The 57,848-nt window shown below is 56.1% G+C and overlaps 1 protein-coding gene across 4 annotated transcripts; it reads right to left on the bottom strand.

Moving 5' to 3' along the window:
* Positions 1–584: 584 nt before the first annotated feature.
* On the bottom strand, positions 585–56,603 carry WDR64 (WD repeat domain 64). Of its 4 annotated transcripts, none has more exons than XM_029047128.2 (41): positions 55,915–56,603; positions 55,239–55,369; positions 53,685–53,787; positions 52,426–52,529; positions 52,028–52,057; positions 50,236–50,346; positions 48,975–49,189; positions 47,918–48,052; positions 46,562–46,641; positions 45,431–45,570; positions 43,104–43,230; positions 41,683–41,831; positions 40,447–40,570; positions 39,835–40,010; positions 38,156–38,338; positions 36,133–36,263; positions 35,636–35,737; positions 34,864–34,948; positions 33,310–33,346; positions 31,090–31,268; positions 30,419–30,481; positions 29,862–29,967; positions 29,005–29,063; positions 27,766–27,875; positions 26,264–26,455; positions 24,987–25,092; positions 23,368–23,448; positions 21,315–21,425; positions 13,504–13,676; positions 12,740–12,859; positions 11,923–12,046; positions 11,210–11,347; positions 10,358–10,570; positions 8,959–9,146; positions 8,700–8,796; positions 6,584–6,812; positions 4,939–5,170; positions 3,282–3,876; positions 2,614–2,718; positions 1,114–1,307; positions 585–991 (listed from the first exon to the last, which is right to left on the bottom strand). In XM_029047128.2, the coding sequence occupies exons 1-41, from the start codon at positions 56,057–56,059 to the stop codon at positions 853–855; spliced, it is 5,862 nt and encodes a 1,953-aa protein (XP_028902961.1). In that variant the 5' UTR covers positions 56,060–56,603; the 3' UTR covers positions 585–852. The 4 variants fall into 4 exon arrangements, with proteins under 4 accessions (XP_028902961.1, XP_028902963.1, XP_028902962.1 ...); XM_029047130.1 differs by having other exon boundaries at positions 8,959–9,047; positions 55,915–56,059; XM_029047129.1 differs by lacking the exon at positions 30,419–30,481 and having other exon boundaries at positions 55,915–56,059.
* Between the last annotated feature and the right edge of the window lie 1,245 nt (positions 56,604–57,848).

Genomic DNA, 57,848 nt, shown 5'->3' with positions numbered 1-57,848 from the left:
CTTCCCCTCCCCGCAGTGGGCAAGCTCGGGAAAAATCACCGGACGGACTTGGAGAGACGCAAAGACGAATCGAACCTCCCCCCCAGACGCCGGGGTCACCGTAGCGACCGCGGAGATGACTCCGTCATCGGCGAACCCCGCCTGTAACCGCTGCCATTTTTTCTGGGGGAGCCAAAACCCCCTCAAATCGACACGCGAACGACGGGAGCAGGGGGAATGCGCGTGGCTGCCGGGGACCACCCTCAAGGCTCCATCTCGGCGCAGGGCATGTCACGCAAGTCTTCTACTTCGCTACGGACCGGGGCGGCGGGGAAACCCCTCGGCCTCCCACCTCGCCTTCCGCTAACCCCATTCCCGAAGGTCTGGGGAGAGCCGTCGCCGCTGAGGGGAACCGAGTCGGGGATAAAACAAAACTAGAACCCGCGGGGGAATAGGAGACGGCAGGCCTTGACCCCGTCTCTCCCTGGAACCTCGGCATCAAGCCGGGGTCGCGCGACGGCCCCCAGAGGCTGCTCCCCCTGCCCCGAAGCTGTGAGTTCAGTCCACTTCTGCTCGACTTTAAAAGAAGACCGGGAAGAGGGGGAGGCCGGAGAGGGACGGTTTAATTCATTGGATCGGGCAGGCAGCGTCTCGGGGAGGGGGGGTGAAGATCCGTGCTGGGGAGGGACCCGGGAAGCGGAGAGCGCAGAGGACCCGCCGGCTCCGGCGGAGGCCGCCTCCTCCCCAAAGCCCAACGAAGCCGATCGGGCCCCACGTCCGAGGCGCGGGTACGTCTTTAACGTTCCCCGCCGGCGCTGGATGTCGAGGGGAGGCCGGGGCGACGTCGTCGCCCAGGAAGCGGGGCGGCCGGCCCTAGAATATCGCCCTCTGCACGCGGCTACACTCGGCCTTGTTGAATACCTCCTCCTCCGTTTCCGGAGTCAGCCGGATGTTGTCTTTGAAGGGGGACAGCGGGTCCGACTTCCGGCAGGATGGGAGCTTTTCGGAATCCCTGCGAGAGACGGGGCAGAGGAGTAAGGGCCGGGGAGACCGTCCGCCCCCGCGGAGAACGGAGAGACGCGGTAGAAACGGCAGAGGTGGGTCCCCGGGCAGGGGGAGGGAAGACCCGCTCACTTTTTAAACTCGAAGTTTTTCCAGAGTTGGCTGATTTTGACCTGCAGGCCCGGCTCGTTCTCGACGTCGTGGCCGAAGCCCTTCGGCCCCGCTGCCGGTCGCTTCCGCGGCCCGCCGACTTTGGCCTGCCCCAGGGGGCGGTTCCCGGCCGCGCAAATCGACCCCGCCGACTTGGACTTCAGAATCCCGGGAACCTGGAGGCGGGAGAGACGACATTCCCCTTGATCTCCCGCAGAGGGTCCACGGGCCGGCAGCCGGCACGATCCGTCCGTCGGTCGGTGGTGTTTATCGAGCGCTTGCTGCGTGCAGAGCACCGTACTGAGCGCCCGGGAGGGTACGGGAGAACGATAAACGAGGCATTCCCTGCCCACCGTGAGCTTACAGGCTAGAGAGGGAGAACGCTGTACTAAGCACTTGGGAGAATGCAACGGTTGGCCTATAAGGACGGGTTTCTCTAAAATGCATCGACTGGGTTCCTCTTTCGCACACTCCTGGGAATTCCTGCAACACGCAATTGACGGGAGCACGGGCTCAAATATCCCGTTGCTTTGGTTACAGAACTTAAAAACCACGGGCGTCGGCGAGGCGCTTTGCCATCGAAATGGATTTCCGTTTGACACATAGCCCTAGTGCTACATGATTCACTAGAACCGAACAGTAAAATTCCACGAACACCACAGACCTCTAGGAGGTCGAGAAATCTCCAATATTCCTTGAAGGGACAGCAATTTAGCCACAAGACGGTGTTACTGCTACCCAGGAACAGCTTGCCTCGGGATCACGCTGACCTTGGGGAGGAGGGAAAGCGAATCGATGGAACTGATCGAGCGCTCACTGTTTGCAGAGCACTCCACAACGGTCGACAGACGCAGTCCTCGCCCCCAAGCAGATCCCGTGCTCGGCCCAGCGGGACGATCGCGACTAACCAGCCGACGGAGTTTCTCGACCGCCTAGCGGGCGACGCGAAATGTCCGGCTTCCATCCCGGTGGGCGAATTCCAGGAAGGGTCACGGGAAATCGAACGGAAGAAAGAATTCCGAGGCGGCTTCAGCCTCGGCAAATACTACCGATTGATTGGTATTCCCTCAAGGGCTCTGCCCACAGTAAGCGCTCAGTAAATACCAGTGATCGATGAGTACTCTCCCAAGGACTTAGCCTGGTGCTCTGCACATAGTAAATGCATAACAAATACCACTGATTGATTGGGACTCCCAAGCACGTAGTTCGGTGATCCGCGCACGGTAAGCGCTCAGTAAATCCCAATGCTGGATTAATTACTTCTCCCCAGTGTTTAGTCCAGTGCTCTGCTGCCAGTGAGCACTCATTAAATACCACTGATTGGTTCAAGTCAGGTGAATTTCTATTCCTTGTGCTTTACCGCAGCTTTCTAGTTGGAGGGAGGTAAAGGAGGAGAGAGAAGACAGGAGAGCGAGAGATGGAAAAGAGGGGAGAGAGGGAAAGTGAAAATAGGAGAGAGAAAAGAGGGGGGAGAGTTTTTACCTGGTTTCTCACGGTGGAGCCATTCCTCCTGGCCAACGGGGCCAGGTGCAGCCCAGAGCTCCGCCTGCTCCAGTTCCCGGACTCCCTGACCCGGCAGTCAGATTCCTCGGAGGAGATCACAGTTAATCACAGTCATCACCGCTCCGGTGGAGTGAGAGAGACATTCTCTGCCGGTGCGTTCTACTCGGGCCGGCCCCTCGGCCCGGAGCTGGGCCGCTAAGCGCTTGCCAGACACCATTAGAAACCCCGCAGAAGCCCAGATCCGCCGACTCCCGGGTGAGCGCTCTTTCCGCTAGGCCACAGTTGCTTCTCTTTTAAGGGCATTCCCCGCCCTAGACTGTAAACTCTTCGAGGACGGGGATAGCAATCCCCCTACTCCGCTCTACTGTACTCTCCCAAGCGCTTAGCACAGCGGTCTGCACATAGTAAGCGCTCAGCGATTACCACCGATTAACCGCCCGAAAGAATCGGGGCACGCTCTCCGTCTTCCAGAACCCCTGCAGTTGGCCAAAGGAGAGGAGGATTGAGGCACCGATCCCCTGCCGGACTCTAAGCTCGTTGTGGGCAGAGAACACGTCCGCTCCTCCCGGCCCCCAAGTGCTCAGTACAGCGCTCTGCACGCGGTCGGCGCTCAGTAAATAGGGCTGAACGAATGAATGAATGCTTACCTCTGAAGGCGAATCTTCACCGGGCAGCGGAGGGCTCAGCGAGGCAGCTGAGCTGTTCCGGGACCCCGGAGAGAGGCGCTCCGCGGCAGCGGGCGGGGGACGGTCCGCGTCTCCCCTCCCGGACTCCGCCTTGTCGCTCACTTGGGTGAAACGAGACCGGCCGGGGTCCCGAGGGAGGGGCGACAGGGAGTCGCTCTTCCTGAGAAACTGCCGGAAGAACCCGTCCGAAGAGGGGCTCGGGGTCCTCGAGAAATCGCGAAGGTTCCCAGACCAGCCGAAGCAGCTTCTCGGCCTCCCCAGGGGGGACAGGTTTGGGCTGAGATGGGTGGGGTCGGGGGACGGGGACGGGGACGGGTCGAAACCGGCGGGGGCCGGGGCCGGGCTGCGCTCCTCGGGGTCAGGGGCCCGGGGGGCGTCCCCGACGTCGTCGCGGTCTTCCTCCTCGCCGGACCCTTCGGTTCGGTCTCCCTCCGGGGAGGCCTCCGCCTCGGCCGGGTCCGTCCTCGCCCCTCCGTCGGGGACGGCCTCCCTCGGGGGCTGACCGGCCCCGTCGGGCGCCGGGCCGGCGGCGGCGTTTGCGGGACCGCAGAAGAACCTGCGGCGGAAGACGCGAGGAGACGGTCGGGAAGCGGCGACGTCTGTCTCTGGGGAGGGGGCTTACCGAGACTCGAGGGAAGGCGGGCCCCCAGCGGAAAGGTCAGGGTGAAACGCGCCGTGGCGCTTGAGCGGCATCCCAAAATAATATTAATAACGATGGCGTTTAAGCGCTTACTATGTGCCGAACACCGCTCCGAGCTCCGGGGCAGATACAAGGTAAATGAGGTTATCCCGCGTGGGGCTCACGGTCTTTATCCCATTTTCCAGATGAGCCGAGGCACAGAGAAGTAAAGTGGCTTGCCCGTGACCCATGACCTCTCACTTCCACTGAGCCGGAGCCCTGATGCTTACGCGCTTCGGCCCCGATTCCGGGTACACGAGAAGGCCGGCGCTTAGGACGGTGCTCGGCCCCTGGCAAGCGCTAAACAAATAGCATTACGGACACTCGACGGATCAACGGTGTTTACCGAGTATCTACTGGGGGCAGAGCGAAGCGGCGGGGCTCGGCGGAAAGGGCGAAGGTCGTGGGTTCCGATCCCGGCCCCGCCACCTATCGGCTGTGTGACTTTGGGCAAGTCACTTAACTTCTCTGGGCCTCAGGTACCTCATCTGTGAGCCCCACGGGGGACAACCCGACGACCTCGGATCTCCCTCAGAATTTAGAACAGTGCTCGGCCCGTAGTAAGCGCCTGACAAATACCAAAGCGATCATTATCATTCCGATGGGGATTGAGCCTGTGAGCCCAAAGCAGGACGGGGTCTGTGTCTAACCTGATCAGCTAGTATCTACCCCAGCGCTTAGTACAGAGCCTGGCACACGGTAAGCGCTTAACAAATACCACAGTTATTATTAGTCATCGTTGCTAACTTCTGACACCGGGAGCCATTTTTGGGGGGGGTCAACAGCCCCGGGGCGGAGCGGCCATGGGAACCACCTCATTTCGGCGGACCCTGCCCCCAACCTCCCGTTGGACGGCTACGGGGAAGAATCCGGGGCGCGGGAGTCCTTTTCCCGGAGGGGAGGATCCGATCATCTGGCCTTCGGTCGAGGCGATCCTACCTGCTTCTGGTCCCGGGAACGACGACCGCCCCGTCGGCTTGGTTCTTCCTCTGCAGGAAGGAGGCGAATTTGTTCCTCAGCCTCTGCTGGATGCCGGGGGTTTCTTGACCGCGGGGGTCTTCCGGAGCCGAAGCCTTCCGGGGCCCACGGCCTTCGGGGCCGGGATCTTCCTTCGCTTTCTTAGTGTTGGAAAAGGAGTACTGTCTCAGCAGGTCGTCTTCCGATAGCTCCTCTGCACCGGAATGAGATTTTACAAACTGTTAGAACCGGAGGGGAGTGAGGCTAGGCCCCGCTTCTAGGAACAAATTCTAGTCCTAGACTAGAATAGATAGATAAATACTAAATTCGATGAATTCTTCGTTCCCTTCGGCGGTCTGGGCCGCCAGCTTACGCCCGGCAGCTGACGCGTCTGCAGATTGGGAAGGATCCGAATCGCACCAACGTCACCGCTAACGAAAGGTTCTGACCGCAGGCGCAGGCTGAATGAGTAGAATTGCCCCTTCCCGTCATTTATTTTGAGATCTGTGTCCCCCCCACCCCCCGGATGGTGAGCTCCCGGTGGGCAGGGTCCCTGTCGACCGACTCTTTTGTACTGTGCTCTCCCAGGCGCTTAGTACAGGGAGCTCCGCGCCCAGTAAGCGCTCGATAGATACCATCGACCGAGGGATCGGTAGCTTCGAAATACACCCAGGTCCCCTAAAACACGGGGTTCCGATCCTCACGAACCCCGAAGGCGCTCTGAGGGGAGAGATCCGATCTACTAACTCCACTGTCCTCTCCCGAGCGCTCAGTACAGCGTCCACGCACAACGGACATACCAGGCAGATCGCTCTGATTCCCCGACAGTGTCCGAGCCAAAAATCAGAGCGAGCACCCACTCTCTGCCAGACCCGAGAAGCGGCGTAGCCTAACGGCTAGAGCCCGGGCCTGGGCGTCAGCAGAACCCGGGTCCCGATCCCGCCGCCGCCCCCCGTCTGCCGGGTGACCCCGGGCCTCGGTCACCTCGGGCCTCGGTCACCTCGTCTCGTAAAAGAGGGACGAAGGCCGTGAGCCCCGTGTGGGACGCGGACTGTGTCCTACCCGATTAGCTTGTACCTTTCCCAGCGCTTAGTACGGTGTCTGGCACGTGGTAAGCGTTTAAGGGATACCAGAATTTTTTTTCAAAAAACAAAAACCTGAGGGTTATTTAGGCAATAGAACTTTGAAAAGTTACTTTAAGCGTCGCGCAGAGACTGACGTTACGGCCGATTTGGGATGGCGCGGGATTGCGGAAGGAACCCGAAATAGGCCAGCGCCGACTGCTTTGAATCTATCGCGGTAAATAACGCATTTTTTTCACCCCGGCCCTCCGAATTCGGCTTCGCGATCTCCTACTCTTTGGGCCCACCCTCTTCCATCACCTACCTCGCCCGCCATCGTCCGTGGAACGTAGCGAGCGCTGCGGTAAGCCCTCGGGAGGGGACGACAGAAGATACCCGATGGCTGCCCGCCAGGAGCTTACGGCCCGGCGGGACGACGGCGAGACAGAAGAGCGTTGACCGAGTGGGGCGGGAGCGTCCTCCTCCTCAGGACGTGAGCCGTGGGAATTTGGGCCCAATTGCCTTCATGCCAAATCCAGTGCTCACCAGCAAACATAAACACCTACCTCCTCTTGGCCTTTTGACAAAGAGCGGCTTGCTGGGGAGATTTAACGCCTTCGTACTGATTATTCTTTTCACGCCCGCGGTGGAGGGTTTCTTCGAAGGGGGTGGGGGGCCCGGCGCTGCAGCTGCTTCGGGGGTGGAAAGGTAGTTCTTGCTCCAGATGCTACTGGAGCTGGAAGTTCTCTCAAGCGCCGCTGGGTCATTCCAGCCACGACTCCTTGGCTGGCAGGGCTAAAAACATAAAGAGACGGCAACCCAAAACAAATCAGTCGTCTTTGACGAGCGCCGCTTACTAGGGGCGGAGCACCGTAGCCAGAGAGGACGATCCCACGGAATTAGCAGGCACGTTCCCCGTCCACAAAGAGCCGGCGGACTAGAGGGTCTCGGAAGGGCCGGGATTCCACCCGGTTCTCTCCTCGGATCACTAGGAGGGTACCTTGGAAACGGTAAAGCCCATTTTCATTTTTCCCAAAGGCCATAATTACGGTATCTACCGAAGTGCTCCTAACGTGCCGGGCACCGTACTAAGCGCCGGGGGGGGGGGGATGGGATACGAGCAAATCGGGCGGGACGGAGTCGCACGTGGGACCCCCCAGCCTTAACCACCGTTTTACGGAGGAGGGAGCTGAGGCCCACGGAAGTGAAGCGATTTGGCCGGGTGGCGGAGCCGGGATCAGAACCCGGGTCCTCCCGACGCCCGGGACCGGGCTCTACCCACTGGGCCGACGCTGTTTCCCAAGTGCTTTTTTCGCAGTCATCTGATTTTACCCTCAGCGGGGCTCAAGTGGAAAGAGCCCGGGCTTGGGAGCCAGAGGTCGTCAGTTCTAATCCCGGCTCCGCCACTCGGCAGCCGAGTGACTTCGGGCGAGTCGCTTCGCTTCCCTGTCCCTCAGGTCTCTCATCTGTAAAATGGGGATCAGGACCGTGAGCCTCACGGGGGACAACCTGAATACCTTCTATCTACAGCGCTTGGCGCATAGTGAGCCCTTAACCGACACCATTATTATCATTTATCATTTGCCTCCCAGGAGGATAGGGAGAGGCGGGTGGCTTTATCGTCGACGGATGAGGAAATGGAGACCCGGACGGGTGAAGTCACTTGCCTGGCTTGTCTAACCCGACTGACTTGTATATACCCCGGCACTTAGAATGGTGCTCGAATGGTGCTCCGCACCCGGGAATCGTTCAATCGGCACCACCGGCTGATTGATTTCCCCGCTCCCCAGCGTTTCCCGCGATGCCCAACGAAAGACCTTCGTCGAAGCGAAAACCGCCAGGAGATGGGGGGGGCTCCCCGTTTCCCGATAGATCAGTCGACCGTACTTATTGAGCGTTTACCATCCGCCCGGAAGGGCCTCCCCGGAGGCCCGACGGCAGCAGGCTGGTGGCCAGGGCACAAGGCCGGGACCCGGGAGACCTAGGCGGTAATCGCGGCCCCTCCGCGTACCTGCCGGGTGACCCTCGCTAAGCCACTCCCCCTGTCGGTGCCTCAGATTCCTTACCTCTAAAATGGGTAGAAGATACCCGTTCCCCCCCCCCTCTTAGACTGGAAGCCCCGGGGACCGGATCTGACCCGATTTACCTTAAATAATGAATGACCTGACATCTGCCCCAGGCTTCAGCACAGTGGCCGCGCTTAGAGAAGCAGCACGGTCCAGAGGAAGGAGCCGGGGCTCGGGAGTCGGGAGGACGTGGGTTCTAATCCCCGCTCGGCTGTGTGACCCCGGGCAAGTCACTTCACTTCTCTGGGCCTCGGTTACCTCACGCAGGGATTAAGAGCGGGAGCCCCAGGTGGGCCACGGACCGCGTCCAACCTGATTAGCCTCTCTACCCCAGCTCTTCGAACTCGTAGGAGCTTGACGAAGCCCACCGTTATCATTAGCTTGTATCCACCCCGGCACCCAGAACAGTGCTTGACACACGGTAAGCACTTAAACACCATCACCGTTATTATTAAAACCGTTACGGTTACGGGCCAAAGAGGCACGCCGGACGCCTGTCTTCCCCGGCGACGACACCGTGCTTTCCGAGCGCTCAGGACAGTGCCCTGCACACCGTAGGCGCTCAGTGAATACGACCGAATGAACGAATGAAGGGCGGACCCTCCGAGGCCATTACCGGCGCAGCGTCCGGACTGTAGTCATCGATCTGTTCCATCGTGTTGATATCTTTGTTCCCGAGGGCGATCTGGAAAGCGGTAGAATCTCCGACGTGTCTGAAGCCCGGTCGGATGAAGGAGAAACCCGGGAAACGGAAGCGGCCGGGAGCTCGCCTCACGGGACCCGACTGGAAAACCCAAGCCCCGGGAACGCGGCCGTCGGAAGGACGGCGTCCCCTCCCCCACGCCCGCCACGGGCCGAAGCCGGGAAAAGGATACGGCCCCGCGTAGCTCAGAGTTCCCGGATCCACGTCGTCCTCGTAAGCGTTCAGGGGCACGAGTTTCCTTCGCACGGGATCGAACACCAGCTGATAGAGAAAGGTGTTGTTAGCGCGAACGAAGCCCTCGACGTAGTCTTCCGGCACCGTTATGTTCATCTTGAGGTAGTGGCCCATCTTCTTGATGACCTAAGGACGGGAGACGAGATCCGGCTGAATGGAGCCCGCGGCCCGTCACCCGGAATCCGGGGGCGGGGGGAAGAGGAAAGCGCGTCCCGCCCGGCCAAGGAAGGGGAGGTGGAAGACACGCGGAGATGAGAAAGGAACGCCGAGACACTTCCTTCTCTCCGTTCCCCTCTTGCGCCATTCGGTCGACGACAACCTCGAAGAGGAAGAGCCCACCGGGGTATTCCGACTTTCACGCTCTCTCCGCTGAGGGCCGAGACGGAGCTCCCGTTAGGAGCTCGGGCGCGGTTCCGCGCGGGACGTCTTCTCCCCGAGGCCCGGAGAGGTAAAGTGAGTCGCTCGGGGTCACGGAGCTGGGTCGGGGGGGAGCCGGGACTCGAACCCCCGCGTCCTGCCTCCCAGCCCTGTGCTCTCTCTACTCGAGCCACACCGTCTTCCAGGCGCAAGGGGCCTGCCTGGGACGGGCGGCCGGCAGAGCAACACGGAATGGAACGGCCAAAAGGGATTCAAGGTTTCAAGCGGATGAAGACTTTTTTTTAATATTATCTTCTCGGGGTTGTTTAATTGTATTTTCTTTTAAGGGCTCACCCGGGGCCGAGCACCGTTTTAAGCCACGGTCTATATACGAGGTAAACAGGTTGGACACGGTCCCGGTCGCCCGTAGGGCTCGGTCTTAATCCCTATTTTACGGACGAGGGAACCGAGGCGCAGAGAAGTGAAGTACTCGCCTGAGGTCACCCAGCAACTAGAACCCAGGTCCTTCTGGCGTCCAGGCCCAGGCTCTGTATTCTGCCTAACTGAAGCAGGGACGTCGGGGAGGGGGAAAGATAAGGCGCCTTCTTTAACATCCAACCCCCCCCCCGCGACTTCAGCGTGCTCTAGTAGAGCCCGGGCCCGGGAGGCAGAAGGCCCCGGGTTCTAATCCCCGCCCCGCCGCTCGTCTGTTGCGCGCGAGCTCGGGCGGGTCTCTTCACTTCTCTGGGCCCCATTTCCCTCATCCCTAAAGTTAAGCCCGGGACCCCCACGGGGGCCGACTCCGCCCCGATTACCCTGTATCCGCCCCGCTGCTCAGCGCAGTGCCTGGCACGTAGTAAGCGTTTAAGCACCGTTAAAAAAATAGCGAAGGGAGACAGACGTTTCAAGACCCCCCGAAGAGCCGGGCGGGCCCTCCCTGCGGGAAGCCCGAGGTCCGGGCCGCCCTCCGCGGGGGTTACCTTAACGACGTCGGGGTTGTTGGCCGTGCGCAGCAGTCGGCAGGCCTTGGCCAGGCCGATCCCGTGCAGGGACGGCAGGTAGTCGCAGCCGGACAGGATGCACATATAGCGGAACTTCTCTTCGGTGAACACGTCCCCCAGCTGCCGGCACATCCCCAGCCGGGCCTGGTCGATTTCCAGGGCGTTCCCCAGTTTGTCCATTTTCAAAATCACCTGCGGGGACCACGCGGGGGGAGGGGGGAGGGGGTTAATTTGGGAAGATGATAAGGACGATCGCGTCATTTGGTAGGCGCTTACCGTGCGCCAGCCACCACGCTAAGCGCTGGGGCGGATGCAGGCTAATCGGGCCGGACACGGTCCCCGTCCCGCGCGAGGCTCAGTCTCGGTCCCCATCTTACAGAGGAGGGAGCTGAGGTCCAGAGAAGTCAAGCGACTCGCCCGAGGTCGCACAGCGGACACGTGGCGGAGCCGGGGTTAGAACCCATGACCTTCGGACTCCCGGGCCCGCGTTCTATCCACTACGCCACACTGCTTCTCGCGCAGCCACTTCATCGTCCCCTTTCCTCCCCTCCCGAACGACCCCTTGATAACATTTACGCAGCACCTCCCGCTCACGGAGCGCTGTATTAATCGACCGGACTTATCGAGCGGTTCCCGGGTGCGGAGCACCCGACGAAGCGCTTGGGAGAGGACGTCACGACACACACGCAGAAAAGAGCCGCGTCCCCCGCCCGCAGCCTCCGATCGAACGGACGCCGCGTTCCCCGGCGACGAGGAGCTTCCCGTCTAGAGGGGGAGCCAGACGAGACGGGAAAGGAGTAAACAGATCCGGGCTCGAGTGCCGCGCGTCACCTTTTTGCACCCAAACGCCAGGAGATCCGAATCCTCGGTGATGATGGCGTGAACGATCCCTGTCTTGTTGAGGTAGGCCAGCTGCGCGTCTGCTTCGTACGGAGCAACGATGCAGTCCACCCCCTGCGATCGGGCCGCCTGGACAGAGGGATTCGTTCCTTCGGTCGCGGGCGTTTACCGAGCGCGTACTAGGCGCCCGGCACCGTCCTACGCTGCCCCGGACCATTTTTCTACAAAACCTTTCAGTCCACGTTGCCCCACTCCTCAGGAGACTCCGGCGGTTGCCCATCCGCCTCCACGTCTAGCAGAAATTCCTTACCAAAACCCAATTGTAATAATAATAATAATAATGATAATAGTAGTATTTGTTGAGCGCTGACTAGGTGCCAAGCACTGAGGTAGATACAAGGTCATCGGGTCGGACACGGTCCCTGTCCCACGTGGGGCTCACAGTCTTACCCCCCCCCCCCCCATTTTACAGTTGAGGAAACTGAGAAGCTGAGTGACTTGCCCAAGGTCCCACCGCTGACAGACGGTGGGGCCGGGATTAGAACCCAGGTCCTTTCACTCTGACTCCCAAGCCCGGGCTCTATCCACTAGGCCACGCGTTCTTTTTTAAAACCAAAAAATTAACACAAGAAAGTCCAGTTTCTAGACCGGTCGGTCAAGGGCCGGCCGACAGGTCGTCCTCTCTCGCAAACCGAGCGGCTTACTTTAATCACTTGGTGTGCCATCGCGTGGGTAATGTTGACGCAGCGGTTGAAACATTCTCTGGCTTCGGAGACCTTCCCCTCGCGAAGGAACTGTTTCCCCTTCAGAAAGTTTGCTTGCCTCCTCCTGCGATGTGGCCAAAAAAAAAAAAAAAACAAAACGAGGGTCACATAACAACCGCCGGGGCGCGCGGGGCATGACGGACGACTTCTGGGGCAAAGATCCTTCATCCCCCCGAGTCGCGGTCTCTTGGAACCACTCCCCCCTACTCGAAAACACCCGACAAAATTATAGGCAACATTTAAACAACAAAAATATTTTTAATAAAAAAAAGATCGCACCATTCGAATGAAAACCAATCAACCCTATTGCGCGAGGGAAGCGTCCGCTACGAGACCGGCAACCGACGAGACGGCGGGTGGGCCGGGCGGCAAGAGGGCGGGCCCGGGAGCCGGAGGATGTGGGTTCTAATCCCCGCTGCCGCCTGCCCGCCGTGGGACCCCGGGGAGGTCACTTCTCTTCTCCGGTCCTCGGGTTCCGCGTTGGTAAAACGGGGGTGAGCCCCACGTGGGACTGTCGCCGCCCGGCTCTCCTCCTATCTCCGTTAGCGCTTAGGAAAGCGCGTGGCGCAAGCCAAGCGCCTCAAACCCACCGGGATTTTTTGGTCCCCGTTAACGCAGCCGTTCTCCTGCCCGCCAAGATTCCACGCTCCAGCCTCTCCTGCTGCCCTGCAGACTCCCTAGAGAGCCGGGGGCAAATCCCCAACGGGGCGAACGCCGGGAGGCGACCAGAGCGCTCCAAAGGCCGCAGACGACTTACTCTCTCCGGGCCTTTTCCACTTCCTTCTTGGACGGTAAGGTACAGCCGTCAAACACGAGGATCGGCTTGATTCCGTGGGAGAGGAGCATGTTGACGAATTTCATACAGAACGTGACGTACCTGCAGGGGAAGAGAAAACGAGGAGGGGGCCGCCGAAGCGGTCCTCAGTTCGGTGCCAGTGACGAGCTCTCGGAAGGATGCCGTCCTCTGGGGCGTCGCGCGTACCGAGGCCGCGGGCTTACCGTGGGCGAACCCCGACTTTCCCCCGACGATAAGCTCCACGGCCATCCCCAAATACCTCGAGCCTATACGCCGGCGACGCTTCCTCCGGGGAACGACCCCCACGGACGCCACTTCGGGAATTTCGAGTCAGAAATCCCCCCCACCCGGGTGGGCTCCAGCCAGGGGAGCCGCTCCCTGTCTTACGAGGCCCGGAGGCGCGGCCTAGCGGACCCGGAAGTCGGAAGGACCCGGGTTCTAATTCCGGCTGCGCCCCTTGTCGCGACCTCGGGCGGGTCGCTTCACTTCTCTGGGCCTCGATTACCTTGGCGTGTAAAATGGGGATTAAAACCGGGAGCCCCACGTGGCCCAGAGACGGCGCCCAACCCGATTAGCCGGGGTCCACCCCGGCGCTCGGTCCGGCGCCTGGCACACAGTAAGCGCTTCAAAAAAGGCCTTTTCTCTGCACTTCCTTTCCCTCCTCTCTACTCGTCCGTCCAGCCTCTCGACGGCAGAAGTAACCGCGGTGGTATTTAGTCACTCACTGATCGGTAGGCTCGCCCTTCGCGAGCTTCTCGGCGCAAGCGAAGGCTCCTTTGTGAAGCCAGCAGTACGTGTCCACGGCTACCACCTGCCCCCTGTACTTCCTCACGTGGATGGGCTCCGAAGCATCTTTCAGAAACTGGAGCAAACCTTGGATCCCCATAACGCTGCGCGGCTGGGAGGAGGGGAGAGAAAGCGGGGAGGGGAAAAAAAGGAAAATCTCAGCCGCGGTCCGCTCGGATGCCGAGGCGCGGTGCGTTCGGGCGAGCGAATCGGTCGATCGATGGGATTTACTGAGCGTCCACTACGTGCGGAGCACTAAACACCCGGGAGAGCACGCCACCGACACCTTCCTCGTCCCCGACAGGCTTGGGAGACGGACGTGGACGCGAATCGACGACCGACGTGGCCACAGGTGGTGTGGGGCGGGGGACGGATAAAGGCAGCAAGTCGGGGTGACGCGGAAGGGAGCGGGAGAAGAGGAAGAGAGGGCTTAAACAGGCCCCCCGAAAAGCCGCCCATCCAGAATCGATCCCGGCGCTTGACATCGCCGGACAAGATCCTAGCGCTTAGCGCACGGTGAACACGGCGCAAGTACCGCGACGTGACCGCCGGTTCCTTGAGGACGGGGGCCGTGTCCGCTTCCTCCACGGCGCTCTCTCGGGCGCTCTCAACACGGTCAGCCGATGAATCGATTCTGACCTCCCTGGGAATCTACAGGCTTCGCCTGACTTCACCGGTCGTACAAAGTGACTCGGTGATCCATCGGGAGCATTTATTGAGTGCCGGCTAGGCGGGGAGCGCCAGCCTAAGCGTTGGGGGGAGTATAATGAAAGAAAAAGAGCCCGGTCCTTGCCTCGGAGGAGCTTACGATCTAACCGGGGAGCCAGGCGGATGGGAATTGGATACACACAGAGGGAGCCAGGAGGTTCGACGAGACGTCGGCCCTTAGCGACAGAATGATAAAGGAATAAATGAAGTGCACACGCCCTCCCCCACCTCCAAATCCGTGAGACCCACGGCTCTCCCCATCTTCGAAGCCCTCCTGAAATCACGCCTTCTCCGGGGAGCCTCCCCTGATTAAGCTCCCATCCCGCGGTCCCGGCCATCTATTCATTGCTATTCTTGATTCTATTTACTGCTATCGTTCTCGTCTGCCCGTCTCCCCCGATTAGACTGTGCGCCCGTCAAAGGGCAGGGACTGTCTCTGTTACCGATCTGTCCATTCCAAGCGCTTAGTACAGTGCTCTGCACATAGTAAGTGCTCAATAAATACTAGTGAATGAATGAATAAGCCTTCAATAAATACGACTGAATGAATGAGTAGTTGCTCAACAACTAGGGTTGAATGAATGATGAACGAATGAGTGAGTACCGAATAACTAGGGTTGAATGAATGAATGAGCCCTCAATAAATACAATTGAATGAATGAGTAATTGCTCAACGACTAGGGTTGAATGAACGAATGAGTAAACACTGAATAACTAGGATCGGATGAATGAATGAATGAATAAGCACTCAATAAATATGATTGAATGAATGAGTAATTGCCCAACAACTAGGGCTGAATGAATGAATAAGCACCGAATAACTAGGATCGAATGAATGAATGAGTAAGCACTCAATAAATACGATAGAATGAATGAGTAATTGCTCAACAACTAGGCTCGAATGAATGAGCAAGCACCGAATAACTAGGATCGAATGAATGAATGAGCAAGCACCGAATAACTAGGATCGGATGAATGAATGAGCACCGAATAACTAGGATCGGATGAATGAATGAGCAAGCACCAAATAACTAGGATCGAATGAGTGAATGAATGAGCAAGCACCGAATAACTAGGATCGAATGAATGAATGAATGAGCAAGAACCGAATAACTAGGATCGAAAGAATGAGTAAGCACCGAATTACTAGGCTCGAATGAATGAATGAGTAAGCACCGAACTACTAGGCTCGAATGAATGAATGAGCAAGCACCGAACTACTAGGCTCGAATGAATGAATAGGCACCGAATTACTAGGGTCGAATGAATGAATAGGCACCGAACTACTAGGCTCGATTGAATGGATAGGCACCGAATTACTAGGATCGAATGAATGAATGAGTAAGCACCGAACTACTAGGCTCGAATGAATGAATGAATAGGCACCGAATTACTAGGCTCGAATGAATGAATGAGTAAGCACCGAACTACTAGGCTCGAAAGAATGAATGAGTAAGCACCGAACTACTAGGCTCGAATGAATGAATGAATGAATGGGCACCGAATTACTAGGCTCGAATGAATGAATGGGCACCAAATTACTAGGATCGAATGAATGAATGAATAAGCACCGAACTACTAGGCTCAAATGAATGGATAGGCACCGAATTACTAGGATCGAATGAATGAATGAGTAAGCACCGAACTACTAGGCTCGAATGAATGAATGAGTAAGCACCGAACTACTAGGCTCGAATGAATGAGTGAATGAATAGGCCCCGAATTACTAGGATCGAATGAATGAATGAATAAGCACCGAACTACTAGGCTCGAATGAATGAATAGGCCCCGAATTACTAGGATCGAATGAATGAATGAATAGGCCCCGAATAACTCGGCTGGAATGAATGAATGAGTAAGCCCCGAGCAACTCGGCTGGAATGAATGAATGCCTGCCCCCCCCCTTCCCCCACCCGGTGAGGGATCCGGGGGGGGGGGGGGGGGGGGGGGGGGGGAAGGGAGGGTCCTTGCTGGAGGCCCCAGCGCTTACCTCCCGCTCCCGCGCTCACCGGGGCGGTGCTGCCGCAGGAGGAGGAAGGAGGAGGAAGGAGGAGGAAGGAGGAGGAAGGAGGAGGAAGGAGGAGGAAGGAGGAGGAGGAAGGAGGAGGAAGGAGGAGGAGAGGACGGGTCGAGCCGAGCGGCCCGCGGCCTTCCCTCCCGGCGCCCTTTCAATATTCGCGCGCGCTCCGAGGGGGCGGGGCCTCCGCCGGAAGTGACGCCGGAGGGCGCCGAGCGCGGGCCCCGCCTCCCTCCTCCCGGGCGGGGAGGGGGGCACTTCCGGGGCGGGGCCCGGGGCCGCGCGGGGGCCGCCGGGAGTTGTAGTCCCCCCCTCACCGCCGCTCGGGCCCCCCCCCCCCCCGCCATCCCCGTTGCTAGGCCTTTCATTCCTTCATTCAATCGTATTTAGCGAGCGCTTACTACGTGCCGAGCACTGGACTAAGCGCTTGGCATGAACAAGTCGGCAACGGATAGAGACGGTCCCTGGCCCTTTTGACGGGCTCACGGTCTAATCGGGGGAGGCGGACGGACGAGGACGGTGGCGATAAATAGAGTCGAGGGGAAGAACATCTCGTAAAAACCGATGGCGACTACATAGAATCGAGGCGATGTCCATTTCATTAACAGAATAAAAAGAGGGTAATCAATAGTCCCCTGGTCATTCGTTCGAGGCTTATTTATTGAGCGCTGCCCGTGTGCGGAGCGCCGATTCTGAATAGAATCGAGGCGATGTCCATTTCATTAACAGAATAAAAAGAGGGTAATCAGTAGTCCCCTGGTCATTCGTTCGAGGCTATTTATTGAGCGCTGCCCGTGTGCGGAGCGCCGATTCTGAATAGAATCGAGGCGATGTCCATTTCATTAACAAAATAAAGAGCGTAATCAATAGTCCCCTGGTCATTCGTTCGAGGCTATTTATTGAGCGCTGCCCGTGTGCGGAGCGCCGATTCTGAATAGAATCGAGGCGATGTCCATTTCATTAACAGAATAAAAAGAGGGTGATCAGTAGTCCCCTGGTCATTCGTTCGAGGCTTATTTATTGAGCGCTGCCCGTGTGCGGAGCGCCGATTCTATTTAGTCGCCACTGTTTTTACGAGACGTTCTTCCCCTCGACTCTATTTATTGCCACCGTTCTTGTCCGTCTCCCCCGATTAGACCGTGAGCCCGTCAGAGGGCAGGGACCGTCTCTATCTGTTGCCGACTTGTTCATCCCAAGCGCTTAGTACAGTGCTCTGCACCTAGTAAGCGCTCAATAAATACTATCCAATGAATGAAATGAATAATAAACTCTCATCTCCCCCGATTAGACCGTGAGCCCGTCAGAGGGCAGGGACCGTCTCCATCTGTAAGACTTGTCCAGTCCAAGCGCTCAGTCCAGTGCTCGGCACCTAGGAAGCGCTCGATAAATACTATGGGGTGGATGAATGAATAATGATTACTATTAGTTATGGTAGTCGTTCGGTCCTTCATCCATTCGTTCAAGGGTATTCAGTGAGCGCTGGGCGGGTGCCGAGCACTGTTCTGATACTAATAATTATTTTTGAGGGTGGTCGTTCGTTCATTCGTTCGGTGGTATCGATTGAGCGCTTACTATCTGTCCAGCCCTGTTCTAATAATAAATATTCTCATTTATGGTATTCGTCTGTTCATTCGTTCCACGGTATCGATTGAGCGCTTGCCATAGGCCGAGCCCTGTTCTAATAATAATAATGTTGGTATTTGTTAAGCGCTTACTATCTGTCCAGCCCTGTTCTAATAATAAATATTCTCATTTATGGTATTCGTCTGTTCATTCGTTCCACGGTATCGATTGAGCGCTTGCCATAGGCCGAGCCCTGTTCTAATAATAATAATGTTGGTGTTTGTTAAGCGCTTACTATGTGCCGAGCACTGTTCTAAGCGCTGGGGTAGACATAGGAGAATCAGGTCGTCCCACGTGGGGCTCACGGTCTTAATCCCCATTTTACAGATGAGGGAACTGAGGCCCAGAGAAGTGAAGTGACTCGCCCACGGTCACACAGCCGACAAGCGGCAGAGCTGGGATTCGAACTCATGAGCCCTGACTCCAAAGCCCGTGCTCTTTCCACTGAGCCACGCTGCAAATAATGATCACTATTAGCTATGGTAGTCGTTTGTTCGTTCATTCATTTGTTCAGTGGTATTTATTGAGCGCTTACTATCTGTCGAGCCCTGTTCTAATAATAAATATTCTCATTTATGGTATTCGTTTGTTCATTCATTCATTCCACGGTATCGATTGAGCGCTTGCCATGGGCCGAGCCCTGTTCTAATAATGATCACTATTAGTTATGGTAGTCGTTTGTTCGTTCATTCATTTGTTCAGTGGTATTTATTGAGCGCTTACTATCTGTCGAGCACTGTTCTAATAATAAATATTCTCATTTATGGTATTCGTTTGTTCATTCATTCATTCATTCCATGGTATTTATTGAACACTTACTATCTGTCAAGCCCTGTTCTAATAATAAATATTCTTATTTATGGTATTCGTTTGTTCATTCATTACATGGTATTTATTGAGCGCTTGCCATGTGCCGAGCCCTGTTCTAATAATGATCACTATTTAGTTATGGTAGTCATTTGTTTGTTCGTTAGTTCAGTGGTATTTATTGAGCGCTTACTATCTGTCGAGCCCTGTTCTAATAATAAATATTCTCATTTATGGTATTCGTTTGTTCGTTCATTCATTCCACGGTATCGATTGAGCGCTTGCCATGGGCCGAGCCCTGTTCTAATAATGATCACTATTAGTTATGGTAGTCGTTGGTTGGTTCGTTCGATGATACTTATTGATGATAATGTTGGTATCTGTTAAGCGCTTACTCTGTGCCGAGCACCGTTCTAAGCGCTGGGGGAGATACAGGGTCATCGGGTCGTCCCACGTGGGGCTCACAGTCTTCATCCCCATTTTACAGATGAGGTCACTGAGGCCCAGAGAAGTGAAGTGACTTGCCCACAGTCACACAGCTGACAAGTGGCAGAGCGCTATCTGTCGAGCACTGTTCTAATAATAATAATTATTACTTATGGTATTTGTTCATTCATTCCATGGTATTTATTGAGCACTTGCTATGTGGCAAGTTCTGTTCTAATAATGATTACTATTAGTTATGGTAGTCGTTTGTTCATTCATTTGTTCAGTGGTATTTATTGAGCACTTACTATGTCCCGAGCACTATTCTAATAATAATTACTATTATTTATGGTAGTCATTTGTTCATTCATTTGTTCAGTGGTATTTATTGAGCACTGACTATCTGTCAAACATTATTCTAATAATAATTACTATGATTTATGGCAGTCGTTTGTTCATTCATTCGTTCAATGGTATTTATTGAGTGCTTACTATGTGCAGAGCACTGTGCTAAGCGCTTGGAAAATACAATTTGGCAACAGAGAGAGACCATCCCTACCCAACAACGGGCTCACAGTCCACATTCATTCATTCATTCATTCCTCTATCCATGCAATCATATTTATTGAGCGCTTACTATGTGCAGAGCGCCGTACTAAGCGCTTGGAAAGTACAATTCAGCAATAAAGAGAGACAATTTCTGCCTACAACAGGCTCACAGTCTAGAAGGGGACTTTGATTAAAAACCTCCACCTCCGCGGGCCCAAGTATGGGCAGGGAATATGTCCGTTAATTTTGTCGGATCGTACTCTCCCAAGCGCTTAGCGGGGTGTTCTGCACATAGTAAGTGCTCAATAAATACCACTCATTGATTAATAGGAGCCCGTCTGCCGTGTGCCGATGGGCAAGTCGCTTCACTTCTCTGGGCCTCATCCGGAAAATGGGAAGAGCGCGAGCCCCTAATGGGACCGCGTCCAACCCGATGGGCTTGTATCCGCTCCAGCGCTTGGAACGCAGTAAGCGCTCGACAGACACCAAAATCAGTCTTAGTTCAGAGGAAGCCGGGACGCCCAGAGGAGCCTAAGGAAGTCGGCGGTCGGAGCCGCAGTACAGACATCGCTCACCAACGTTTTGACCACGGCTCAGGTTTAATACTTAATCGGGTAGCGGCAACTTCTAATTTTTCTCTTCGGGGTTGGCGGTGGGTGGAAAGAAGGCTGAAGCCAGATTGACCGTAGGGGTCAGATTTTTTTTCAAGCTTCTCCTGCGTTGTACCTGCGAGAGAAGGAAACCGTCGCGAGTCTCCCGCGAGCGACTGCCATCTCAATCCCCGGATGGGCTTCCCCTTACGGGCCGCTACCGGGTCTGCTCGAGCCATCGGTCGGTCGAGCGTGTTTATCGCGTGCTTACCGCGTGCAGGGCACTGTACTGAGCGCTGGGGAGGGAACGCTTTCACGGTAAACGGACACGTTCCCGGCCCGTGACGGGCTCGGGGGGAACGTCAGGCCCGGGAAATCAGTTGGTGATTTGAACCAGGAGGGGAAATGGAAGGGTTTGTCCGTCTTCCCCGCTCTAGACTGGAAGCTCGCTGCGAGGAGGGACCGTCTCCGCTAATTCTGTCGGATTGAGGTCTCCCAAGCTCTTAGTACAGTGCTCTGCACGTGGTAAGCGCCCGATGAATACGATTGGTTGAATAAACGCTTCGATTAGTGGATCGATGACTCAACTGCTGACTTCCGGGACTCTCATCAGCCCCCGCTCCAGGCGGCTAAAGGTTCACACGACGACTGCACGAGTCTGTCTTAACTCCCCCGCTCTACAGTGCTCACTTATAAAGCCTCGGTGCCTAATACAGTGCTCCCGTGTCACTCGCCCAGCTCCTCGTACGGTGCTCCATTCATTCATTAAGCGCTTTCTGTGGGCGGAGCACTGGGCTACGCGCTTGGGAAAGTACAACGCAACGATAAACGGTGACGTTCCCCGCCCCAACAGGCTCACAGTCTAGAGCCGGGGAGACGGACGTCGATACGAATCGATCAAACTGCAGATCCAAAAGAATTATAAAGGGAAGCTACCCCCCGAATCCGCCCTCCCGGACAGCGAGCCCATCGCGAGGAGGAGGGGGATGCAGACGCGGAAGGCCGGGGATTCCAGAGAGGGGGAACAAACCAGGTTCGGGAAGCGGGGTCCCTTCTTCTTCCCTTGCAAGTTCTCGCTGGAGTCTTTCTGCGTGTTGGCTCCGATCAGGGGCAGGTGCCTCAGGCTAACGGGACTCTGGATCTGGAAGCGACGAGAAGCGCCCAAGCGCCGTCTCGCTGACCAGCTTGGACACCCCCCCCATCGCCTCCCCCAGCCCCTCGAGCATCTCTGCGCGGAGCCTGGATGATCCTGCCCCCCCCGCCACGTCTCCTCCACGACCGCATCCCGGGCGGCTTTTGTGTCTCATTCATTCGATCGTATTTACTGAGCGCTTACTGTGCGCAGAGCTCTGCACTAGGCGCTCGGGAGAGTACGCTAAAACCCTAAACGGACACATTCCTTGCCCACAACGGGCTTACGGTCTCTCGCTGGCCCGCCGCTTAAGCTGGGGGCCGCCCTATCTTGAACGAACCCGAAGGGCTGGGAGAGGAAAGAGGGAATAAATCCGTTACGGGCGGCTTTTAGGTCTAATTTAGATAGATTTAGACATATTTTAGAGAAGCAGCGTGGCTCAGTGGAAAGAGCCCGGGCTCGGGAGTCAGAGGGCATGGGTTCGAAGCCCGGCTCTGCCGCTTGTCAGCTGTGTGACCGTGGGCGAGTCGCTTGGCTTCCCTGTGCCTCAGTGACCTCATCTGTAAGATGGGGATTAACCGTGAGCCTCACGTGGGACGGCCCGATGACCCCGCATCTCCCCCAGCGCTTAGAACGGTGCTCTGCACATAGTAAGCGCTTAGCAAATACCAACATCAGTATTATTATTATATATACAAAATAACCCGTCAGCAGTCACCCCCAAAGAACTGACAGGGGAGTCTCTCGGCCTGGACCAGGGAGGCGGCGGAAAGAGCGTGAGACCGACAACCTGGATCCTTCGTTTCAGCTCCGCGACGGGCCTGCCGGGTGACCTGAGGCAAGTCACTCGGCCTCTCCGAGCCTCAGTCTCCCCCTCTGTGACCTCGGGATAGTACCGACACCTGCCTGCCCCCGAGGGTACAATTTGGGAGCGGGGCTGCGTCACATCTAATTACCTTGTTTCTAATCCAGTGCTTAGCACAGAGCTTGGCACAGAGCGCTTAGTGATCTCCAACCTTACCGTTGTGTGTCCTCAGTGACGATACCAACTGTGGCGTTTGTGAAGCGCCCGCTCCGTGCCGAGCACCGTCCTAAGCGCCGGGGTAGATGCGAGGTAATCAAGCTGTCTCATGTGGGACTCCGTACTGAGCGCCGGGGTAGAGAGATACGAGATCAGTAGGTCCAGTTCGGGACTCACAGTCTAACCAGGAGGGAGGCCAGGTAGCGAATCCCCATTTTACAGATGAGGGAACTGAGGCCCGGAGAAGCCAAGTGACCTGCCCAGGGTCACACAGCAGACAAGCGGTAGAGCCGGGACCGGAACCCGGGTCCCCTGACTCCCAGGCTCGGGCCTTTCCCGCTGAGGCCTCTCTGCCTCACCGGGCTTCAGTTTGGTCTCTCTGCCTTACGGGCGAGGTGACTGAGGCACAGAGAAGTGAAGCGACTCGCCCGAAGTCTCACAGCAGGCAAGTGGCATTCGAACCCACGGGATTAGAACCCGTGACCTCCTGACTTCCGGAGACCAAACTGAGTCGGGCAGAAATGGCAGTTGAAAGCTCGCTGTGGGCAGAGAATGGATCCGTCGTAGTCTCCCGAGCGCCTAGTACAGCGCTCTGCACGCAGTGAGCGCTCAAAAATTACGACCGGAGACGATACAGCCGGTTAGACACGTCCGGGGTCTCGACTTCTCCGCTGGGGATACGTTTGGCGCGTCTCGGGTAATTTCCACAGCTTCCGGCAGCGCCGGAGTTGAAGGCCCCGAGGCCCCGCCTCGGGAGAAGACGGAGTCTGTCACCAGCTCGCTCCCGCTGCCTCTACCTCGGCGCGGCCCGGGGGCCGAAGGAGCCCTTAGGGCACCGTGATGCCGCTTCCCCCTCACTCGCCCTCCACCTCGGGCCCCGACTTGGAGCGAACCGCCGGCGGAGGGAGAGAGCCGGGCTCTCTAACTCACCCTATAGACGGGCAGAAAGCCAAATATGATGCCAGCTTCTTTGTTCCCGCTCTTGGAGCTTTCCAAAACGTGCGTTCTGATCTGTAGAACGAAAGGGGGATGAGATTCCACGGCATCGATCGTTCTCGAGGTAGGCGGAGGGGAAAACAGGCGACCGGCGGGGGACGGGAGGGTCAAAGAGGTGAAGGGGCGAGGGCGTCTAAAGGGCGGGAGCGGGGAAGCCCAACTGATTCCGCGGCAGAGATCAGCGAGGCGGCGGGCCGGATTGGTCCTTCCCGGTCTTTCCCTCCATCTCGCCCGCCGACCCAATCCGACACAGGGTGCGGACCGCTTTCTAGATCCCCCTCCCCGACGCCGCGCTTCGGCAGAGGAGCCAACGGGACCCGGGAGCCCCCAGAATGTCGGCTTTCTGTCGCATTTGCTCTCCGACGCTTGGTCTCGCCCCGTTTCTCCTCCGCCCCGGAATCTTTCTCGGCTCCACACTCGCAGCCAACAGTTGGCATCTACCTACCTGCCCCACAGAGAGCGTCCCTGACCCAAACGAATGCTCCCCCAGCCCCGCATCATCTCGCCATCTCGGCCTCCCTGACGACGTGAACCTAACCGTTGGTCTCGCCGGTCCGAGCGGATCGGCCTAGTGAAAAGAACACGGGCCCGGGAGTCGGGAGACCCAGATTCTGATTCCAACTCTGCCCGCTGTGAGACCTCGAGCCTGACCCGACGTCGCTCTCCCTCAGTTTCCCCCATCTGTTAAACGGGGATTGAACATCCGTCCTCCCTCCTCCTTAGTCTGTGAGCCCCAGTATGGGAGAGGGACGGTGTCTGATCGGCGGGGCTTATATCTCTTTACCCCGGAGCTTAGGAACACAGTAGGCGCTAAACGAGTACTAAATGATCATCATCGTCATCATCCTTATTGGTACTAATAATAATGAATAAAAACTAATAACCGTCAATAATGATTAGTAATAATAAGGATCATAATAATCGTGGTATTTCTAAAGCGCTTACCAGGTGCCGGACAATGTACTAAGCGCTGGGGTGGATACGAACAATCAGGTCAGACACAGTCCCCGGCCCACAGAGGACTCACAGCCCGAATTCCCATTTTATATATGAGGTAACTGAGGCAGGGAGAAGTGAAGCGACTTGGCCGAGGTCGCACGGCATGGCGTCGGAGAAGCAGCGTGAGCCTGGAAGTCAGAAGGTCACGGGTTCTAACCCCACGGGTTCTACCGCCACTCGCCTGCTGTGAGACTTTCGGGCAAGTCGCTCCGTTTCTCTGCGCCTCGGTCACCTCACCCGTAAAATGGGGATCTGAGAGTGTGACCCCCCCAATGTGGGACAAGGACTGACTTGGCTTGGATCCACCCGAGCGCTTGGTACGGTGCCCGGCACCTAGTAAGCGCTTAACCAATACCATAATAATAATAATTATTATTAAGTGGAAGACCCGGGATTCGAACCCAGGCGCCCCGACTGCCCGGGCCGGGCTCTTTCCCCTGGGCCACGCTGCGTCCCTCGGTTGCTTGTCTGAATCGACCCCAGCGAGGAGCTCCCTCCGTGGACTCCGGGCAGGGAGGTAGAAGCAGGGGATTAAGAGAGAGAGAAGAACCTACCTTGGGGGAGGACAGAGCCTGGAAAAACTTGTACTGATGGTCCCCGTCAACTGCCTTGGAACCTGACTTTTTGGAGAGTTCGGTCACCGGACTCAACTTCTTCCACCTGCACCCGGAGACGAGGGAAAGCGTTAAACCGGGGGGTGAGGCCGGGACTCCGGCGTCCCGTCGGACGCTTCGCCATCCTTTGGCGGGCTTCGCCGAACCCTCACCGTGCACGAAGCGCCGTGCCGGGGTCCGGGGAGAGCACGAGGGAAGTAAAGTCACAGTGGCCCGACGGGAGCGAGAAGGGAGACGTAGGTACGATCGGAGGGGGTCAAAGAGAGGAGACGAATCCGGGAATTTACGTCCGCACCTGTAATTTACCGCTCTGAATGTCCGGCTCCCCTTCTAGACTGGAAGCTCGGCGTGGGCAGGGACCGTGTCTACCAATTCTGTTACGCCGTACTCTCCCAAGCGCTTAGCACGGCGCTCTGCACGCGGTAAGCGCTCAACGGATAGGGTGGATGGATTGAGCGAGTGAAAGAGTGAGCGGAATGAATAAGCTGAGAAAGCCAGGGAGAGCTAAGAGGACCCGACAGAGGCGTCAGGCTGTCGGCTCGACGTCTACCAACTCCGAGCGCTTAGCACGGTCCTCTGCCCGCGGTAAGTGCTCGGTAAATACCACGGATGGAACCGATGGGTTCACGAGACGAAATGACCGGGGAGGTGGGAATTGATCGGGGACGCGGTGGTGGTTTTTCAGAAGGATGTTACGGAGTGGGGAGGGCGCAGGTTTGGTGGATTTGGTTACTCCGGTCACAGATTTTACTCCCGTGGCCCCCATTAGGGTGAAAGCCCCCACACGCGGGGAACACGCCACTTATTTGCGATGTATTTTCGCAGGCTTCGAAAGCAGTGCATTAAACCCACGTGGAGTTCAAAAAATGCGACTCTAAAATGACTGCTATTGAGGTGAGGAGGTGGAAGGGGGCACTGAGAGGGAATCTGTCGCCCACTGGGCCGTGGTGGGCATAAGGCCTGAAGGGAACGGACTCGCTAAACAGGAATTTCAGTGAGTTCCTCTCCCTGAGGGCCGAGAAGGGCGGTAGGGTACGAGTCGGTGTTCCCGGGCCCTCAGCGGGTGGTGACGATGACGACCGGCGGGTGAAGGTGGACGGTCAGGGATGGATGGGGGAAGATGGATGGGAGACCGACGGCGGACGATAAGCGGCGGATGCTAGAGGATGAATCCTCCCACGGAACGTTTACTTGACCGCGCGGGCCAGAGACCTTACTTTCTTCGGTCGAAGACGAGAGGATATTCGTATTTCTGTTTCTTCTCCATCATGTACTTGTTCTCTTCTTTGATTTCCACGGGATATTCGTTGATGTCACAGGGCAAAATGAAGTCGCCTGGCTCTGTCAGCTCAAGTACCCTGCGCTGCCCCAGGTAGCCACAGTAATGCCCGTTATGGGCGTGCCAAAGTCTAGGTGAGAGATTTGAATCAGCGATCACGAGTCGCTACGGCCCCCACTCCGACGCCAACCCATCCCGAGCGCTGGAAACCATTTCTGCCGAATTCGGTTGCCCCGTTGTACCTTCCAAGCGCTTAGTACGGTGCTCCGCACCTAGTAAGTGCTCGATAAATACGACTGAGTCGAATTGATTTGAGAAGCAGCACGGCCCAGGGGAAAGGGCACGGGCTTGGGAGTCAGAAAACCTGGGTCCTGATGCCGGGATTGCCATCGGCCTGCCGTGTGACCTCGGTCTGGTCACCCTGCTTCTCCGTGTCTCAGTTTCCTCATCTGTGACGGGGGGGATCCGAGGCCTCTTCTCCCTCACTCTTAGACCGTGACCCTCCTGCGGGACCGGGACTCTGTCCAACCTGCCTATGCCGAATAAACCCCAGACCTGTGCTTGGGACCTAGGAAGTGCTACACAGATATCATTATTGCTATTATCAGTGTTATCGTTAGCGGTAGTTAGTCCAACCCGATTAACTTGTACCTACCCCAGAGCTTGGCACGTGGTAAGCGCTTAACAAGTACTATAATAGTTATTCTATTATTGATGGTCACGGATTGTTATAATTTTATTTATTTTGTTATCGTTCTCACCAATCACTAAGTCCGCTGAGTGTCCTCTTTTAAAATGGCATCCGTTAAGCGCAGTGCGCGAGGCACCGTACTTCACGCTGGTACGAATACAAGCTAATCAGGTCGGACACGGTCCCCGTCCCACGGGGGGCTGACGGTCTTAATCCCCATTTGACAGATGAGGGGACCGAGGCACGGAGAAGCGAAGCGACTTGCCGGAGGTCACGCGGCAGACGGGGGGGGGGGGGGGGCGGAACCGGGATCAGAACCTAGTTCTTTCTGACTTCCAGGCCCGGGCCCTATCCACGAGGTCATGCCAAAAGATCGCGGGCTTGGGAGTCAGAGGTCGCGGGTTCAAATCCCGGCTCTGCCACTTGTCAGCTGTGTGACTTTGGGCAAGTCACTTCACTTCTCTGGGCCTCCTTGACCTCATCTGTAAAATGGGGAGGAAGACCGCGAGCCCCACGGGGGACGGCCTGATCACCCTGTATCCCCCCCAGCGCTCAGAACAGAGCTTTGCACATAGTAAGCGCCTAACGAACGCCGTCATCATTATTATTATTGGTCTCACGCCAGAGCAAGCCTGCCCCAGACACGGTTGGGCCATCCTCTGCCCCTCCCGCCGGGCCAGTAGCCCGGGGGGCCGTGTCCACCTCAACGAGACCCCGGCCTTCGAGAAGGTGCACTCGGTCAGACTCACCTTACGGAACCATCAAGAGACGCGGTCACGACCACGTTTTTCTCCTCTTCGTAGAACAGGCTGACAACTTTCAGCGAGTGACTTCGCCAGCAAAGAATCTGCTTGAATTGCTAAAACGGCGAAAACCAAAACCAAACAGGCCACGGCCTCGGTGAGCAGGCTGAGCCACTCGGAACTCCCGGGACGCCATAGCAGCCAGGATGGTGGCAGGGAAAGGATTCTCGTTTGGGGATTAACCGTGAGCCTCACGTGGGACGACCCGATGACCGCGTATCTACCCCAGCGCTTAGAACGGTGCTCTGCACATAGTAAGCGCTTAACAAATACCAACATTATTATTATTATTATTATTATTAGATCTCCTCTTGGAGCGGATAATACGGGACAGACGGGATAACCTCTTGGCTCTTAAGACCTCGAGGTTGAAACCCAGAGAGTAATAATAATAGTAACGATAATGTTGGTATTTGTTAAGCGCTTACTTACGTGCAGAGCACCGTTCTAAGCGCTGGGGTAGATACAGGGTAATCGGACTCCCAGTTAATCCCCATTTTACAGATGAGGTTAACCGAGGCCCAGAGAAGTGAAGTGACTCGCCCACAGTCACACAGCTGACAGGTGACAGAGCCGGGGGTCGAACCCATGACCCCGGACTCCGAAGCCCAGGCTCCTTCCGCCGAGCCACGAGAGAAGGTACCGTAGGCCAGAGGCCGAATCAAGGGCAGGCGAGTCAATCAATTCGGCGTACTTATTGAGACGTCAGAGGGGAATTCAATCACCCGATCGTATTTAGAGGATGTTTCTGTGCTCAGAGCCCTGTACTGAGCGCTTGGGAGAGCACGGTAGAAAAACGAACGGGCGTATTCCCTGCCCTCAACGAGCTTACGGTCCGGAGGACGAGCGAAGATTAACAGCCCAGTTATCCTAGACCGCGAGTCCCGGGTGGGACAGGGACCGCCGCGTCCAAACCGAATATCCTCTATCCAAACTCTTCGGATACGCCAGCGGAACGACCGCAGTTGGCGGGGCGCTCCGAGACGTGGCCGCGGCGTCGCCACGGGGGAGAAATGACGCGACGGCCTAAGGCCGGACGATCCCGGCACTCAGTTCAGCGCTTGGCACGTAGCGAGCGCTTTACAAATCGAGTAACGGATGAATCAGACGGTTCTTCCTCCCTGTTCCTCCTGTCCCCTCCGATCAGATCTTGGCGGGTCAAAAAACAGACGCGCACTTTCTCACCTTTTCATCGTGGGGCTGGGCCAGGAAGGAACCGATGCTCCACCGAATGATGTGTCCTTCTGTCAAAGGAGAAGCGGCGTGGCTTTAGCGGAAAGAGCCCGGGCTCGGGAGTCAGAGGACGCGGGTTCTAATCCCGGCTTCGCCACTTACCGGCTAGCCGTGTGACTCGGGGGCGAGCCGCTTAACTTCTCTGGGCCTCAGTTACCTCCTCTGGAAAATGGGGATGAAAACTCTGAGCCCCACGTGGGACAACCTGATCAGCCGCATCTACCCCGAGCGCTCAGGACGGTGCTCGGCACCTAGTAAGCACTTAATAATAATAACGTCGGTATTTGTTAAGCGCTTACTACGTGCAGAGCACCGTTCTAAGCGCTGGGGGAGATACGGGGGAATCCGGTCGTCCCACAGATGAGGGATGAGGTAACTGAGGCCCAGAGAAGTTTAGTGACTTGCCCACAGTCACTTAACAAACGCCATCATTAGTATCATTAAAGGAGACACCATTCGGTGGTTAAAGAAGCAGCAGCGTGGCCTAGTGGTTAGAGCCCGGGCCTGGGGGGGGGTCAGAAGGATCTGGGTTCTAATCCCGGCTCTGCCCCTTGTCTGCTGGGTGCCTTTGGGCGAGTGGTTTCACTTCTGTGTGCCTCATCTCTAAAATGGGGGTTAAGACCTGTGAGCCCCACGGGGGACCTGGACCGTGTCCTAATTAGCTCGCTTCGACCCCAGCGCTCAGTACAGCGCTCGGCACCTAGTAAGCGCCTAATGAATACCGCAAAAAAGAACGAAGCCCGGGCACATTCCTCTGCTGCTCGGCCGCTCTGCTGGCGTCCAAGGAATGAATCGGGATGAGCTCTCACCTTTATTTCCAGCCAGCAGCACCTTAGCGTAGAGGTCCGTGGCCAGCGTCGTCAGGGGAATGGCCGAATGCTTGGTGAAAGGTAACATGTCTTTGAGCAGTTCACCCTGAACAAAGAAAAATAAGTGAAGGACCGGTCCCTGGACTGAGAAGACCCGGCGGGGCTCATTCTCAAAAGCCTCGGAAGTCTTATTTCTGACCGGGGGCCTTTCCCGATTAATAATAATAATAATGTTGGTATCTGTTAAGCGCTTACTCTGCGCAGAGCGCTGTTCTAAGCGCTGGGATAGATACGGGGTGATCGGGTCGTCCCACGTGAGGCTCACGGTCAATCCCCATTTTACAGAGGAGGTAACTGAGGCACAGAGAAGTGAAGTGAGTCGCCCACGGTCACCCAGCTGACAAGCGGCAGAGCCGGGACGAGAACCTTCCGACTCCCAGGCCCGAGCTCTATCCGCTCTTCCATACCAGTGTCTCTCCGAGACCTCATCGGCAACATTCATTCAACTGCATTTATCGGGCGCTTACTGTGTGCGGAGCCCCGTACTAAGCGTTTACCAGCGCCGTCGTCCTCTTCGACTCTTTGAGCGACCTCGAGGGGTGATGTCCCGGGGTGACATACTAAGGAGGAGGAGGGAGGAAGGGGGTTCTTTACCCTTCCTCAGGAAAACCCCGGTCCTAGAACTCACAGCCTGGAGAGATCAGTGGCATCTATTGAGCCTTCACTGTGAGCAGAGCACTGTGCCGACCACTTGGGAGAGTACACTAGAACAGAGCTGGTTCCCTGCCCACAGCGAGCTTAGCGTCTAGAGGAAAGGAGAGCCGTGGATCCCAGCAACGAGGAAAGCTCGCCGCGGAATTCTCCTCTCCCTTCGCACCACGTCTCGTAGGTCCGGAGTCAGAGAAATGGTTTTAGGCTTCTCCGTCACCCGCCGGCTCCCGCGTCTTCCCACTTCACCAGAATGCCATTAGAGCGGAAGCCTCTCGTGGCCAGGGAGCAAACCTGGGGATTCCCCTGTACTCTTCGAGCGTTGAGTACAGGGTACCGGCCCTCAGGAGAGGCTCAAGCGACACCGTCCCAACTAAGCTCCTCGTGGGCGGGGAGCGTGTTCGCCGACCGTCGAATTCACCTCTCCCAAGCGCTCGGCGCAGCGGCCCGGAGTGAGCGCTCAATAAATACGAGGGACGGACGGACGCGCGGATGGCTACTTTCGGACGCTTTCGTTCACCTTGATGTTCCAAAGGCGGAGGTGCCCGTCCTCGTGGGCGGTGGCCAGCACGAGGGGAGGCACGTCGGGAGACTCGCGGCTTTGGTTCAACCTGTCGTGCGTTCTTTTCCTCCCCACCGAATACGTCTCTTCTCTGGAGTCTGGGTGATCTTGCTCTTCCAGGGGGAAAGCAGGATGGCCTAGTGGAAAGAGCGCCGACCTGGGAGTCAGAAGACCTGAGTTCTAATCCCCGCTCCGGGTGACCCTGGGCAACGGCCTCGCTTCTCCGGTCCTCGGTCCCCCCGCGTCCGCCAAACGGGGATCCAAAACCCGCTCTCCCTCCTACTTAGACCGGGAGCCCCGGGTGGAAGCTGACTGGCTTGTATCCGCCCCAGCCCGCTGGCGGGACAGTGCTTGGCATCTAGTGAGCGCTTAACGAATGCCGCCGGTTTCCAAATTTAAGCCAAGGTCAGGGTGGGGATTAGAAGTGGGGAGAGGGCAGTCGCGGACAGACGTGGCGAAGCCACGTAACGGGGAGAGGTCCGGGCCCGACGGGAGCCCAGCTGGGGTGGACTCGGTCATCGGGAAATGGGGGAAATCATTTTAGATTGCGAGTAGGGAGGGAAGACGAAGAGAAGATCAGATCGTCCCTGACTGAGCCCTCCTTTCCTCTTCTCCCACTCCCCCCAGAGGGTCCCTTTCTTCCTCCGCGCTCCCATCGCTACGGCGCTTATAACAATGCACCGCGGTATCCGTTATGCGCTTACCGTGCGCCAAGCGCCGTTCGAAACGCTGGGGGTGCCTACAGGGTAAATCGGGTGGTCCAGCGCTCGAGATCTGATTGATTTATACTCATGTCCGTCTCCCCCTCTAGACCGTAAGATCACCGTGGGCAGGGAGCGGGCCTATTTAGCGTTCCACCGCACTCCCCCGAAGGCCTCGTAGAGCGCTCTGCGCGCAGCGAGCGCTCAATAAGTGCCACCGGATGAACGACCGAGTCTTGGCTAGGGATGGTCCTTTGTCACCGGAGGGGGACAAAGCCTCCCGATGGGACGCGTTCTCTCCGAGTCAGTCAACTGCTCTTTCTTGAGCACTCGCCGTGTGCGGAACCCTGTACTAAGCGCTTGGGAGAGTACACTAGAACAGTCGAAACGCATATCTCCCGCCCGCGACGAGCCTTCGGTCTAGCGCGCCGGTGTAGTCCCCCTCCATCGATCGGTCGAGCACTCACCGTGGGCGGAGCGCTGTACTAAGCAGTCGGGAGAGCACGGCGCACTCCCTGCTCGTCCCGTTCCCCTGGGATCCCCTCCCGCCCCCCACATTCACCGGCCCGCAGCTTCTCCCATCTTCACACCCTCCCCACAGAATCCCACCTCCTCCAGGAAGCCCTCCCCAACGAATCCCCATCACCGCAAGTTATTTTAACCCGACCGCCACCCCTGACGCGTATGAATCCGTGTCCGTCTCAGCTGCCCGTCCGGTTATTTGTTCCGCTTGATCCCGATTTTTCAGGCTGGCACGCTGTCGCCTCTCTGATGCGGGTCCCGCCCCCCGCTCCCACGATTCGTGGATATTTGGCAGGTCTCCTCGAGGGGAGATTTCGGGTCTACAGACTCAACTGTGTTTACCCAAGCGCTCAGGACAGTACATTCCGCCCGGTGGGCGTTCAGCAAATACCTTTACCACCATCACACCTCCGGTGACCTCGCCGTGGACGGGGAATGTGTCCATTCATCGTTACATTGCACTCTCCCAAGGGGTTAGTACGGTGCCCTGCCCACAGTGAGTGCTCAATAAATAGCACTGAGTGAAATGCAACTGACTGAATATCGCTCCCACCGTGATCCGTCCTTTCTTTAATTTTAAAAAATGCTATTTGTGAAGCACTTACCGTAAGCCAGGCACCGTTCTGAGCACCGGGGTAGCTACGAGATCGTCAGGTCGGACACGGTCCAAGTCCCACGTGGGGCTCGCGGGCTCGGTTCCCGGTTCGCGGATAGCTGAGGCCCAGACTAGTGAAGCGACTCGCCCAAGGTCACCCAGCGGACAACCGGCGGAGCCGGGATTGGAACCCAGGTCCCTCCGGCGTCCCCGGCCCGTGTTCTACCCACTGGGCCGCACCGCTCCTGGGACCTATCCTTAGATGGGAAGAGATGGGGATCCCGACCAATCTTAGTAGTAAGTCCGTCTCCCCCTCCCCTTGAGCCCTTTAATGAAGAAGAGGGGTTACCTCCCACCTACCGGAAGTCTCACTTTCTGGTATGCTCTTTTTGCTTTCCTGAAAACGGAGCGAGAGAGAACAGACGGTTTGCCAACGGGTCTCAAGACGACCGGAATCGGTGACTAAAGGCGTACGTTTCCGTGGAGATGCCTAAACCGGACCGTGGTGCCGTGGGAAATGCCTAGATGAACTAACCACCTGTCAGATCGTCATAATGGTACTTAATAATAATAACAATCTTGGTATTCGTCAAGCGCTTACTATGTGCCGAGCACCGTTCCAGGCGCTGGGGTAGACGCAGGGTCATCGGGTCGTCCCACGTGAGGCTCACGATCTCCATCCCCATCTTACAGATGAGGTAACCGGGGCACAGGGAAGCGAAGCGGCTCGCCTACGGTCACACAGCTGACGAGTGGCAGGGCCGGGATTCGAACCCATGACCTCGGACTCCCAAGCCCGGGCTCTTTCCACTGAGCCGCGCTGCTTCTCTGCTGCTTCTGCTTCGCCGCTTACTTATTAAAGGCTTACCCTGTGCCTCACGCTGTACTAAACACCAGCGTTAGCACGGTGCTCTGCACACGGTGAGCGCTCAATAAATACGACTGAATGAAGGTAGACCCGAGATAATCAGTTTGCGGAGAGTCCCTGTCCCACGTGGGGCTCGAAGTCGGAGGGAGTAGGAGTTAACCCCCGGTTTACGGAGGAGGAAACCGAGGCGCAAAGAAGGGAAGCGACTGGTCCGAGGCCTTCCAGCTTGCAGCTCTGGGTTCTTTCCACTAGACCCCGCCGCTCCCCGATGCGGCGACACCGGGAGGACGACGAGGTCGGCACCGTCGTCGTTCAGGATATTTGCAAAGCGCTTACTGCGGGCGCAGCGGGACATCCGGGCTAATCAGGTCGGACCCGGTCACGGTCTCCCCCGGGGCCTCCCGGGCTTAAAGCCCATTTTACAGGTGACCTAACTGAGGCCCAGAGAAGCGGAGCGACTTGGCCCGGGCCACACGGCGGAGAAGCGGCAGAGCCCTTCTGACTCGCCAGCCCGCGTTCCATTCGCTAGGCCGCGCTGCCGTATCTAGAGCCGTGGCCTCCTTCCTACCTGAAGGGGCCCTTTCACGGGCACGCGTGGCCCGGACAGGCGACGCGGAGCATCCACGGTCCCGACCGCCCGCGCTCAGCCCGGGCTTCCGCGGCGTCCTGTCCGCGGTTTCTAGTTCCCCGCCTCGCCGTGCCTTTCGGCCTCCTTATTCATTCGATGGTATTTACCGAGCGCCTACTAGGTGCGGAGCACTGTATTAAGCGCTTGGGACGTACAGATCGCTAACAGACAGAGACGGTCCCTGCCCTCTGACGGGCTTTATCTCACGCCCTTCTCCCGGAGAGCCTCTCCGTTGTCGTTCGCGGTACACCGCGCTGATGATTCGGTCCGAGCCGTCCTAACCCCCAGACGGCGGCAGGTCAGGGGGGGCCCCGGAACGGCAGGAAGATAGACGGGGGTAGCCCAGCGTTCATCCCATCGCTCCCCCCCCCCCCCCCCCCCCCCCAGATCTCGGCCGCACCCGGAAGGAGCGACTCACCTTTTCCAGGCTCCCGATGCTACTCTCTGCCGCTCGGGTGGACCCGCTCTGAGACAAGGAGGTCATCGACGCCGAGCTGGGTTTTCTACGACGTAAAGTCAGGCGCGGAGAAAAGGACGTCACCCCGGAGGCGGAGAAGCCTGGGAGTCCCGAGGACCTGGGTTCTGACCTCGGCTCCGCCGCTGGGAGACCCCCGGGCGAGTCACTCTCACTTCTCCGCGCTCCGGTCACCTCGACCGTCGGGAGTTCCGTGGGGGACAGGGCCCGTGTCCGACCCGATCAGCCTGTATCTACTCCGGTGCTTAGTACAGTGCCTGGCGCATAATAAGCGCTTCACAGATACAACAACTATAACGATATCCTCAGCTCGCCGTCCGTCATCCTACTCGCGTTCCAGAAACCCTCACGCTCATTTCCCAAACCCGTGGTTTGGGAGAGCGGCAGGGGCCGGCGGAAGGGACGCGGGCCGGGGACTCGGCTCCACCACCTGTCTGCCGGGTGACCTCAGGCAAGTCGCTTAACTTCTCGGTGCCTCGGTTCCCTCATCGGCCAAACGGGAGCCCCGGGGGGGGGGGGGGGGGGGGGGGTCGTGATCGCCCCGCATCTTGACCCGGAATACGCACTCGGCGGATTATCGTCATTATCATCATTCCTACCGCGTCCCTTCCCCCGGACCAAACCGCCTCCCACCCCCCCGCCTCAGTGAGACCGCTCCGCCTGGGCGCAAAGGAGGCCGGAATGAACAAGGACGCCGACCGCGGGGCCGAGGTACCTTATGTAGTCTGTGCTGCGGTAAAGTATCATCAGCGCGTTGACTCTGTAGCGTTTAGGGTCTAAATCGGGATTGTTCACCAGGGCGTCGTCAGGTCTGTATCTAGAATCGACAGAGGGTGAACAAGGGTGAGACGGGGGCATTTTAGCTCAGCTCCATCAGCGCCGGCCGCCTGTAGTGGTTGTGCTGTCTTCGCGGGGAGGAAGACTCGGTCTCAGACATCCCGGGGAGCGGCGGGGGATTATAATAACAATAATGTCGGTATCTGTTAAGCGCTTACTACGCGCAGAGCACCGTTCTAAGCGCTGGGGGAATCAGGTCGTCCCACGTGGGGCTCACAGCCTTGATCCCCATTCGGCAGACGAGGTAACCGAGGCGCAGAGAAGTGAAGTGACCCGCCCACGGTCGCACAGCCGGCAAGCGGCGGAGCCGGCATTCGAACCCGCGACCCCCGGCAACCCGCCCGTCCAAACGTCTTGGCCGGAGGGGGCACGTACAGCTCTCTAACCGTGGCCGTGACGAAGTCCCACAGGATTATGATTCCGTTCACCGTCGCCGCCGCTATCAAGTTGTAGCCTTCCACCTGCAGCACGTCGAAGCAGTTCACTTCCATCCGCACTGCGGAATCCTACGGGGACGACTGAGGCGTCAGAGCGGCGGGTGAGGTTCACGCCGCATATTTCAGCGGCAACGAGACCCCCCCCCCCCCCCGGTGCCTGCGGACCTGAGTTCGAGTTCAGGCCTCGGGACCGACCCGAGGGGTGACTGGGGAGGCAAGTCAGCGCGGCCCAGCGGACGGAGCACGGGCCCGGGAGTCAGAAGGAGCTGGGTTCTAATCCCGGCTCCTTCGCTTGTCCGCTGACCGACTCGCATTCGTCCTTCGAATCGTACTTATCGCGCGCTTGCTGCGTGCGGGGCCCCGTTCGGAGCCCTTGGGAGAGTACGCTCTAAACGGACGCATTCCCTGCCCACGACGAGCTGACCTTGGGCAGGTCACTTCGCTTCTCTGGGCCCCAGCTGCCTCATCTGTCAAGTCGATCGACCGGTTTTCCCACCCGCACGATGACGATCCCGGCACCTCTCTGGTCTGACCCAGCTCCAAGGAGGAGACGCCGGATCGGAAGACACTTTAGGAAAAACATTCAATGAGGTGTCATCGATATTAACATCGGCACTGTTACGGAAGCGGCGAAGCCTTGGGGATGGAGCCCGGGCTTGGGAGTCGGAGGACGTGGGTTCTGATCCCGGCTCCGCCACTCGTCTGCTGTGTGACTCTGGGCGAGTCGCTTCACTTCTCTGGGCCTCGGTTACCTCTCTAGAAAATGGGGATTGAGACCGTGAGCCCCATGTGGGACAGGGACCGTGTCCAATCCGATTACCTTGTATCTATCTCGGTGCTTACTACAGTACCTGGCACGGAGCGAGTGCTTAACAAATCCCACCGCTGTTCTTCTTAATGACGTTGGTATCTGTTAAGCGCTTACTATGTGCGGAGCACCGTTCGAAGCGCTGGGGTAGATACGGGGCGATCGGGTCGTCCCACGTGAGGCTCACGGTTAATCCCCATTTTAATAATAATAATAATGATAACGTTGGTATTTGTTAAGCGCTTACTATGTGCAGAGCACTGTTCTAAGCGCTGGGGTAAACAGAGGGGAATCAGGTCGTCCCACGTGGGGCTCACGGTCTTAATCCCCATTTTACAGATGAGGGAACTGAGGCACAGAGAAGTTAAGTGACTCGCCCACAGTCACACAGCCGACAAGTGGCAGAGCTGGGATTCGAACTCATGAGCCCTGACTCCAAAGCCCGTGCTCTTTCCACTGCGCCACGCTTTTTACAGATGAGGTGACCGAGGCGCAGAGAAGCGAAGCGACTCGCCCACGGTCACACGGCTGACAAGCGGCAGAGCCGGGAGTCGAACCCGTGACCTATGACTCCGAAGCCCAGGCTCTTTCCACTGAGCCACGCCGCTTCTTCTTCTTCTTCTTCTTCAGATTATAACAACAGACTCTACTCAAAGGAGAAAAACGCTCTTTCCCAGAGTTCGGCTGAAGCGCGGATTTGAATGCTTTGCAACGGCCTGCTCCCGTGCCTACGGCTAATATTTAAGATTATGACTAGACTGTAAACTAGACTGTAAATTCTAGTCTCTAAGCTTCCTGTGGGTGGGGAACAGGCCTGCCGACTCCGTTACACCGTACTCTCCCGAACGCCTAGTACGGTGCTCTGCACACAGTAAGCACCCGATAAATACCACAGTTATTATCAGTACTTAGTACGGTGCTTGACAGGCAAACGGTGTTTCATGCGTATTATTATCATCACTGTTTTTCACGGAGCGGCTCGCCCAAGCTCACCCAGCAGGGACGCGGCTGAGGCGGGATCAGAACCCAGGTCCTCCGACTCCCAGCCCCGTACTCTTTCCGCTAGACCACTGTTTCTCCCGGAGGCGACCCTGGCCTGCGGTGTTTTCAGAAATCCCGCTTCCTAACTTCCTAAACCCAGAGGGCTCCTCACCTCCGGTTGGATGAGGTCAACGTATTCGTTCTCCGGCATCAGTTCGACGTCCGGGAAAGGCCCGACCCCTCCTTTGGGATTGGCCGTCATCATCAGGGGAATGACGGGATTCCCTTGGATGATAACAGGGATGGCGTCCGGCAGCTCCCACAGCACGATGAGGCAGGCGTCCTCTTCCTTCCCCTTTGATCGCAAGGTGCGGAGAATAAACGAAGGACCCCACCCTCAGTGCCGGGTCACAGAGACCGGGTCAAAGGAGAAGACGAGCCCCATGAAATAGTAATGATAATAATGCTACTTGGTCAGCACTGAACTACGTGCCAGGCTCTGTACTGAGCGCTGGGGTAGATACGAGGAAAATCGGGTTGGACCCAGTCCCTGTCTCACATGGGGCTCACACTCTCAATCTCCATTTTACAGATAAGGTAAGTGAGGCAGAGAGAAGTAAAGCGACAAGGTCGCAGAGCAGACAGGCGGCGGGGCCGGGCCTAGAACCCCCGACGACCCGCTTCCCCGGCCCTCGCTCCATCCACTACGCCGTGTTGTTTCGCCATCGGTCTGCCCACGGTACGCGCCCGATGAATTCCGTCAGAGGAGGAAGTTTCCCGTTACAGCCTTGTTCTTTCTTCCTGTTGGTCCCCTGACTCATTCATCCGTCCGTTCATTCGTCCATCCAGTCGTATTCATTGAGCACTTTCCGCGTACCAGGTACCGTCCTGAGTTCTTGGGAGAGCACAACGTAACAGAAAAACAGTCACCGCTTCTCCTCCCCCTCAGATCCTAAGCTCCCTGAGAGCAGGGGACGTAAGCCTCGGTGCTGCTGTACTCTCCCCTAGAGTTTAGCACAGTGCTTCGCACTCAGCGGGTGCTCACTAAGCACCACCGTCTGACCGGGTGACCCGTAGCACGGCCCGGTGGCGAGAGAGCGGGGGCTTGGGATTCAGAGGACGTGGGTTCTGATCCCGGCTCCGCCCCTTCTCTGCTGTGTGACCCGGGGCAAGTCACTTCGCTTCTCTGTGCCTCGGTCACCCGTAAAATGGGGATCAAGATTGGGAGCCCCACGTGGGACAGGGACCGCATCCAACCCGGTGACCTTGTACTCCAGTGCTTAGAACAGTGCTTGACACACAGTAAGCGCCTAACGAATACCGTAATCATCGTTACGACGACGACGATCCACCAAGCCCACGGTTATTTTGGTGACATCTCTGGGAAGACGATTTCAGCTCCCTGGCCGGGAGCAGGAACGGTACTCATGAATTCATTCCTCCAGGTGCATTTATCGAGCACTTACCGCGGGCAGAGCACTGTACTAGGCGCTCGGGAGAGTGCGATATAACAGTAAGTAGACTCGCTCCCCGCCCCCGACGAGCTTACGGTCTTCCTAACGGTAGCGATAGAAGCAGTAATGTGTTGTAATCGAAGTGTCTGGTAAGGGCTTACCGTGTGCACAGCCCTGGAATAAGCACCGGGAGAGATATACAGGAGGGAATTAGACGTGGCTCCCTCCCTGCTCTCCGAGGTTAAGCCCCCTCTCCACCGAGCCTTCCCCAGGTGGTTCCTCTGACCTCTCCAGGGAGGGGACGCTTCATCTTAATCGACTGTACCCATTTATCCCCCTCACGGTGTGCAGAGCACTAAACCGAGCGCTCGACCTAGAGACTTCACACGTGGACCACCTGGACGACTTTGATCTTCCCACTGTGCTCCAAGGCAAGGACCTGGAACTGATGTTTTTCTCGAGCCCTTAGGAAGATCAGGTGGCGAAGCCAGTGTTCATCCTCTTTCCAATCTTTTCCTAGGGGCAGCATCTTAATTTCCTGCCCACTTCCAAAATCCCAGATCTTCAAGGTTCCTGCACAAGGGGAGAGAGAAGGGAAAACGATTACGGAATGAATAACCGAGCAGGGAACTGTAATCGCTCTATCCGAGTCAGTCCAAACGCTAAAAGGTGAGGGGATGTGTGTTGGTGGGGGGGGTTTTTTTTAATGGCGTTTGTTAAGCGCTTACTATCGGCCAGGAACTGTACTAAGCGCTGGGGTGGATACGAGTTAATGAGATGGGACACTGTCCCCGTCCCACATAGGGCTCACTCCTCATTTTGCAGATGAGGTAACTCAGGTACAGAGAAGTGAAGTGACTTGTCCGAGGTCGCGCATCAGATACGGGGCAGAACTGGGACTCCCGGGCCCGGGCTCTTTCCACTAGGCCACGCTGCTTCTCTACAGCACGCTGTTAGCATCCGACAGGCCGACCGATCGATCGATCGATCGTCCCCTCCAAGGTCTCACCGTTGCACGCGCCGGTAGCCAGATGGAATCCGCTTCTGTCAATGGCAGCCGAGGTCACCTCGATATTGGCCCCGTGAGCGTCTAAAATCTGATATATTTGGTGGCCCGTCTCGAGTTCCCACACCTAATGGGCGATATAAGGACAAATTCCTCCGTCGGCCCAAACCTGGTCTCCTTCCGTCAGACCGTGGGGACGGGGACCGTGTCCAACACGGTGAACTTATACCGGACTCAGTGCTTAGAAGGGCGCACGGCACATAGGAAACGCTTCACATACAGGATGATAATAATAATAATAATGATAATTCCTCGTCTCAAGCTGGATGGGGGAAAATACTTATCCATCTGTCATTCAGCCTCCCGTCAAGGTTTCAAAATGGTGCCCCTTTTGACACCCTCTGGAGATAGGGGTTCAGGCAATCACTGGGGCAATTTGACTCTTCAGGGAGTGTCCCGTTGATAAAGGAGGTCAAGTCGAAACCGGAAGCTGAGAGATAAGTTACCTGATCTCCTCGGGTTTGTCGTTGTCGTCTTTGAAGGTATTTGTTAAGCGCTCACTATGCGCAGGGGCCGTACTAAAAGCCGGGGTAGGTACAAGCTAACCAAGTTGGGCGCGGTCCATGGCCCACATGGGGCTCACGCCCCAAACTAAGCTCTCAATAAACCCCACTTTACAGATGAGGTAACTGAGACAAAGAGAAGTGAGATGACTTGCCCCAGGTCACACGGCAGACGAGGGGCCGAGCCGGAAATAGAACCCGGGTCCCGTGAGGTACACGGACTGGGTCCCGTGTGATCACCTGAGCACAAGGAAAACAGCGGAAAAGATCATTATTATTATTATTGTTCTCGTTATTATTATTACGTCGGGGGGAAGAAAGGGATGCTGAGATCAGTTCTCTGTTCTTAATTTACACTCCTCAGCCTTCTGTGGTGAAAGATAAAATGATTTCATTGGCCCAGGGGTTTTTTCATTTTAAATAGCTCAGTAGTTTCGTGGCATAACCGCTTAGTCTAATGCTCTGTCCACAGTGAGATCTCGACGAATACCATCCATCGACGGATTGGTTGTAGCTCGGCTTTTCCCACGGGAATTAAAAGGTCGAAAATAATTCCCAACCGCCAAGGTCGCACCCAGAAACAACCTCATCCTCGCCCAGTTCCTCGGTAATACGTGTGGAGACACGTTGCCTCCGTCTACCCTTTTCGTTCACGGGGGAGTGACCTCCTCCTCACCTTTATGATCGATTCAGAGCAGATAGTGAGCACCTGGTGAAAAGCCCGGTTATAAATCATGACATTGATGTCTCTGTCATGAGTATGTGGCACTTGTTTGGTGTCCTGGATCATGCGAGTTAAAGGATACATATCAATGACGCACGATCCTGTCCAGAAAAAGACAAAACGAAACAAAAAACACCGCCGAGGTTTGAGTTTGGGGTTAGTAGCCCTGGAGTTTCAGCTGGGCTAGAAGCCACAGCCCATAGCAACCTATACTTACTTGCACAATTCTAGACTGTAAACCCGGCGTGGGCAGGGACTGTCTCTCTTTATTGCTGAACCGTACTTTTCAAGCGCTTAGTACAGTGCTCTGCACCCAGTAAGTGCTCAAAAAGTACGATCGAATGAATCGCGGCTTCCCCCCAAATTATTTCCCCATCCTGTTTTGGGAAGAGGAAATAAAAGATTATTAATTGTACTCTTTAACTGTAAATAATTCGAGTCCCATAGTACGCGGCACTGGGGAGAGCGTATCGGACGGAGGAGACGTGGCTCAAATGCCCTCTTACCTTTCTCTTCCTTCTTTCCCCCCGTCCCCCTCCTTTTTTTCCTCCTATTTTTTCTCCTCCTCTCTTAATTGCTAGACTTAATTCTTAGGCATCATGGCTCCGCCCTAGTTCTCACGATACAGAAAGTATACCAGAAAGCAGAGCCGTCCTGCAAGCAAATTCAGTATTTATTGAGTGCCCCCGGGGTTCGAAACGCCGCATTCAGCACTTGGGATTTAAAAAGAAACCCCCCGAAACACAGAAGTGATGCATTCCCTGCCCACAGAAACACTCTAATGAATCAATCTATCAATCAGCGATTTTTTTTTTGGTATTCATTCAACACTTACTACATGCCAGACACTGTACTAAACGCTGAGGTAGAGAGAAGCTCATCGGGTTGGACGCAGTCCTCTTACCAGGTCAGAGCACTGGTTTAAAAAGTTGGGGGAGTTAGAAGGCTGTGAGCTCGTTACGGACAGGGAACGTCTGCTAATTCCACCGTTCTTTCCTCTCCTAAGGGCCGGAGAGGCAGCGTGGCCTAGTGGCTAGAGCCCGGGCCCGGGAGTCGGAAGGACCTGGGTTCTAATCCCCGATCCGCCACGTGTCTGCCGTGTGACCTGGGTCAAGTCCCATCACTTCTCCGGGCCTCAGTTACCTCGTCCGGAAAACGTGGATTCAGAACGCGAGGCCCCCCCCCCCCCCCCCCCGTGGGAGCTCGTCGGGGGCGGGGAGTGTGTCTGTTTAGCGTCGTGTCGTGGCGCTTAGTCCGGTGCTGTGCACATAGTAAGCACTCAATGAATACAACTAACTGATTGACGGAAGACCCAATCCCTGCCTTCAAGGAGCTTACAGTCCTAGTGGAAGACGTCGTTTAGGTAGCCTTACCCGTAACGAGCATGCCGTGAATCAAGTCGAATATCATCGCGTATATCTGCATGTCTCCTGGTCCTCCCTGGCTGTCGTGGAAAACCTGTAGCAGCGTAAGCGTCTGGATGTCCCACACTCGAAACACCTGGAGGACAGTGAATCTCTCAGCGCTCGACTCCGCTGGAGGCGATGTCATTTTCGGAGGCTGGATTCATCGCCTCGTCGAGGCTGGAGCGAACGGGACGAGAAAGGACCGGCCGAGGTCCGCTTCCAGACACGGGCCGTTGAGGGAGAACCCCAAAACGATGACCGTTTGGGAGAACGGATCGGGGAGGCGGAAGGTGATGAGAAAGTGGGAAGCGGCGTGGCCTAGCGGAAAGAGGCCGGGCCTGGGAGTCGGAGGACCCGAGTTCCGATCCCGGCTCCTCCGCCTGCCTCCCGTGTGACCTGGGGTGAGTCGTTTCACTTCTCTGCGCCTCGGTTACCTCATCTGTAACATGCGGATTAAGACTGGGAGCCTCTTGTGGGACACGGGGTGTGTCTGACTCGCTGATTTATTCACCATCCCCTCGCCCAGGCCCGCGGCACCTACGTACCCATCTGCAATTTATTTATTTGCTTTATTTATTCCCCTCTAGACTGTAAGCTTTCTGTGGGCTGGAAATCTGTCTGGTATACCGTCGTGTTGTACTCTCCCAAGTGCTCAGTACAGTGCCCTGGACAAAGCAAGCACTCAATAAATACGCTTGATTGACTGAATGACTTTATTATCTTCTATCCACCCCACGCGCTCGGTGCAGAACCTAGGGCCAATTATAGGCACTCAACGAGTACCACCCTTACCGGCCACGGCTATCCTTTCTAAAACTCGGCTATTGTCGTTGTTGTTGGATTTATGAAGTGTTTCCTCCGCGACAAGCGCCGCTCTAAGCGCTGGGACTCCTTCGAGATAAACAGATCAGACACAGTCCCCGTCCACAGGGTCTAAGAGGGAGGGACGACGGGCATCTTAGCCCCATTTTAGAGACCGATCGATCAGTGGCTCCGCATTTATTGAGCGCTTACTGGGCGCAGGGCACTGTACTAAGCGTCTAGGAGAGTACAATATAACAGAGTCGGTAGACGTGTTTCCTGCCCACAGTGTTCTTTGGAGAAGCAGCGTGGCTCAGTGGAAAGAGCACGGGCTTTGGAGTCAGGGCTCATGAGTTCGAATCCCGGCTCTGCCACTTGTCGGCCGTGTGACTGTGGGCGAGTCACTTCACTTCTCCGGGCCTCAGTTCCCTCATCTGTAAAATGGGGATGAAGACCGTGAGCCCCACGGGGGACGACCTGATTCCCCTACGTCTACCCCAGCGCTTAGAACAGTGCTCGGCACATAGTAAGCGCTTAACAAATACCAACATTATTATTATTATTATTACGGTCTTAGAGTGGGGAGACAGACATGAATATAAATAAGATTAACATTTATTCTTTCCGATTTCTTCCTCGAGCAAGATGAAAACGGATTTAAAATACTCCCGGGGCTGAATCTACAGGTGGAACCGGGACCTTGTCCAGTCTCCTCATCTCGTAACTACTCCAGAATTCAGTGGACTGCTGGGCACTTCAGTGCTTAATAGCGAACCTGATTAATGAAAAAAAAAAAGTTAAGCACTTTGTGCCGAGCACCGTACTAAGCGCTAGGGGAGATACAAGACGATCGGGTCGTTCCCTGTCCCATGTGGGGTTGACAGTCTTAATCCCCATTTTCCAGATGAGGTAACTGAGACCCAGTGAGGCTCAATGGAAAGAGCACGGGCTTTGGAGTCAGAGGTCATGAGTTCGAATCTCAGCTCTGCCACTTGTCGGCTGTGTGACCGTGGGCGAGTCACTTCACTTCTCTGTGACTCAGTTCCCTCATCTGGAAAATGGGGATGAAGACCGGGAGCCCCACGTGGGACGACCTGATCCCCCCGCGTCTACCCCGGCGCTTAGAACAGTGCTCTGCGCAGAGTAAGCGCTTAACAAATACCAGCAAACACCAAAGTTAAGAATAATACCTGTGGTAACCGTCAAGTGTTGACCGTGGTGCCGGGCACCGTTCTAAACCCTGGATTCAAGCAAACCGGGTTGGGCGCGGTCTCTTTCCCGCAAGGGGCTCACGGTCTCAATCCCCATTTTCCAGACGAGGTAAATGAGGCCCGGAGCGGTTAAGCGACGTGCCCCGGGTCACCGGGCCGACGAGAGACGCAGCCGGGATCAGAGGCCCCGTCCCCTGACTCCCGAGCCCGGGCTGCTCTGGCCCCTGGGCCGCGCTGCCGGACGAGTGGCGACGGAGGCCTCTGTGCCGCCGCCCGTTTTACCTTGGCGGTGGACAGGCTGATGACGTGCTGGTCTTTCTCATTGGTGACGATTTCGGTGATGCTGAACATGTGGCCCATGAGTTTGCCCACTGGCTTGGTGCTGATATTGGGATGCCATAGCCTGAGCACTTTGTCGTCGCCTGGAAAGCGCAACTCGGAGAAATGAGGCCCGAAAATCGCTCGTACTCCATCTCGTAAGCTCCCGGCGGGCAGCCGCCGCGTCTACCGACTCCGGTGTTTCGGACTCTCCCAAGTGCCGGACTTTCTACAGCCCACGGGTTCTAATCCCGACCCCGCCACGTGTCTGCTCCGTGACCTTGGACGGGTCACTTTGCTTCGCTGCTCGCCTCGGTCACCTCATCTGTGAAACGGGCGCTCATTTATTCATTCCATCGAATTTATTGAGGGCTTACTGTGCGGAGAGCACCGTACTAAACGCTTGGAAAGTAGGATTCAGCAACAAATAGGGACAATCTCTGCTCACAGCGGGAATAAACCGTGAGCCCCACTTGGGACAGGGACCGTGTCCTACTCGATGCGCTTGCATCCACCCTGGCGCTCAGTACAGTGCCCGGCACGTGGTAGGTACATTCATTTCACAGTCATTGTCCTCATTAGTGCTCCGCACACAGTCAGTCGTATTTATTGAGCGCTTACTGTGTGTAGAGCACTGGGCTAAGCGCTCGGGAGAGTGCAATATAACAGACACATTCCCCGCCCACAACGGGCACTCAGTGGATACCGCTCGTTGATAAAAAAGTAAAGTGAACGACACCATTGTCCATGATCCCAGAATCGATTAGCACTTAGTAACTTATAATGGAACTAATAAACGATGACACTCATTAGACTGTAAGCTCGCTGTTATGCCGTTATATTGCACCCCCCCAAGCGCTTAGTACAGCGCTCCATCGACTGTACGCAGAGCAGCAATAATAATAACTGTGGTATTTGAGCGCTTACTGCGTGCCAGGCCCCGTGGGAAGCCCTGGGGTGGATACAGGCGGAACGACCGATCTCGAGCGATCGACCGACGGCCCGTAAAGGAGCCGGTAACGCTAGCGGGCTCCCCCGCAAAAGAACCGATAAATGACGACCGCCTACAAAGGAGCCGATGACAACAGCCGTTACCTCCGGTGACGATGACGTTGGCTTTTCCGCAGTAGGTGAAGCTGTTGGCTCCTCGGGGAATAGAAAACTCCCTGACCGGCCTTGAGAGAGACGTGGAAAGGAAGTGAGTCTTTAGGGGAAATCACGTAGGAAACCCTCTCCGTCCGCACGGCCAAACCTCGCCCACGCGACAGCCGCGGTCCCGAAGATCATCACGCGGGTGGGAAGGGAGAGCTTTTCTCGTCGCCCCCCCCCCGTGTGGGCCCAGGACGGAAAGGGCACCGAAGCACGGCGCCCTGCCCGCAGTCGGCACTCAAGAGATACGACCGGACGGACGGGCCCGGCTCCAGCCCCCGTCGCCCCCCGGAAACGGAGTGGGCAGGGGCGGTGTTCAGCGGGGGGGCGAGGTGGCGGCTCCGCTCCCTGCCCCCTCTGAGGCAGTTTGGGTCCACCTGTCAGTCAGTCGTATTTACTGAGCGCTTACTGCGTACGAAGTGCTTGGGAGAGTCCGATGCAACAACAAGAAGGCACGTTCCCGGCCCGGAATGAGCTTACGGTCTAGAGGACACTTGAGGAAGTTTGTCCTGAAAAGGCACTAAAATCTGGGGCTGGCTAATGACTGGGAAAAATCCCAGTCTTTTAAACCTTGATGTGATACAAAGACAGACAACAATACAGATCATCCCGTCCCTACCCCGGCGCTTAGAACAGTGCCCCGCACATAGTGAGCGCTTAACAAATTCCATTATTATCATCAATGAATCAGTAGTACCTATCAAGAGGGGACAGAGCATCTACTCAGTGCGAAGCACCGTCCCACGCGGTTGGGAGATTACAACGGATGCCCGGTGATCTGAAGAAACCCATGGCTAAAAGAAAACGGGAGTATTTTCTTCTCAATAACAACTACAGTGTTTCAAGCAGTCTAATCACTTGTCCACTTTATACATTCAGTTGTCTTCCTAGAGTTGATTACCAGCTAATTCGTGTGTGACCGCTGTCTGTCTCCATTTTTTTAAAATGGTATTTGCTTAGCGCCTACCACGTGTGCCAGGAACCGTGCCGAGCACCGGAGTGGATACGAGATAGTCGGGTTGGACCCGGTCCCTGTCTCACACAGGGCTCATAGGCTTAATCCCCATTTTACAGACGAGGTAACTGAGGCGCAGAGAAGTGGATCGGTCGAGGGACTTGAAAGGAAAACGAGTAGGGGTGTGATCTACACACACACTCACAGCCCCTCTCTCTCTGGTGGATGTCAAGGTAGAAGATGGCAGGATTCTTCCAAATATTACCCGTCATCGGCAGAGCCTGCCCTCGGCCTAGATCGGTTGACGGTCGAGGCCCAGATGGAATTAATTACGACTTCATACTCACAGGTTGTCTTCGAGTTTCTGCAAGTTGTCCAAAACCAGCGAATGAATACTGTCCAAGGAGCAGGATCCAAAACAATTCAGGGCTGGGAGGTATTTGATTTTCATAACCCAGTCATTGTGTAATTTTCTCCTAATACTAGAGCCAAAAATAAAGCTGTTAACTACAGTAACCCTACATAAGCACTCATCACAGATTTACGCCTATTTCTGTTTAATACCGCTTACTGGATTAGCCCTTAACTTCAGTTTTCTAAAGGTGACGTCTTGCCACGGATCTTACCAAAGATTTGAGATTCGGGAGCAGCCGATTTATTTCTGCCCACTCTTAATCTCATCCGTCCGCCACCACCATCCCGTAAGCTCCCCGAAGGCAGCGACTGTGAGTTTTACCGCCGCTGTACTCTCTGAGGTGCTTTGGCACAGTGTTTCCACGATAAAAAATAAGTGCGTTCTTGAGCGCTTACTGTGTGCCAGGCGCTGTAGCAAGCGCCGAGGTAGGTACGAGATAATTAGGTTGGTCGCAGTCTCCGTCTCACATGGGGCTCGCAGTCTAAGTAGGAGGGAGGACGGATATTTAATCAACCGAGGGGCAGAGAAGTTAAGTGACTCGCCCGAGGTCACACGGCAAGCAGTCGGCAGAGCTGGGAATGGAACTCCTGGGCCCGTGCTCTTCCCACTCCGTAGGCGCTCATTAAACGCGACGGACGATGAGGATCGTAATAATAAAAGTAATGACGATGGCGCCTGTTAAGCGCTTACTACGTGTCAAGCACAAAGCGCCGAGGTAGACACAAGCTTATCGCGTCGGACACGGTCCCCGTCCCACACGGGGCCCAGAGTTCTAATCCCCGTTTTCCAGATGAGGTGACTGAAGCCCCGAGGAGTGAAGTGACTTGCCCGAGGTCACACGGCAGGCGAGTGGCGGAGCCGGGATCGGAACCCGGGTCCTCCTCACTCCCGGCAGCGATTCCGTCTCCTGACTCCGCCACCCTCACCCGAGCGTTTCGTGCAGCGTTCTGAATCGACCGGTTGACCGACCCACCCTCGGGATCACTTACTTCTTGAAGCTCTTGGCGTCCAGGACCTGCGACTGCAATTTCTTTTTGGTTTTCGACTGCTTGAGTCCGAAGTCGTCGCTGTTCAGAGCGAAGCGGTTGACAAACCCGCCATCGTCCCCCATCAGGATGTCATCCCGGCAGAGCTGGTCGGTCCCGGGCACCACGCAGACGCAGAGGAGACAGTGGTCCATCGGCTTGATGATGAAATAATTATCCTGCGGAAAGGAGGCGATTACCTGCCCTCTGCGATAGCTGAACTCTGCCCTCTACGTGGGCTACGGGGCTATTCCCGGACATCCCACTTCCCGGGGTTGCGGAATTGTCACCGAGCTGATTATTCCACCCCGGCTTGGCACAGAGTAATAATAACAACAACGGTATTTGTGAAATGCTCGCCCCGTGCCAACCGCCGTCCTAAGCGCTGGGGTAGATACAAGCTAATGGGGGTTGGACGCGATCCCCTGTCCCCCCCCCGGGCTCACGGTCCTAATCCCCGTTTGCCGGACGAGGGAACTGAGGCCCCCGAGAAGCGAAGTGACTTGGCCAAGGTCACGCAGCAGACAAGTGGTGGAGCCGGGATTAGAACCCAGGTCCTTCTGACTTCCAGGTCCGGGCTCCATCCATTAGGCCACGCTGCTTCCTAAACTTCCCAAGAATAGGCACTTAAATACCAACATGATGCTTACGGACCGTAATGCACTAGGCATATCCATTAGAGAAGAGGTATGGCCTAGGGGAAAGAGCACGGGCCTGGGAGTGGCAGGACCTGGGTTCTAATCCTGCTATTGCTATCGTTCTCGTCCGTCCGTCTCCCCCGATTGGACCGTCAGCCCGTCAGAGGGCAGGGACCGTCTCTATCTGTTACCGACCTGTCCATTCCAAGCGCTTAGTACAGCGCTCTGCACATAGTAAGCGCTCAATAAATGCTAGCGAATGAATGAATCTGCCAATTGGCCGGGGTGTGACCCCGGGCAGGTCGCCGAATTTCTCTGGGCTTCGGTTTCCTCAACCGTAAAAAAATGGGGATTAAATATCCGTCTGCCTCCTACTTAGACTGTGAGCCCCGAGACGGAGTCCAACCCGATTGACCTGTAACCTCCCCAGCTCTTAGCACGGTGCTCGACACACAGTAAGCACTCAATATAACGATGATGATAACAAGAGCACGCAAGCAAGCGCCGTTTGCTCTTTTTCCGTCAGCTCTGCCGAAACATTTCTGGCGAGAACTCCACTGGCTTTGACGCTTCCTTTCCTATGCTACCTGACTGTTTCCTTGGGCTTTGTAATCCCAGATGACGATGGTCCTCTCGGTGACGGCCACGATCCTTTTGAGCTGAGGGAGGTAATCGCATCCAGTAATCCAGGAAGTATCCTGAAGAAGCCAAAAGGGATTTAGAGAAGATGCATCATCATCATCATTATTATTATTATTATTATTAGAGAAGCAGCGTGGCTTAGTGGCAAGAGCCCGGGCTCGGGATTCAGAGTTCTTCGGTCCTAATCCCGGCTCCGCCGCTTTTCGGCTGTGTGACTTTGGGCAAGCCGCTTAACTTCCCTGTGCCTCGGTGACCTCCTCCGTAAATTGGGGATTACGACTGTGAGCCCCACGTGGGACAACCTCATCCCCCTTGCATCTACTTAGAACAGGGCTTGGCACATAGTGAGCGCTTAACAAATATCATCATCATTATTATTATTGTTGTTATCAATAAATAAGGGCCCCGTTGAAGAAGCTGCGCCTTCAGTAAGGCTTTGAAGGTGGAGAGAGCGGTCGTCTATCAGATACGAAGATAGACTTCGCATCTCCGGGGCGAGAGGTCGGCGGTGAGATGGACGAGATCGACCGTTGACAGATAGGTGCGAGGACAAGGACTCGATCCAGGGAGGGTCCGCGGGTCTCCGGGATCGTCACGTCAACAGCTCGAGAAGACACCCTACGAGGACCCGATCGAATGGCTCCACCAGCTCTGAGCCAGACCAGGAATTCTCTGGGGCGGCCAGGCGGGAAGAAGAATTCCCCAGCCCGCCGCCAACCTTGAGAGACCGTTCTGCCTCTTCTCCTTTTCGGAGACAAAAACGAGTCCGAGTCCCCGTGCGAGGGCTAGGAAATGCGGGGAACAGAATTTGAGAAAAGGGAAAAGAGAAAGAGAGAGAGAGAGGGAGGTCGAATCAATCGATTATTGAGCACGTCCCCGTGTGCCGAGCACTGCACTAAGAACTCGGGAGAGTACTTACAACCAGAGTCGGTAGACACGTTCCCTACCCACAGGGAGCTTCCAGTCTAGAGGGACGGCGGCCCAGCGAAAAGAGCTTGGGGCCGAGAAGCCGGAGACCTGAGCTACAGAACCGAGTTCTAATCCCGGTTCTGCCCCTGACCTGCCGTGTGACCTTGGACCAGTCACTTTTAGCTTAAAACGTGAGGGTAGGAATTGGATGTGTTCCCTCAGGTTCCCTAGGCTGGTTTTCGGAGGGAAAGCGGCGGATGGGTAGAATAGGGATTGAGACCGTGAGCCCCATGTGGGACAGGGACCCTATTCGCTTGTATCCACCCCAGCGCTTAGTACAGTGCCCGGCACAAAGTAAGTGCTTAACAAATACCACAGTTGTCGTTATTATTATCATTACCACGGACTGACTCGTGTGTCTCCCCGGTTCCAGGTACCATCATGGCTAGGACTTGTCCAAACTCCCCATCCCCCAGTCCGCCTCTCCCTCCTCCTAATAACTGTGGTACTTCTTAAGCGCTTACTACGTGCCAGACACTGTACTGAGCGCTGGAGTAGACGCAAGCTATTCAGCTTGGCCAAGTCCTCGTCCCCCACGGAGCTCACAGTCTCTAATCCCCATTTTCCAGATGAGGTAACCGAGGCCCAGAGAAGTGAGGCGACCGGCCCAAGGTCACGCAGCAGACAAGTGGCGGAGCTGGGGTCGGAACCCAGACCCTTCCGCCTCCCGGGCCCGCGCTCCAGCCACTAGACCGCGCTGCTTCTCCTGTCCGCCCCTCCTTCCGCCCTCCCTCCCTGCGGAGAAGGAAGAAGAAGAAAATGTCTTACCGTGATGTTGGTGGAGGCCTGAACCCTCATCTGTCAACGAAGCAGAGGGACGGCGGTCCGTTAGTGACGGTGTCCAAAGGGTATTTAAAGGGGGCAAAGGGGCCAGCCTGGCTCTCACCGCTCCCGGACTCCCAGGCCCCTGGCTCTATCCATTAGGTCGCACTGCCTCTCTACGGAGCACCGGGCATCATAAGCGACCCTAGGGCAGGGGAACCCAGGTGACAGAAATCTCCTTTCCCTCAAGCCCTCCCGATGGATCGGTGCCTATTACCCAATCGATACTCCCGCGAGGACGACGGCCCACTGGGGCGGGAGGGCTAGGCGCCCCCCAGACCCCCGGGGAGGGAGGGCGGGGCCGGACCGGGCGGTCTTGGGGGGTCGGGGGGGGGGGGGGGCACCTGGCTGTTAAACACCATGAGTGACCCTTTCTGAGAGGCCGTTATGAGGAAGTCCAACTGAGGCACCTTAACGATGCTCTTGATCACGTCCCGCCTCCTGCCACCTGGAAGACATTCATCCGCTCAGTCGTATTTACTGAGGGCTTACCGTGTGCACGGCACCGTACTAAGCGCTGGGAAATTACAATTCGGCAACGGAGACGATCCCTACCCAACAACGGGCTCACGGTCTAGGAGGAGGAAGACAGACGACCAAACAGAACGAGTAAGGAGGCATCGGTAGCAGAGACGGGCAGCGACACGACGGCGCTGTCGGCTCTCGGGCCCGGGGCTCCAGAGGTTTCCCCGGCTGAGCCGAATCCCCCCAGCTCCGCTAGGAAGCACGGGGTGCGCAACGTAAGGGCTCCGTAAATGCGACCGAAAGAATATCGTTCAACGATATACCGTAAATTATTTATACGAGTGCCTGTCTCCCTCTCTAGACTGTAAGCGCGTTACGGGGAGGGGACGGGGTCTGTTCATTCTGTTATATTGTACTTGCCCGAGCGCCCGGTACAGTGCATTTCCCCACAGTAAGCGTCTGATAAAAAATTTTGACGGATGATCGACTGATTGGGGCCCAGGGAACTGCCCCCCGACACGGCTAGAATTATCATTGCCGACCTTTGGACTCTGCTGGCCTCTGAGACACCATCTTGGTCACAGTCGATCAGTCAATCCTATTTATCGAACCCTTATCAAGTGCAGAGCATCGTACTAAGCACTTGCGAGAGTACAATACAACAGAATGAACAGACGCGTTCCCTGCCCTTAACAAGCTTAACGGCCTAAGGATAATAATGATGGTATTTGTTAAGCGCTTACTATGAGCCCAACGTTATTCTAAGTGCTGAAGTCCACTGGCCTTTCAGAAAACTCGGGTAGTCGGTCAATCGTGAGCGCTTACTGTGTGCAGAGCACTGTACTAAGCGCTTGGGAGAGCATAATACATCAATAAACAGACACATTCCCTGCCCACAGTGAGGATTTCCACCTCTGGGGTCCTTCAGTCGACAATCACAGCCTGTCCAGCTCAGTCTCTCTCACGAAATGATACGAACGTTTCCTCCCTCCCGTCCTGACAAATGGAAGATTTCAATTTGGTGAGTTCGGTCAGCTCTGGGGATTGACAAACCCCCAGCACGGCACTTGAGAAATAAATCCTGGGATGAATCTTAAAACCCACGTGGGTCGGATGGAACGTGAGCCCCACGAGTCACCTGAAATCACCACCCTCTGTTTCCGGGAAACAAGGAAAATAAAGTTTTCTTCGTCGAGCTGGGAAGTAAGGCTGTCACCTTCCTGAAGAAAATATCCAAAGATCTGAAACACAAAACACAAAGTAACACGGATGAAGTTTATAAAAGCAATCAGTCGGTTGTATTTGATAATAATAATAACGTTGGTATTTAAGCGCTTACTATGTGCCGAGCACCGTTCTAAGCGCCGGGGTAGACACAGGGGAATCGGGTCGTCCCACGTGGGGCTCACGGTCTTAATCCCCATTTTACAGATGAGGTCACCGAGGCACCGAGAAGCGAAGCGACTCGCCCAAAGTCACACGGCTGACAAGTGGCCGAGCCGCGATTCGAACCCATGACCTCTGACTCCAAAGCCCGTGCTCTTTCCATTGAGCCACGCTGCTCCTCTAAGCTGCTTTACTGCGTTTAGAGCACGGCACTAAGCCTTGGCAGAGTATAATACGGTCAGTGATAATAATAATGTTGGTATTTGTTAAGCGCTTACTATGTGCCGAGCACCGTTCTAAGCGCCGGGGGAGACACAGGGGAATCGGGTCGTCCCACGTGGGGCTCACGGTCTTAATCCCCATTTTACAGCTGAGGTCACCGAGGCACCGAGAAGCGAAGCGGCTCGCCCAAAGTCACCCGGCTGACAAGTGGCAGTAGACACTCTCCCTGCCCTTGAGGAGTTTACGACCTAAGTTTATGATCTACTGTGTGCAGAGCGTCGTACTGAGTGTCTGGGAAGAGTGTGATATAATCAGTCAACACAATGCTTGTCCTGAAGGAGTTTACTATCAATCAGTGCAGTATATTAATAATGTTGGTATATTTGTTAAGCGCTTACTATGCGCAGAGCACTGTTGTAAGCGCCGGGGGAGACACAGGGTGATCGGGTCGTCCCACGTGAGGCTCACAGTTAATCCCCATTTTACAGACGAGGTCACTGAGGCCCCGAGAAGTGAAGTGACTCGCCCACAGTCATACAGCTGACAAGTGGCAGAGCCGGAATTCGAGCCCATGACCTCTGACTCCCCAGCCCGGGCTCTTTCCACTGAGCCACGCTGCTTCTCGAGAGCGTAGTGTGTGTGGAACCCGATACCGAGCACCTGCTTTAACGGTACCTGTCGAACGCTTACTAGGTTCCAGGCACTGACTAAGCCCTGGGGTAGATTCAAAATAATCACGTTGGACGCAGTCCCCGTCCCACGTGGGGCTCCCAGTCTTAATCCCCGTTTTCCGGACGAGGGAACTGAGGCCCAGAGAAGTGAAGTGGCTTGCCCAAGGTCCCACAGCGGACAAGTAGGGGAGGTGGGATTAGAACCCAGGTCCTTCCGCCTCCCAGGCCCGTGCTCTACCCACTAGGCCAGGCTGCTTCCAAGACAGCAAATAGGCACAAGGGTTCCACTGCTAACTTGAGCCGTCCGCTGGGTTTATGAGCAAGGAAGGAAGGGGAAAGGTAGGGATTCAGGAGCGCGAATGCCGAATCTCGTTCCTTTCATCTCCAAAGGATAAATCTGAAGAGTTCTTTACCTCGCACCAATCGATCGGAGCTTCGGGGTTATTGGAGATTTTCCTGTAGAAGGCTTTCACATCCTGGCTCTTCACTTCGGGACCAAACAGAGCTCTCACCGTCTGGTAGAACTTATCATAATCGATGATATCTGCGTGGTAAAACGGATAGATTCGTTGTTTTCAAATACCAAAGGCCTCTGCTTCTCTTTCTATAATAATAATGATGACGACGATGATGGTATCTGTTAGGCGCTCACTATGGACCGAGCCCTGTTCTGAGTGGTGGGGTAGACACAAGGTAATCGGGTTGTCCCACGTGGGGCTCACGGTCTTAATCCCCGTTTTACAGAGGAGGTAACTGAGGCACAGAAAAGCAAAATGACTCGCCCCCGGTCACCCAGCAGACGAGTGGCGGAACGAGGATTGGAACCCAGGTCCTTCCAATTCCCGGGCCCGGGGTCAGTTAGTTAATTAGTTCTCACTCCTAATTCTATCCACTAGGTCTGATCCCTTGGCTACCTCCAGCCTTCTTGAACTCTGGATTTGCCCAGTCGTTCTTTATCCTCGAGCGTCGGAAGGGGAACGTGCCCGTTACATCTTCGTGCCGTACTCTGCCGAGCGCCTAGCACAGTGCCCCGCGGACTGTAAGCGCTCAATAAATACGACCGATTGGTCCACCCCGCGTCGATTTTACCTTCGTTTTTGATCAGCAGGCCTAGCCTTTCCTCTTTCTTCTGCACCACGGTAGCCTCCACCAACTTCTCAAACTCCGTCAGGGCCCTCTTGAAATCGTCGCTCTCGGAGACGAGGCTGGCCCGTTTCTCCCCACTGACATCCATGGGGACTGCCGGTTTCCGATGGAAACTGGGAGCGGAGCGAGCCTTTCCACGTGGAAAACCCGTCTCGTCGGCGTCCCTCTGGGGCCCCCGCCACCCCTCTGCCTCCCTGCCCGTCCCTCCGTTCGCTCCGCTTCCGATCTTAAAAGTCCATAGTTGGGAGGAGGTGAGATTTGATTCCGGGAGCCGGCGGGGAGGATGATCCGGAACTGGCAAATGAACTGGAAAGTCGCTGACCTTATAGTGACCCTATTATGCCGTTTCCCTAAAGCCCTCACGACATCACAATGCCTCACCGACGCCTCAACCGCTCCCCTGAACGGCGAAAGGCGGGAGCCCCAAAATGTCTATTCGGATTGATTTTCTACCGGCCGATCAACGGTATCTATTGAGCGGAGTTCACTGGACTAAGTGCTTGGGAAAATGCTACGGTGATAGTGACGATGATGGTGTCCGTTAAGCTCTATGTGTCACGCACTGCTCTAAGCACCGGTACAAGCTCATCAAATGGGCCACAGTCTCTGGGCCACGTGGGGCTCGCCGTCTTAACCTCCGTTTGACAGAGGAGGGGACTGAGGCCCAGAGAAGCGAAGCGACTTGCCCAGGGTCACCCAGCAGACAAGAGGCGGAGCCACGATTAGAACCCAGATCCTGACTCCCTGGCCCGGGCTCTATCCATTAGACCGCCCTGCCTGTGCAGAACGCTGCACTAATCCCTTAGGAAAGTACAGTATAATAGAGTTGCCCCCGTAGAATTTAGATTAAGCTCCTTCGAATGAAAGCTTCTTGGGGGGCTGAGACTGTGTAGCGGTCTTGGTTGCAGTAATAATATCTACTGAGGACCTGCTGGGTGCAGAGCACTGTTCTAAACACTGGGAAAGAATACTTGGGGGGGAAATCAGACGCGGTCCTTGCCCCCGGAGAGCTCATAATTTAATAACATCAAGCGAGGAGAAGGGATTGGAGACAACGGGGGACTGAGCAGCAGCTTGACCTCCTGGAGAGAGCCCGGGCCCGGGAGTCGGAAGGACTTGGGTTCTTGTCCCGCCACTCGTCTGCTGGGTGACCTCGGGCAAGCCCCTTCACTTCTCTGGGCCGCAGTTCCCTCATCTCGAAAACGGGGATTTTAGACCGTGAGCCCATGTGGGACAGGGACAGAGGCCGACCCGATTAGCTTGTATCCACCCCAGGGTTTAGAAAAGTGCTTGATAGAGAGTAATCGCTTAACAAATGCCATTCTAAAAAAAAAGACGCATAAAACGAGTCTCCGACATCAAGCAGAGGGAGCGTGGTCTGGTGGAAAGAGAGTGGAAAGAGAAGACAGTCACTCGCTGGCCTGGAAGACAGATTATTTACAAACAAAAGGTAAAGGAGAAAAAAAATGAGGATAAAACAGAAAGCAGCGGTAATAATACTAATGTTGGTATTTGTTAAGCGCTCACTATGTGCCGAGCACTGTTCTAAGCGCTGGGGTAGACATAGGGGAATCAGGTCGTCCCACGTGGGGCTCCCGGTCTTAATCCCCATTTTACAGATGAGGGAACTGAGGCACAGAGAAGTGAAGCGACTCGCCCACGGTCACACAGCCGACAAGCGGCAGAGCTGGGATTCGAACTCATGAGCCCTGACTCCAAAGCCCGTGCTCTTTCCACTGAGCCAGCGGTAGCACGCCAGGGTGAACGAACTAAATAAAATACATATATACATAAATGCTGAGAATCCATCTGTAATTTATTTGTGTGGGTCTCTCTCCCTGGATGCTTTCAGCAGCATCGATGCAGCCCAAACTATG

Source organism: Ornithorhynchus anatinus, chromosome 19 (genome assembly GCF_004115215.2).
Source record: "Ornithorhynchus anatinus isolate Pmale09 chromosome 19, mOrnAna1.pri.v4, whole genome shotgun sequence".
NCBI classification, from domain to species: domain Eukaryota; kingdom Metazoa; phylum Chordata; class Mammalia; order Monotremata; family Ornithorhynchidae; genus Ornithorhynchus; species Ornithorhynchus anatinus.
The sequence above is the reverse complement of the archived record's forward strand: the minus strand, read 5'-3'. Positions and strand labels throughout refer to the sequence as shown.

Bases quoted from the DNA above. Each gene is read 5' to 3' on its own strand.
- WDR64 (XM_029047128.2), bottom strand. From the start codon at position 56,059: ATGGATGTCAGTGGGGAGAAACGGGCCAGCCTCGTCTCCGAGAGCGAC. The intron at 40,571-41,682 runs GTGAGGAGGAGG...ATCGCCCATTAG, and splicing joins GCTCTGAATCGATCATAAAG to GTGTGGGAACTCGAGACGGG. The intron at 33,347-34,863 runs GTGAGTCGCTCC...CTCCGTTTTCAG, and splicing joins GCATCGGGAGCCTGGAAAAG to GAAAGCAAAAAGAGCATACC.